This window comes from Phragmites australis, chromosome 23 (assembly GCF_958298935.1).
Source record: "Phragmites australis chromosome 23, lpPhrAust1.1, whole genome shotgun sequence".
Classification (NCBI taxonomy): Eukaryota; Viridiplantae; Streptophyta; class Magnoliopsida; order Poales; family Poaceae; genus Phragmites; species Phragmites australis.
Window position 1 is genome coordinate 15,051,090 of NC_084943.1, and position 71,392 is coordinate 15,122,481.

At 45.6% G+C, this 71,392-nt stretch overlaps 4 protein-coding genes across 5 annotated transcripts; 1 reads left to right on the forward strand and 3 right to left on the reverse strand.

Moving 5' to 3' along the window:
* Positions 1–17,918: 17,918 nt before the first annotated feature.
* LOC133906344 (mediator of RNA polymerase II transcription subunit 15-like) lies at positions 17,919–22,284 on the reverse strand. The gene is made up of 2 exons (XM_062348217.1): positions 21,768–22,284; positions 17,919–18,713 (listed from the first exon to the last, which is right to left on the reverse strand). Exons 1-2 carry the CDS (start codon positions 22,214–22,216, stop codon positions 18,113–18,115), a joined length of 1,050 nt encoding a protein of 349 aa, XP_062204201.1. The 5' UTR covers positions 22,217–22,284; the 3' UTR covers positions 17,919–18,112.
* Positions 22,285–32,712: 10,428 nt separating this feature from the next.
* On the forward strand, positions 32,713–34,814 carry LOC133906004 (uncharacterized). Its single transcript, XM_062347812.1, has 2 exons — positions 32,713–33,187; positions 34,702–34,814. Exons 1-2 carry the CDS (start codon positions 32,713–32,715, stop codon positions 34,812–34,814), a joined length of 588 nt encoding a protein of 195 aa, XP_062203796.1.
* A 5,799-nt stretch (positions 34,815–40,613) lies between these two features.
* LOC133905893 (ABC transporter F family member 1-like) lies at positions 40,614–44,400 on the reverse strand. Its single transcript, XM_062347684.1, has 5 exons — positions 44,069–44,400; positions 43,035–43,108; positions 42,740–42,950; positions 42,366–42,600; positions 40,614–41,862 (listed from the first exon to the last, which is right to left on the reverse strand). The coding sequence occupies exons 1-5, from the start codon at positions 44,282–44,284 to the stop codon at positions 40,805–40,807; spliced, it is 1,794 nt and encodes a 597-aa protein (XP_062203668.1). The 5' UTR covers positions 44,285–44,400; the 3' UTR covers positions 40,614–40,804.
* A 2,929-nt stretch (positions 44,401–47,329) lies between these two features.
* On the reverse strand, positions 47,330–48,530 carry LOC133906767 (protein phosphatase 1 regulatory subunit INH3-like). Of its 2 annotated transcripts, none has more exons than XR_009907839.1 (2): positions 47,910–48,530; positions 47,330–47,671 (listed from the first exon to the last, which is right to left on the reverse strand). XR_009907839.1 is itself a non-coding variant. In XM_062348769.1 (2 exons), the coding sequence occupies exon 1, from the start codon at positions 48,430–48,432 to the stop codon at positions 48,109–48,111; it is 324 nt and encodes a 107-aa protein (XP_062204753.1). In that variant the 5' UTR covers positions 48,433–48,528; the 3' UTR covers positions 47,330–47,671; positions 48,062–48,108. The 2 variants fall into 2 exon arrangements, 1 of the variants encoding a protein (XP_062204753.1); XM_062348769.1 differs by having other exon boundaries at positions 48,062–48,528.
* Between the last annotated feature and the right edge of the window lie 22,862 nt (positions 48,531–71,392).

The window sequence follows — 71,392 nt, forward strand, 5'->3', positions numbered from 1 at the left end:
GAGAGATCAAGAGGGGAGGAGGTGGTTAGAGCTCGATGGGGAAAGAGAGAAAGAGAAGGGTGGGGTGGCTACCTGCTCGGGGAAGCCGATGAGTCAGAGGGTGGCAAGGCACGAGATTGGGCCTTTTTATAGGTGGAGGTTGGTTAGCGAGAAGGTGGGGGACAGTGCGCTCAGGGGAGCTCGGAGGTAGGGGCCAGGGTGCGGGAGCGCTTGCGTGCGTGTGCGGCTCGGCCTGCCAGTGGCTAGCATGCAGCCCGGCGCTGCCATCTCAAAGGAAGAGTGGGAGGTGGGGGCCGGGCATGGTGCGGTGTGGTGAGCAGTGAGTGCCGTTGTAGAGGAGATGACAAAAGGGGGGGGGCGCTGTGCTGCGCCGGGAGAGAGGGAGAGAGAGCGGGCTAGCGCGGGAGAGAGGGGAACAAGACCGGGGAGAGATGGGCCACTGGGAGGTGGGCCTAGAGAGAGAGAGGAGAGGGAGGTGGCCCAGGAGAGAAAATGATTCTTCTTTTTATTTGATTCCTGATTTTTTGGAATTTTGGGATGTTAGAAACCTACCCTAGATAGAGAGAGAGAGAGAGAGAGAGAGATAGAGAGACAGAGAGACAGAGAGAAGATGGATGTCACCCTCGAGATTCGGGATCTTCTTCAAAGATATGGGGAAAGTCTTTCCTCATGGCATCTTCTCTTTCTCACTTGGATTCTTCTTCGGTGTGCCTACTCCACTATATGCGACACAAGCGTACTATCGATCCCTTGGTCTGCTTGGTGACCACATCCAAAATTTCCACTGGGACTTCCTGATACCGGATGTCATCCTGGAAATCTAGCTTCTCTACGGGGACATGCTCTTTCGGTATCCTCAGACATTTTGTCAACTGGAAGACATGGAAAACATCTTGTACATCGGCCAGTTCTTGTGGCAGATATATTTGGTAGGCTACTGCTCCAACTTTCTTTAGGATATAGCCCAATATACTAGGAACCAATTTTCCATGGACTTGGAATCTTTGTGCTCCCAGTATTGGGGAGACCTTAAGATATACATAATCTCCAACATTGAAGTCCAGATCCCTTCTTCTTTTATGTGCATAGCTCTTCTAGCGGGATTAAGCTGCTGTAAGCTTTTCTCTTATCTTAGCGACTTAGTCTGTCGGTGACACAGGAACCAGGGGTCCCCAAGTCCCGAGGCCAGATCAGTAGAGTGCCACATGGCGCCCTCCCGCGGGGGATATCCCTCCGAGGTACGAGAAGACCAAGTCCCGGGAGAGGGTGCTCGGGGCCATGAACAGTGATCCCCGAGTACCCGAGTTCCCCGACGACCCGAGAAGACCAAGTACCGGGAAGAGAGTGCTCGGGGCTGCGAGAAGTGGCCCCCGAGCACTCAAGTCCCCCGATGACAAGAAAAGCCAAGTACCGGGAAGAGGGTGCTCGGGGCTACGAACAGTGGCCCCCGAGCACCCGAGTCCCTCGAGGACCCAAAGGAAGTCAGTTCTGGGAGAGAGTGCTTGGGGCCGTGAACAGTGGCCCCCGAGCACTCGGTTCCCCAAGGACCCGAACAGCCAATTCCGGGAGAGAGTGCTCAGGGCTGTGAACAGCGGCCCCTGAGCACTCGGTTCCCCGAGGACCAAGAAAGGGCATATCCGGGAGAGAGTGCTCAGGGCGGCGAACAGTGGTCCCCGAGCACTCGGTTCCCCGAGGGCCTGAGAAGTCCTTCGCCGGTGGCCCCCACAGTGGCCCAGCGGTGAGGTGTCAACTGGTGAGAGGCCCGTTGCTACATTTAAGAGGGCGCGTGGCCTGTTACCTCCAACATCTCCCCCACGCTTGCTGTCAGTCCCTACCACGGCCTGGCAGGGAGGTGTGAGGACATTTAATGCACGGGTCCCATCGCGGGACATACGGCACGCCTCGGGATAACATCGCGAAGCCCAAGGCGCCCCGCCTACCGCCCTGCTGTGTCAGGCTTGCTCTGACCGGGCGGGCACGCTGGGCTGCCCGGTGGGCCCTCCCCGCGGTGCCCGTTGAAAAACGGCATGATGACTTACAAGACCGGACGGGGCGTGTTTTCAACCCTCCCCGTCACCTCGCGCAGCAGCCCATGATGGTTACTTTCCATTTATGGCACCTTGGAACTCGCGTCATCCCTTTCTGGGCACGATACCGCCCCGGCGGGTATTTAAGCTGGGCGGGCACCCCGGAGAAGAAGGGAGAGTGAAGTACGAAGACTGGGCCAGATAGTAGCCAAGTGAAGCACAGACAAGCCGGACGAGCACCGAAGAACAAGGAGCACGAAGCTCTAGACTAGACAGATATTCTTGTAACCCAGCAAACACTCAGAGAAACATTCTCAGAGCATTTATAGCATACACACAGGAGTAGGATGTTACGCTCAGTGCGGCCTGAACCTGTCTAAAAACCTCCTGAGCATTTACTACTTCCTGCATTCGATCATTCCATTCCACCTGCATCGCATTTACGCCCATTTTATTTCACCCGCAAAATGGATTCAGAATCATCCCCCCCCCCCCGCCGAATCTCAAAGGGTGTCCCTCCGGATCCCCGCTTGAGGAGTTCACCCTCCGACATAGTCCTTTCTGCTTCTTTGTTGAGGGAGGGTTCCAATAAGGTATGCTCTCTAACTTTAGACCACATCTGGGGTGTTCTAAACTTTCGGTCATAAAGGGCCTCGAAAGGAGACATCTTTAAGCTGGCTTGGTAACTATTACTAGACGAGAACTCTGCATAAGCCAGGCTCTTTTCCCAATCCTTTCCATAGGTTAGGGCACATGCTCTCAACATATCTTCTAGTATCTGGTTGACCCTTTTGGTCCGGCCATCCATCTATGGGTGACAGGTAGTGCTGAAGTCTAGCTTGGTTCCCATGGCTGCATGTAGACCCCTCCGAAACTTTGAGGTAAACTAGGTACCTCTATCAAAAACAATTCTGTTGGGGACTCCATGTAGCTTTACTATGTTATAATTGCATAGTTGGTCTAGCTTTCCTTCACCATAGTTTGTTCGTACGGGTATGAAGTGTTCAATCTTAGAGAGGCGGTCCACTATTACCCATACTAAGTCATATCCTTTCTTTGTCGTGGGGAACCCAACTATGAAATTCATGCCTACTTCATCCCATTTCCATACTGAAATTCGTAGGGGTTGAAGTAATTTGGTGGGTTTCTGGTGTTGTTCCTTAACTCTTTGATAGGTTTCGCACCGAGCAACAAACTTGGCTTTGTCCACTTTCATCCCATTCCACTAGTATTTTCCTTTTAGGTCCATATACATCTTTGTGGCACCGGGGTGCATGGAGTATGCCGAGTTATAGACTTCATCCAATTTTACTTCCCAGTATCTCCCTTCCTAGGGCACACAAAGTCTATTCTTATTCCACAAGATTCCCTTGTCATCTATCCTAAAATTTGGGGCCTTATCTTCTCCAGTCTGTTTACAGATCTTCATCAATTCCAGATCTTTGTGTTGTGCCTGCTTGACTTGTCCGTCTAGGGTTGGCTGTACACTCAAGTTGTGAATATAATCTTGTGGTACTATCTATCTGTACGTTTAGCCTTTGCATCTCTGTCTGCAGTGGGGCACTCTGGGCCTCTAAGTGATGGCAGTAAACTTTTCATCTTAAGGCGTCTTCAACCACATTAGCTTTGCTTGGGTGGTAGTGTATTTCCAGGTCATAATCCTTAATTAATTCAAGTCTATCTAGGTGACGATGTATTTTAGGCTCTTGTGATCCGTATAAAGCTCACACTTATTTCAGCTTATGTAGTGCCTCCAAATCTTAAGGGCATGAACCACTACTGCTAACTCCAATTCATGGGTTGGATAGTTCTACTCATGGGGCATAAGCTGTTGAGAAGCACAAGCCACTACCCTACCATCTTGCATTAAGACACACCCTAAGCCTTGCCTTGATGCATCACAGTATACGACAAAAGCTTGTTGTATGTTGGCTAGGATCAACACTGGAGTTGTTGTCAGTCTATCCTTCAACTTTTGGAAACTCTTCTCACATTACTTCGTCCATTCGAACTTCTTCTCTTTCTTGAGCAGCTCAGTCATGGGTCTAGGTATCTTGGACAACTCTTCAATGAATCAGCGGTAATACCCCACTAATCCAAGAAAGCTTCTGATCTCGGACACATTGGTTTGTTGCATCCAGTGAGCAACTGCTTTTACCTTCTTAGGGTCTACAACAACTCCTTTTGCTATCAGGACATGGCCAAGGAAGGCAACCTTCTTGAACCATAAATAATATTACTATAAGATATTGTCACCCTATCCCTAGGTTAGATGATATGCTTCATGAGTTGAGTGGTTCTATAATTTTCACTAAAATTGACTTGCGAAGTGGATACCACCAAATTAGGATGAAACTTGGAGATGAATGGAAAACTACGTTTAAAACTAAGTTTGGATTGTATGAGTGGTTAGTAATACCTTTTGGTTTAACTAATGCACCTAGTACTTTCATGCGATTGATGAATGAAGTTTTACGTGTTTTTATTGGAAGATCTGTGGTTGTATACTTTTATGATATCTTGATTTATAGCTAGTCACATGACACTATGATCATCTACGTGTTGTTTTTAATGCTTTGAGAGATGCACGTTTGTTCGGTAACCTCGAAAAGTGCATCTTTTGCACGGATCGAGGCTCTTTTCTTGGCTATGTTATTACTCCACAGGGAATAGAAGTGGATGAAGCAAAAATTGAAACCATAAAGAGCTGGCCAACCCCTAATACTGTTACTCAAGTGAGAAGCTTTCATGATCCTGCAGGTTTCTATCGGCGCTTTGTGCGGGATTTCAGTACCATTGCTGCCCCATTGCATGATTTGACGAAGAAAGTTAGCTCCTGGTACTCCAACGAATGCAAACGAGGTGTCTAATTGATATGTTAAGCCTTACCCATATTGGCCTCGTGTTTGAATGATATTTCTTGGGTTATCGCTCTACGAACCGATCCTTATATGTGACACTTGGGCAAAGACTATCCAATAAGGAAATAACCAACAAAATCCAACACCTTTTCTTGGAACGTATCCACAAGCCCACCACATGAACCACCATTATCAAACCAACTCTTTGCCCAAGTCCTAGGGTTCCATGTTACTAAAACAAGTTCATCACCACCATTGCATATGTCCACTAAACATGAATATGACACTTTTGGTAAGTACTAAATTGAAATAAAACAAAACGATTAGGGGCCTTTTGGTAAAACACTAGGGACTTATTTGTAAAAATAGAAAAGCTTAGGAACTGATCTGTACAAAGTTAGGGGATTTTATTTAAAATAGAAGAGATCAAGGGCTAAAGTACAAAATTGCTATTTTCTTGATTTATTGAAATTGTTTTTGTACTTGAAATTGAGAATTACGATGTCAGCAGAAGGATTGATGATGTCATCACCGAAGGAAATAAAAGAAAAGGAAAAAAGAATTGCTAACTGGATGGTTGACTAGGCTTGACTGCTGAGGTGGCTTGACACGCGGATTGATACATCATCAAAAATGGCTACGTGGGCAGATGATGTGGCGGCTGACATGGCACATGAGCTGATGTGGCCAAAGGCGCAGATCTGGGCTGTGGCTTTTGGATCTAATGGCTGAGATCAAAGGGGATGGCCAGAGAAGGAGAACACGGCGGAGCCAAGGGAAAAGTGGCGGGGCACTCACCGGATTCTTGCCGGAACCTCGTCGCCGGCTCTGGGGCACAACAGCAAGCGGCGTACTACGGTGAAATGATGATGGCAACACAGTTTTTGGGCTTACCTTGGGCGATGAAGCACTGGAACGGTGCTAGTGACGGTAGAGGTGATGGTAGCAAACGGGACCACATCGGGGAAGCAGCTCGGCTGTCAAGAGGCGAAGGAGACAACGACACGAGCTTTGGCGAAGGTAGGCGGTTCTGTTGGTGGGCTCGGGTGAGGCTGGACGGCACTGGAATGGTTTGATGGCGAGATCGACTGAGGGCGACGCTAATGGGGTGGCGATTGAATCTCGGTGACATGCACGATTCGATGACTTGCTTGATGGGAAAACACGAAGGGGTCATGAGGGACATATATAGGTGAGCGGGGGCTCGAGACAGGCAAAGACTCCTTGGGCGACGGTGGATCCCAACTCGGACTCGGCGGCGGCGGTGAAGTCGACTTGGGGACGAACATGAGCGTGAAGGCAAGAACCAGCAGGGCGTCTTCGGCGTGGCGCTTGCGGGCGGGCTGGCGAGCATGAGAGTAGGCTGGGTGGCGGTGCGCTGAGCTGGGCCAGGACATAGCCTATGTGGGGAGGAGTGGGCGGTAGGGGAAACGACACGCAGGCTTGCCGAATGGGCCGAAGAAAGGGGCGGCCCGGGTTGAAATTAGGTTTTTCCTTTTTCATTTTCTTTTCTAAACCTTTTGAAATTCAAAGCAAAGCATGGCAATTTGAAATCCAAACCACAAAACAAAATGCAAATAAAATCAAATGAAACTCTAGATGACTAATTCTAGCATGAACACATATCAACAAATATAACCTATGTCACTTTGGATTTAATTTTTGAAAATAGGTTTTATCCTATGCTATTTGTTTAAACTCAAATTAAATCTAGGAAAATTTTGGGAATTTGCAAAAATTGAAAATCGGGGTGTTACAGTTGCAGGGACTAAAACAGACAAGGAAGTGTGCGTGAGGCGAGATGGATGCTCGTGTCAGCAATGGTTGAAAAGTTGTTGCATTCACCATTGGTGTTTATTCCTTATCTCTACCTTCATAATTAGTTTTAGAATTAAATGGTTGTTGTTACATTCCTGCCTTGGGCAAATCTCTTCTTCATGTTTAGAAGAAGGTGGTTATGAATTCATAATAAAGAACAAGTGATGTTCGATTTATTTGAATGGTATGCTCTATGGTATTTGTCCATTGGTGAATGGACTATATATTCTAGATATTGAGGAAGTACTTGTCTATAACATTAATGCGAAGAAGCCTCGGCTTAATGATTTGAATCCCACTTTTATTTGGCATTACCGCTTAGGTCATATAAATGAGAAGCGCATGTAGAGGCTCCATAAAGATGGTCTTCTTGATTCATTTGATTGTGAATCATTTAATATATGCGAATCTTGTTTACTTGGCAAGATGACTAAGGCGCCTTTCACCCATCAAGGAGAGAGGTCAAGTGCGTTGTTGGCCCTTGTACATACGGATGTATGTGGACCAATGAGCTCTATCGCCATAAGTGGTTTTCAATACTTCATTACTTTTATCGATGACTTTAGTAGATATGGTTACATCTACCTAATGAGGCACAAGTCCGAGTCCTTCGAAAAGTTTAAGGAGTTTCAGAATGAAGTAAAAAATCAACTTGGCAAGACAATTAAATTTCTGCAATCTTATCGTAGAGGTGAATATTTGAGCTATGAGTTTGGTGATCATCTAAAGCAATGTGGAATTATTCCACAGTTGACTCCACTGGGTACACCTCAATGGAATGGGATGTCCAAACGGAGGAACCAAACTTTTCTAGACATGTTCCGGTCCATGACAAGCCAATCTGATCTTCCATTATCCTTATGAAGATACACTCTAGAAACCGCTGTGTTCACTTTAAATAGGGTTTCATCTAAAGCTGTAGAGAAGACATCATATGAGATATGGACCGAGAAACATCCCGGGTTGTCTTTCCTTAAGATCTAGGGTTGTGAGGCCTATGTAAAACATTTGACGTCTGATAAGTTCACTCCCAAATCATATATATGCTTCTTTGTGGGGTATCCTAGGGAAACCAAAGGATATTACTTCTATAATAGGGAAGAAGCCAAAGTAATTGTCGCCTGGAATGCTATTTTTCTAGAGAAAGAGTTTCTCTCAAAGAAAGTTAGTGGGAACACGATGCAACTTGAAGAGATTCGGGAACCATCCGAAAGTGTTTCAGCCCCTACTAAACCACAATTGGATGTTGCAGAACATATTGTGGAGACACCAGCCCCATAACGGTCGCAAAGGGTTAGTCATGCACCTGAGAGATTTATGTTCCTAACCATGGAGCAGCGCAACATACTATTGTTGGACAATGATGAACCCAAGACCTATTCGGAAGCGATGGTGGGACCGTACTCTGAGAGATGGCTTGGAGCTATAAGATCCGAGATAGAATCCATGCACAATAATCAAGTTTGAAACTTGGTTGATCCACCTAATGGTGTTAAAGCAGTTGAGTGCAAATGGGTTTTTAATAAAAAGATAGACATTGATGGAAATGTTCACATCTATAAGGCTCGATTGGTGACGTTAGGTCTCAAGAAAATTCAAGGAGTTGATTACGATGAAACATTTTTACACATTGTAATGCTAAAGTCTATCCGGATGATACTAGAAATTGCCGCATATTATGACTATGACATATGGCAAATGGATGTCAAAATAGATTTCCTCAACGGAAACCTAAGTGAGGATATGTACATGACACAGCCTGAAGGTTTGTCGATCCGAGAAATTCTAGGAAGATATGCAAGCCGCAAAAGTCCATCTATGTACTAAAGCAAGCTTCTCGGACTTGGAATCTTCGTTTTAATGAAGTGGTCAAAGGGTTTGGTTTTGTCAAGAATGAAGAAGAGCCTTGTGTTTACAAAAAGGCTAGTGGGAAAACAGTTGTATTTCTGGTCTTATGCGTAGATGAGATATTGTTGACCGGGAATGATATTCCAATGCTTGATGCTACCAAATCTTCATTGCGAAAGAGTTTCTCAATGAAAGTTCTTAGAGAGGCAGCATACATATTGTGCATAAAGAACTATAGAGTTAGGTCAAGAAGGCTAATTGGATTAAGCCAGAGTACATACATTGACAAGGTATTGAAACAGTTCAATATGTAGGATTCCAAGAAAGGTTTCTTGCCAATGTCACATGGCATCACTCTTGGCAAGAGTCAGTGTCGTACGACACCTGATGAGCTTGAGAGGATGGGTGCGATCTCGTACGCTTCCGCTATCGGGTCCATCATGTATGCTATGCTTTGTACATGCCCAGATGTTCCCTATGCTCTAAGTATTACGAGTAGATACCAATTAAACTCCGGTGAAGTTCACTGGGTAACAGTAAAGAATATCCTATAGTACTTGAGAAGAACTATGCATATGTTCCTAGTCTATGGAGGTGAGGAGGAGCTCATTGTAAATGGTTACACTGATGCTAGCTTCCAAACTGACAAGGACGATTCGAGATCGCAATCTGGTTTTGTGTTTTGCCTCAATGGAGGAGCAGTGAGTTGAAAGAGTTCCAAGCAAGAAACGATGGCCGATTCCACGACGGAGGCCGAGTATATCATAGCTTTTGAAGCTGCAAAGGAGGCTATTTGCATCAGAAAGTTTGTTTCTGAGCTTGATGTGCTGTCTAGTGCTTCTAGTCCAATGGATCCCTATTGTGACAATAGTGGTGCCATTGCACAAGCCAAGGAACCTAGGTCGCACCAAGAGTCCAAACATATACTATGACGCTATGATCATATTTGAGAGGTTTTAGATCAGGGTGACATCAAGATATGCAAGGTGTACACGGATTTGAATATTTCTGATCCGTTGACAAAGCCACTCTCGCGACCCAAGCATGAGGCGCACATGAGAGCTATGCGTATTAGATACTTACATGATTGACTCTACTGTAAGTGAGAGATTGAATGTGATATGCCCTAGAGGAAATCACAGAGATGATTGTATCACGTGCGATGTATGTCCCAGAATAGGTCCCATTCTTCTACCGTTTCCGGTCTCAGGCTTACTTCTAGACTTGGATGGACTTCGATCTTCATCTTTTGTGGCGCTAGAAAGGTTATGGAACCAGGGTTAAGTGTTTTGTACTCACACCTGTTGTCCCATTTCTTGCATCCTTCTGCTGTTCTGAAGCCGTCTATGAAGCTGCATCCTTCGATGAGGACGACTTTGACCCGGAGCTCCTGTTCTAGGCTAGTGTGCACCCGGTTGACACCTGTGAAAGATGGAAGACCCACTGGCACTGAAGCTCTCTTGTTCTGTTGTATTTTCTTTAGTTCCTCAGGCCATTTTGTAATAAGTTATTAATGTTACTGTAATAATAGCACTGTGATGATACGCTAATGATGTACAGATTGCGGCTAGGGTTTTAGAGTAGCTCACCTCACCACGCCCCACCCACGCCTATCCTTATATAGAGTTCTCTAATGGGCTCCCACTTTGGAAGCCCTTTAGGACTCTAACACCTCATAGATCACAATCCAATCAAACCCATATACAAATCCAATTTGTATGTTTTGTTCCAACCCATTAAGTGACAAATTTCTTTACTAGCTACTAGTTTCTAGGGGGAGGAGACGACGGCTTACCTCGACCGAGGGGGAGGAGATGAAGGGGAAGGGGACAGCAGGCTCATCGGCGCAGGCGATGACAACAAGCTCTTCGGTGTAGACTCCTGGTCCTTCTCCCCCGAGGGCGGGGATGGTGGAGCTGGTGGTGCTCCAGGGATGAGGACGTTGCGAGGGAGATAGGGATGAAGATGATCCGTGGATGACAGGGATGAGGACGGTGCTTTGAGGTGATGAGGAAGGCGACGGGATCTGGGAATGAGGACTAGGACAGCGTCAGAGGGGATGGGGTTAGTGGTGTCGGGGAGGCTAAGTGGTGATGCATGACTTCTCGGTAGGCGAATCGGCAGCGGCATATGTGAAGAAAATATTTCTAAGTATTCGCAGGCTAATAGGCTGTGTAGAGCTTTTATAGGGACAAGGCTTAAATACCAGTTCAATATTTAGGCCAGCAATGAAAGCGGACCTTTACTGCCGGCCCAAATATTGAGCTAGCAATGAAATCCCCTTCACTGCAGCGGGGGCAGGGGTGGGAGAGCATGCACCCAATATTTATATTTATTTTAATTTTGAAACATATTTATTTTTATTTCAACTTGCTATATACCTAAATTTCATACCTAAAGTTATATTCACTACTAATTAATTAAAAAATGGAAAATATAATATCCACATACCTAAATTGGAGCTTGCTATATACCTAAATTTCATTGATAAATTTTTTTAGTTCATTAAAAATGAAAAATAAATATCCACATACCTAAATTTCTATATTGGAGTTTGCTAAGTAATTAAAAATATATAATTGGAGCTTGCTATATACCTAAATTTCATGGATAAATTTTTTAATTCATTGCGTAAACAAATTAAATTAGTCCTTTATTAACACATAGTAATCATGTCCTTCATTATTTGTGTTTCTTTACTCAAAATCGAATCATAGTCAAGGAATGCCTCAAACATCGGTAGAAAGCTACTTGAATATTGTACCCAAAAATTCAATGTGTATGCTTTGTCTGTCGTAGTAAGGTATTGAAAATTGTACTGTTTCCAAAAACGTCATTGTGGGCCTCGTAACTGCCAGCCTAGTTTTTTTAATTAATTAGGTAAAAAAATCAAATTAGTCCTTCATTAATACATAGTAATTCATGTTCTTCCTTAATATGCAAATAAAGCTACGTAATCTAGCTTAACGATTCTCCCTTCATTATGATCACGGCGTACATAGGGAGGTTCGTCGGTGTCTTCCATGAGACCTAGATTGACATCCTCTCTGAAAGGAGGTAAAAAGTCGAATTGATTGTAGTCTTCCTCGTTGACGATATTCTCCACTCCAATAATCCTTCTTTTTCCTTGAAGAAGTACGTGGCACTCCTCCTTATTAGCTGGGTCTAGGTCCTTTACATAGAAGACTTGCAAAACATCTTTCGTAAGTACGAATGGTTCTTCTCTGTATCCAACGAGTTTTTGGTCAACTGTAGTCATAATGTACTTATTGATCTTCACGCCCCTGGGAGTCTGATCCATTAGCACCAGAAAAGAGGATCATTTAACACTCCATAGTCAAGCTCTCAGATCTCCCCTATGAATCTATAGTAGGTCTCCTTATTACCATTGTAGCTGTAGGTATTTATACGGACACCGCTATTTTTGTTGGTACTCTTATTATCCTGTGCTCTCATATAAAATGTAAAGCTATTTTATGTCATATCCTTGGAATGTGAGCATTATAGTTGACGGTCTGTGAGCTAACACATTCAATAGAGCACACTCTATCTGCTTATACATCACCTATCTACATAACCAGGCACCAAAATGATCTCGGTGCTCTCGTGCGATCCAAACGTCGGACTTCCCTGGGTTTTTAGGGCGTAACATCTTCTGGTGTTCTTCGACATATGAGCCACTACAACTAAATGTTACAGAACTACAAAATGTGCTTACATGAATGAAACGGGGTCATTAGTGCAGAATGAGTTTGCACCTATGGTCCCTTTCCCCTGTAACCTCCCCTCATGGTGAAATAAGGGCACAACAGTCAATTTGAGATTAATGTAGTTGACGCAGAAATTCATGACCTCCTCGATTCCCTAGCCCTTGGCCATGCAGCCTTCCGACCAATTTTGGTTACAAACATATTTCTTCAGAACTCCCATGAACCTCTCGAAAGGGTACATCTAACGTAGAAACACGGGACCAAGAATTCGTATCTCTTTCACAATATGAACAATGAGATACACCATGATATCAAAAAATGATAGAGGGAAACACACCTCAAGTTGGGATAGAGTTTTGACCATGTTTTCCTGCAGCTTATCTAGCTTAGTCGGATAATTGGCCTTCTGTGATATCACATCGAAGAATGAACACAACTTTATGATTCGGTTTCTGACCTTCGGCGGTACAATACCTCTAATTGCAATTGAAAACATCTGTGTCATCATCACATGACAACCATGAGACTTCATGCCAGTTAATTTCAATTATTTCATGTTTACTAGTCTCTTTATGTTGGTGGAGTAACCGGATAGAACTTTGATTTTATGCACGCACTTGCACATTACAATCTTTCGTGTTTACTTTGATTCATCCCATCCATACTCAACCTAAATCTTATATTCCTCACATCTTCTGCAAAGGGACTCTTGTATTTTCTATCGATGTTTCTCCACTACGTAGAATCAACAGTGCGTCTCAACATTCCATCATCCTTGCGCTCCTCGGCATGCCATCATATCAATTCAGCATGCTTTTTGTTCGCTAATAAACGCTTCAGACAGGGGACTATAGAAAAATACCACATCACCTTGACAAGAGGCATTTTCTTCTTTCCTTCACCATCGATATCATCTCCGTCACGCTTGTACCATGCTGCACCATAAAGTAGACATGCTTCCAAGTCTACATGCTTTTCGCGATACAACATGTAATCGTTTGGACATGTATATATTTTCTATACTTCCAGCCCCAATGGGCACACAATCTACTTGGCCTGGTACATGTTTTCTGGCAGCATATTTCCTTTTGGAAGCAATTTCTTCAAGAACAGTAACAACTCTGTAAAGCTTGTATTAGACCACATGTTGTTTGCCTTCAATTGTAGCATTGAAAGCACGATATGCAACTTTCTCGCAACTCCGGAACAACGGTGCTTTAGAGTCCTCTACCATACGCTGAAACTTTTAAAACTCTCTTTCATTGGTGAAGTTTTCCTCCCCATCACACAACATCTACTCCAGATCATCATTGTTGTCGTCAGCCAACATCTGCTCTAGATCATGATTGACAAACGTATCTCCTATAGTTGGCATATCGGTGTATTCGTCAACCGGCATATCAGTGCACAAGTCTTCATCTTCTCTACCAATGTGTTGCCCTTCCTGTACGATCTCAGCTTCGTCGTGCTCGATCCAATGGGTATAGCCAGGCATAAAGCCCCTTAGCATCAAGTGGGAATATATCTGTTGGGTGGTGAAAAACTGCTTCTTGATCTCGCAATCAATGCATGGATAGCACATGTATTGAGACTATGTATTTGACTTGTGCGTTGTGGCTGCTACCAGGAAATACTCCACAATGTTCTTGTACTCTGCGCTTACAAAGCTCATATCGTAGATCCATCTACAATTATATCATTATTATAAATCCATATTCAAAATATCTAGAAGATTTTGCAATCACCAATAAATAAATTGCCGCGCTATCTCCTATCGAAATTGGCCTGGGTTGGAGGAACTGTCTTCTGTATGCTTTTGCATCCGCTTCCAATGAGTGTTTGTTGGTGTCATCCCTAGAAATTTTATTATTATTTAACCCTTATGTAGGACTAATTAAGTAAAAATGAAAAATAAATATGCGCATACATAAATTTTCTATATTTAAGCTTGCTAATTAAATAAAATATTAAAAATATAATTAGATCTTGCTACATACCTAAATATTATGGCAAAATTTTCTATTTCATTAAAAATCAAAATAAATATGCTCATACCTAAAGTTTTCATATTGGAGCATGCTAATTAATCAATATATAAAAAATATAATTGGAGCTTGCTACATACCTTAATTTTATGGCTAATTTTCTAATTCATTAAAAATAAAAATAAATATGCTCATACCTATAGCTAATTTAAGTCAATAATAAAAACACTTTGCATCATAAACTACTAATTGAAGCTTCCATATTATAAATGAGGTAGAATTGCATCTACATTGTCTTAAAGCATCATGGCAATATGTTCATCTCCATCATTTCAAAATCTAGAGCAATTTAGCAAATAAAATTCAACTAGAAATGAATTGGAGATGAAGTTACATACCTTGAAATACCTAGAGCATGAGGATTCATAAAAAATTGAAGCCCCAGGAACTTTGTGACAAAAATGGCTACCACTGAGTAAGAACATAGCTCCTCTCTATTTTGCTCAGGCTTGGAGAAAGAGAGGGTGACTTTTATATAGCCAAGACATCACTGCCGGCTCATACCACTAGTCGGCAATGAAGTCTGGCTATTACTGTCGGTCAGTGGCTTAAGCCGACAATGATGAGGGAGCTGTGAATCGCTATCGGCTAAAGCCATAAGCCAGCAGTGATGACCCTTATTACTACCGGTTCATAAGCCACGATGTTAGATTCTTCCCACGCGACTTATGAACCGGTAGTGATGGCCCATCACTGTCGGCCCATTAGAAACCTACAATGATGGGCCAACATATAAGCTCATTTCTGTAGTAGTGTACCTAGAATAAGAGCCTGCCATATCTAGAGTTCTCATGTAATAATAGCTATCAAGCTAGCTTACAAATAACACCTTTTGAAGCCCTCTATGGATAGAAGTGCCCCACCCCTTCGTTGGGAACAAACTAGGGAAAGTCAGGTTTTTGGGTCTGACATACTCCAAGATGTGGAGGATAAGGTAAAAAGAATCTGGGAAAGGTTGAAGATAGCTCAATCCTGACAGAAGAGTTGTGCCTATAATTGGCGTAGGGAATTATCCTTGGAGACTAACAATTATGTGTATCTGTGAGTTACTCCACCCCAGGTAGTGAAGAGGTTTCGCGTCAAAGCCAAAATTGGCATCTACTTAAGTGGGACCAAAGAGAAGAGGAGAAGTTGCTTATTAATTGGAACTATCTCTGTCTCGATCTAGGGTCCATGATGTTTTTCATGTGTCCTAGTTGAAGAAGTGATTAAGCGTTCCCACAAAGCAGACATCTATCGATAGTATAGAACTCCAAGAGGCTCTAACTTACCAAGAGCATCCTGTCAAGATTCTTGAAATAAGTGAACAACAAAGAAGAAGCAGCAGATTTTGGAAGGTTTAGTGCGGTGCAGCCATCATTCCGACTATGAAGCCACTTGGGAACGAAAAAATCAACTTAAGGAAAAATATTCATACCTCTTTGCTAGCCACTTGAATATCGAGGACAAGATTCACCTTAAGGGGTAAGTTTGTAATGTTCCAATTTTCAATATTATTAAATATTTTCCCTGAATTTCTGAATTTTAAAAATGTTTTTATTTCATATTAGAATATTAACTGCATTTAATGTATGAACTTAAAACTAAATTCATAAAAAAATTATTTATGAATTGAAAAATAATTTATTTTCAACCCCTAAAAATCTTTGAATTTTTGGAGCTCATTTTTTCTGTTTATTAGGTGTTTCTATTATTTTCTAAAAAGAAAGACTAAAAGAAATTTCCTATTATAATCGGGTCAAATCTCTCTCCCTCCTACCTGGGCTACACTAAGGCCAATATGACCTAACCCTACCAGCTCATTTTCCACCTCCCTTCCGATTTTTTTAAATCTAAAAATTACAAATATTTACGTCCGTTTTCAAAATTTTGCAATTCTATATTCCTGTTGCTTGTTAGAAGGGTGATGTGAACTATCGCTCTTTCAATGGGCACCCATTGGAAGGGCAACAGGTACATGTCTCCCTTCCTACAGGTGATAGGTAGTTGAATTTGTTTAGTTTTAAATAAAATTAGGAATGATTATGTAATCATAATTTTTGCAAGTATGTATAATTTTTAAATGAAATTAGGAATGATTAACTGTGAATCTAGTCGAGAGATATTTTAAAAAGTGGATTAATCAAACAAGGAGAGTCGAAGCCGGCAATTTGATTCTCAAAGGTAAACATCTACGATTAATACAAAGTTCGCGGTACATAGTTGTAAATCCATGTTCTATCCCTAAATATTACAATGTCAGGGATAGAACATGGATTCTACTACGTAGATCAGGGATATCTCTCTCATATCTCATGTGTGCTCCTCTTCTTCCTGGTGACAAGGCTGTGGTTGATAAACATAACATTAGCAATGTAGTTCAGAAAATGGAATTGATTAGCTCGAAAGTGGAGCACACTATGAAATCAGGATCAATCCCAGGACACATGAAGAACCTCCTACCAAATATCTCCACATTGAATGACATTGATATCCGAGCTCAGTTAGCACATGAGCACAACGTACGCTCATGCCAGTGTGCACTTCGACCGAGTGGTTCCTTTAGAAATTTATGGTATCCTGGTAAGATGTAACATCATATTTTTTGACATTAGCACATAATTTTAACAATTATAGAACACATTTAATAGGAACAATAACAGTATTCAAAAAGAAAAAAACTAGAAACAACAACCCATCTCATAAACATCGATCACTAAAAAGGGACATAGGGGTAATATCATGGAACACTACTACAGATAGGATCATAGGTATCTTATTATCGCTGCCGGTACTTTTATAACCGATAAATTATTACCGCCGGTTCATAAGCTCAACCAGCGCATAAAATACAGAGCCATCAAGAATCGACAGTAGTTACTGTTAGTTCTTATTACGAATCGGTACTGATACATCACTGCTTATTGATTTTCGTTCGGTATGACCTCTATATTGGTTATCATCGACGTGAGGTGCCTTAGCACCCTAAGATATGTTATACATTGTGGATGCCATCTGGTGTGCGCTCATGCTACGTCTTTGTTGTGTCAGGTCTGAGTATATATCTTCATCTTCGACGCATTGTCTTCTTCTTCCATAGTACGCAGCTGCCAGCTATATGAACAGTACGAATTGCAACGGTCGCACTGTCAGACCTCTGTGTTGGTTATCATCGACGCTGCAGCTGATAAAGGGCTTCACTCCAGGCCTGTGTTTCTTCCTCGGCTGCATACCTTCTGGCCTTCTACCCACGCAGATCTATTTCGTCTGGTTGTACCGCCGGCGACAGGAGGTTCAATACCATATCAGTTTGGGCCGCTTCGCTATTCGAGCCGTGGCGATATGTTTTTGGTTGAGTACTTTGGGAGTCCAGCTCGCAGTGTCATCTTCAAAATAATATTCCGAAATGCATGTCATTTTACGATTCTGACTTCTGAGGTAACTTTTCACCCATTGTTACTTGATATACCCTTCTCCTTCAGTTGACTCGTATATTTCTAAGGCCATTTAAACATAAGCACCCCGAGATGTATAATTGATCTAACAAAAGCTTTGATGAGAGTAACATCGTCTTTTGCAGGTGGGTCTTGGTTGTCGTACACAAATTATAAAACGGCACCTAGTGAGTAATGGAGGAGCAAATATTGTCAAATACAAGAGCAGTTAGTTTGTTTGAAATGGCATGTTTACAGCCATAAAGACTGGCTAAATTATCTTCAACACATACAACATGAAAACTGTAGACACAATACTAGCAGGTGCATAATCCTAGCTCGACCTAGAATTTTGATCTAGTTCCCTCAATCTGTGCCAGTTCACCTGTCTTACCTAGAGTTTAGATCAAGCTCTCTTGATCTACGCCAGTCCTCTTGCCCGTCAGAGTTCCCATTCTCTGATTCATTGTCATCGTTCAGGAAATCCTCAGATGGATCTTCATCCCTTTGAGCATTTGCCCACCCATCTTCACCCTGTTCTTGCGCCATGCCATGACTAGGACCATCGTCCCCTTGTGAAGCAGCAGCACTGGCCCGTATAGGGCCATGATTAATCATCTCAGAGTGCGCTTGGGCCTCAGCCCGAGCATGATCTGCCATTGCCATACGCATCTTAGCTTGGGCAGCCTCACGACCTGCTTTCTCCATCTCTGTTCTTAGTTCCATCGTAGCCTGCTTTTCCTCCTGTAATAAAGCTTGCTCCAGCATGAGCCGCTCCTCCGATCTGAACTCACCAATGGCCCTTTTCTTAGTCATTATATTATATGCCAACACTTGCTTCTCAAAAGTTGTCGTAAACTCAGCAATCTTCACCAGAATGTTATGATCCCATTGCTGCAGCCGAGAAGGAATCTGGCCAGTTGTATCGCTGTAAAGGATTCTATCATCTTCTTCAGCCTCATAGTCAGCAACGACGTGGTAAGGCAATAACCTAATTTTGACAGAAATGGAAGAGATGATATATGAGTAAGTTCAGATATGGAAGTTAATGCACGAAGAGATCAAACGATCCACATAGGCTAGACATTGCAACCCCATATTTCAATGAAATCAACTGCAACTGAATACATGTCTGTAAAATATGTCTATTTAGAGTCTACTCTTAAACATATCATGGTTTAAGAGGTGGGAGGGGAACATGTTATTCTATATTAAGGGCTTTCACGTACATGATTGCAATTCGTGATTTCTGTCACAGTTTCTTGAAATTTCATTCTACTGAAACTGCAATGAAGTCGTATGGAAGGTATGGTACATGTCTACAAGATTATGTAGACAAGGATGAGTGTGTAGTATGGCAGATCTTTGTTTGCAAAAAAATTCTTAAACTGAGAACTATTTGACTTTATAAACTGCTCTCAATGCAATGCATTATACAGTTATCTATGTCTTGTGATAATATACAGTAGCGATTTTCATCAAGTATTAAGAGCCCTCAGCTGTTAATATATTTAGCAGTGCCATGTGTTTCACAAAAATGACATGGTGTTATCTTCATGCCCATATTCCTCCCTCCAGTGCGTACCACCATGCAACACTTTTGCACGCGCGAGAGCAATGAGCAGCAACCAGTCCTCCAATTTCAGCACCATAAGATTCTAAGGTGTGGCAGATCAGTGACACTCATGCAATATTGTAGCCATGTTACAACACAAAGACGCATTATTTCTCTCCAATGCAAGGCATATAGGGATGCAAGTTTTGGATTTTTTGGGTCATTGGGTCATCCTAAAACTCATTTAATTGAACTAAAGATTCACCTCCACCCAATTAACTTAACAAAAAAGTGAACTAAATAGTGACCCAGAACTACCCATTGGACCTAAAAATCATTTAATTGAACTAAAATAGTGACCCAAAACTACCCATTGGGTACCCACTTGCATCCCTAAAGACATAACACATTCATTAATGGTAACAGCTTCAAGCCGCTAAATGCCAGTTGGCATCAGGAACCACATTTCATTACTGTTCTTGGTTGTTTTTACAGGCATTACACCTTTTCTCACATGGAGGTGATTTATTGCCAACGGTATATTTGGAGGCTTCAACAGCAACTAAGATCTCCATCTGAGAAAAAAAAAATATTTGGCTCAAACTTGAACCTTGAGTAAACATTAAGTAGTAACTCATCAATGGAACTATATTCCATTACTAATTTACATATGCGTTATTCAGTTCCTGAAAGATATGCAAACTTCAGCAGATTACAAAAGAACATAGAAGAATAGTTCTCCCTTCAAGAAAAAAGTGAGAGAAACAACTACTTACGAAAGGATACTAGTAACACTAGTATTGTCATGAAAGTTGAAAGGCATAAAAGTGCTTAGATGTTTACTCCAAGAAACACCCTTCTGTTGAGATTCACAAGAGCACACGATACCATTATGTGTGATGGGCATTCTACTTTATGCTCCATTTGCTAATCTAACAATGGTTCTCACTAACAGATCTAATTTACCAGATGGATCATGAATGCCAAGGGTATAAAAATGGAAGAGTATAATTACTGATTCATTTATAGAATTACTAGTACAGTGAAGCACATTGCACATATAGACTATTCTGTGTATATATAGGTTAAATTAACAGCAAAATTGTTCTTTAAATACATCTTTAGTTTCATTTTAATATTTACTGATTCACTGGGCACTAATTGTTCTGCTAATTCAAGATCCTATAAAGTGTCAGTGTCTACTGTCTAGGCCCATACGCCAGCAGCAGTACCACGTAGACTCTTGTCATATAGAGCTACTCAAAGTGTTCTAGGTATGCCCTCAATCACACGACTAGTTGGCTAGACACTATATTCATATCATCAAATGTGAGTACGATCTGTACTGGAAGATGAACTGTAACATGATGTTCAGAATCCCAATATAGATTTGAATAAACACACCAACTATCAGGTTAAATGATATGTGTTCAGTGAGAGCAAGAAATCAACAAAGAAGTATATATATTAGCATGGAACAAATGATAATAAAACTAGAATAAACCAGTCGTCAACAACTTACAGGGTAGGAACAAAAGATCAGCTACAATAATCACTCAACTACTACAGAAGTGTGCTAAAAAGGAAAACAACTTCAACAGCACAAATAATCAAAGGAGAACAAAAAATGAAAGAGAGCGCTGAGTGCACTCTCTTATTATGCACAGAAAGTAAAATGGCCAGCAGTGACTTTGAACACCTACAGTGCTAGAGGAAGCACAAATGAAAGGGATTTCATTTGGTATAGTTTGGTACAAAAGATAATAGGTAGGTGTAAATGCATGGAACATCTCGACACTGAATATAAAAAGTAACTCAAGTATAGTGATTAATAGCATCTCGACATTGAATACTAAAAGGTAACTCTGTTTCACCCTAGGAAATATATTCATTCCCCTAAAAAAAGGAGAAGTTATTAATAGGTTTCCATATGAATATTTAATCGGAAAGTTAAAAGGTCACCAAAAGTTATTAATTATGTGCGAATAGAAGAATGATTTTTTGTTAAAACGTATATGATCTAATCCAATGAAAACATTATAGGGTAGAAACGCATACTATGAGGATACAATGCAGTGTTTTACAAAACCATTGAGCTGACACCAGGCAACAGCTAAACACAACGAGCGAGTTTTGAAAACGTTCATCAGCCAACAGCAGAAAAACACGAATCGAACCACACACATCGACAATAACCTGCAATTCGAGTCGGTTAGCCAAAACTACCCAAATTTCGCATCCAATGGACCGAACAAATATGCCCGGGATCCCGAAATTCCATCAGCAATTCGCATTTCATCACGCAATAACGCATTTATTACAAGCTCTCAAACCTCAATCGTCGCTTCAAAACCCTAGGAATTTCCAAATCCCTGCCTAGACCCAATTTGCACCGCTTCCCCTATGCCACGAACCCGCGTAAACAATCCGGGATCCAGATCAGAGTCGACGTCGAAAAGGGAAAGAGGCAGGCTTTGGCGCGATCCGCACCTGTTAACGGCGTCCTCGAGGGACTGGAAGGGCGTCTTAATGTCCGGGTTGCAGACCCGCATGGCGTCCTGCAGTGCCATCTCCACCTCGGGGCTCCGGACCCTCGCCACCTGGGCCTGCGCAGCGGCCGCCTGCTGCTGCGGCGATGCCTGAGACGGAGACGGAGACGGAGAAGGAGACGGCCCCTGGGAGTGTGTCTGCTGCGACTGGGGCTGCTGGTGGAAGCGGAGCGGGCCGAGGGGGCGGAGGTGGGCGTCGATGTTGGAGGGGAAGCGGGACATGGCCTGCTGCGACAGCTGCTGCGGGTGCCCCTGAGCCTGGGCCTGCGCCTGCGCCTGCTGCATCAGGAATAGCTGGCGCTGGAGCTGCTGGTGCTGCGCGGCGGCGGCGGCCGCTGTCGCCGCGGTGGAGGAGGAGGGCGGAGGGGTGGGGTTCGCTCCGTCGTCCATGGTAGTACTCGGAGTTGGACGGGGAGTGAGAATGAGATTTGGGGGAGATGGAATGGAGCTTCGGTGATTGGCTCCCGGACGGGACGGTGACACGTGCCCGTGGCAGAGTGTCACGGACTGGGCCGGACCATGGGCTACGGCTGGGCTGCAACTGGCTGGAGGACGATGGACTGATGTGGGCTCAACAAACTGAGGGGGGAGGGGGGCATATCTCAATATCTAAACCCCTCAGGAAAGCAAGGCCTCTCAGAGCACTCCCGCTGGGACCTGGGAGCACTCGTGCCGCCGGCGTGTGTCCCCGTTCACTGTAATGGTCACTATAAAGTAGAAGGGATATGATATATTTCTTTAGTGAGCAAGTTTCACCAAAAACAATAGGGGGCATAGATTGATGACAAGATTTGATATTTATAGTGGCTATTGCAGCGACGATTAGCTTAATGGATGACCAGATGAACAGTACCATGACCAGATGAACAGTTTGTTCCTACGGTTGGTCTTTGGACAGATGGAAGAGTTAATCAAATTCAAGAAGGTCGAACTACATTAAAGCGTATTCGGGTATATATATAGGAATTTTACGTGGTTAAATAGGAAATATCTGTTAATTATAGAAAATTTGGAGATCAGGTAGGTCTAGCCGAATCATATTTGTAAGTCTTGTTCGGTTTGAATTAGAACTCCTGATCTCTTTGAATGTACTTAAAGATGCCTAGAGGGGGGTGAACTTCGGTGATGCCGGATTAAACTGATGCCACATACTTCGGTGAAGATCGGATACTCCGGTCTGTCCGGAGTATCCGTTCTAGTCTGGATTATCCGGTCTATACATGATCTCGAGAACAACTGAAGTTAAGCAAGTATAACTAAGGTCTAAAAGGTAACACTAGTTCTATTATCAGCACAATGCCTAAACAACAGGAGATAATAGCAAGATGATCACAAAAACTAATTATATGGGAAAAATCCCAAAACTACACAACTAGAAAAACTTGCACAAATGATGAGACAAGAAATTATCCGGAGTTCGGCCACCTCACAAAGAAGTGCCTACGTCTCCGTTGAGGAGCTCACAAAAAGCCAGGTCTTTTCCAATCATATCCTCTTCTAGCGACCACAAAGATCAAGATAGACTTTCTTACTCAAGTCGATGTCGATTACAAACTTCCCGTAGCACTCCACAATGATTGGGTGCTCTACGGGCGACTTGCCGGACTCTTCGGCCTCTCCAGGTACCGGAATATCCGGTGAACACCGGAGACTCCGGTCATTTAAATTAAATGCTAACCGAGCGACCCTTGGCGGAGTCTTTCTCGGAGACTCCGGCAAAAAAACATTTTCTTCCCGAAGTATCCGGTGAACACCGGAGACTCTGGTCTTTTTTATCAAAAATAAATGCTTAACCAAGCCACACCTCGGAGATTCCGGCCAAAAATTCACCAACTACCAGAGTATCCGGTGAGCACCGGAGACTCCGGACAATTAAAAATATTCGGAACCAAGGCTCTTCTGGCGGAGCCTTTCTCGGAGACTCCGGCCTACACACTGAGTACCAGAGTATCTGGTGAACACCGGAGACTCCAGACTCAGTACACGCTACCAAAAAAATTTTGGTGTCCGTGAGTGAATGTCTCTCAACTATTGGTTCTAAAAGGTTATTTTGAGCATAGAGACACCATAAAGCAAACAATTGCAACCCTCTTAATAGTACGGCTAACCTAGACTCAATTTTAAAGATATAACAATTTAAAACCTATTGAGTACTACACATTGCTTCTCTTTTCTTTTCGAGGGGCGTCAATCATCGTGAGTCTTCGCAATTGAGACTAAGACCTGTTCATAGCTTCGATAAACATATTAGTTCCTTAATCGTTTTGTCATCAATAAGTCAAAACCCATTTAAGAGGCCTTTATGCACTTTTACTCTTATGGCTAAGACCTGCTGCCCTTTAAATATAAAAGGGTCATGACCGATTGAAGAAATCAACTAATCGATCAAATCAATCTACTTTACCTTTCATCTTTTGCCTAGTTTCTGTGGTCCAATTCTCTTTTTCAATCTATATTGCTACATATTCTTGATCTCAACGATCAAGGATAAGCTACCGGCCATCCACGCTTCGACGGGTTCCTCCCGAGCTGTAACATCCCAATTTTCAGCCAATTAAATTTCAAAAATGCATTCAAATAAAACTTTGCAAAATCATCTCCAAATCCTTTTCCCCCCCTTTCCTCCTCCCTTCCAGCACGCCTCCTTCTTTCCCTTCCTCCCGCGTGCGCCGTGGACCCCGCTGAGCCCCCACCTCTGCTGCCACTGACAAGTTGCCGTGCCGCCCTTGCCTAGCTTACCCCCTTCTCCTTCTCTGCGTGGTCGCCGCGCACCGTGTCGGCGACGGACGCACAGCTCCCGCATGAACCAAGCCGAGTACGGCCGCCATTAAGGTACGCCGGCCACCGTCCTCGCCCGTCCTACCCTCCCTCGCTCCCTGCCGCCGGTACACATCCACCATACCGCCACCATACCCCCTTGCCCTTTCCCCTGCCATGCCCGTCACGTCTCGCAGCTCGACCGACAGCCACGCGCGGCAAGAGCTGACCACCGGACGTCCTCCGATTGCCCGTTGTCGCCGCTCGCCCCTCCTTCTTCGTTGGTCAGCGCTGCAGCACCACCACGCGTACGCTGGAGCTCGCCGGGCAACCGTTGTCGGCTACTGACCCCGACCACCCCGTGCCTCTTCTCCACGCCCAGGCACGCCAGCGTACGAGCTGTCCCCGCGCCTGCAACCGCCTTCAAAGCGCCGGACGGTGAGCCCGTCCTCGCCGCTGACCCGAGCACAATGGCCGTCCGTGCCACTGTCCTTTTCTCCGGCAAGCTCTACCTCTCACCCTCGCCTATAAAAAGGCAGTGCCGAGCTCTGTGCCCCCTTGGCCGCCTCCCTCCCGTGCTCACAAGGCAAGACCCCCCTCTCACTGCCTCTCCCCTGCCTTTCTTTCCAGCCATGGTTTCTTCTTCCCTCTCCGTTCTTCTCTCTCCCTCTGTGTTCTTTTCCTCTCTGTCTTGCTGTCCTCACGAAGATGAAGTGCTCTGCTCGTATCCTTTAGGTAGCACGTTCTTATCTTTTCTAGTGGGTCCCACCACAATAAAGGTCTTCAGCGAGCTACTGAGAGGCACTCAGACCAAAGAGCAGGCCACGTTTCTACCTTATCTCTCCTAGTGGGCCCCACCATAATAAAGTGATTTGAGCCAAATCTCAGTGATCGAGCTAAGCTTTTAGAACCAGCCCAGAATATTCCCAGAATATTCCGTTTTTATGTTTCCCGAATTTACCTCCGATTAAATCTTCCGAAGCCCGTTTCTCCTTCGTTTCAACTCCGATTTCGACGATTCTTTCGCCAATATTCATCTAAATTCAAGCTCTATTTATTCATACCCTTTTAATATTTTCCAAATTTATTTACCCTTTTATTTGTATTTATTTGTGTTTTGTTCTATTGTTTGTCGCGCGTAGACGCCGGAGAGTTCGTCGAGGAGGAGGAGGAGCTGGTGCCAGGAACCCCGGAGTTCGAGCAGGACCCCCTCGAGGACTTCGACGAAGGCAAGTCTCAATCCGTCTCCCTTTGACCATATTGAACTCAGATTTATAAACACAACCCGTAGCAGCTGTTTTATACCGATATAATGCATGCTATTTTACTAAATGTCTTATTTTAAACTGTTGCCTTAGTTATAACCTAATGTAGCTTAGTCAGCCGTTGGTTTGTACCATGTATGCTTAACCTTGTTAAACCTAGGATATCGTCTTAGTCATTTTACCTATACTTAGGCGATTACCTTGTACTAGCATGCTTAGGAATAATACTCTGTACCGTTACTTCATCCTTAATCATGTTTAGTTTTTCAAAGGTGTAAAACGTGGTGCTTGGTGTTGTGTGGGTGTGGTATGGTTTAAACATGCTGGTATGGTAGGGATAACATCTGAGTTGGGTTAGAGCTGGGGTGAACTAAGGATTCCTTCGGGGATGCCTAGGGAGTTGAGGCGCTGTCCGCGTGACAGGCTTCGTGCGGAGTGCTGTCTGTATGGCAGACTCCATGTGGAGATGTTCGCCCTGGTTCGCTTAAGGACCGAGTTGATGTGACATCCTACCTAGTATTTTACTACAGCCACTCGACCTGTATGAGCAAGACTTAGCATAAATCCCACCAGCTAGTCTACTATCGCCTGTAGGCAGGTGTGCAGTGGGAAACCATGGAGCAGGTGCAGGCGATGCAAGCTTGGTGACCCGGTTGTAGGCCTAGCTAAGGTCAAGAACCCCTGGCTAGATCCCGTAGGCGGTTAGTGTGATGATGCTAGGGTGGGTAATGGCTTTGTTGAGTCACATCTTTCACGACGGTGAAATATTGTTAAACTCAGCTTGTGGGTAAAGTGTACAAACTCTGCAGAGGTAAACCTATTCGAATAGCCGTGTCCACGGTCATGGACGAACTACGGTTCGGTCACAGCAACTAGCGTGCGTGTGTGTGTTTTCCCTTGTGCGTGTGTGGGCAAGGTATGCCCTGTTTTGGAATATAGGTCCGGCCGGGTGCCGTGGGTTGCTGCGGACGGGGTGTCCGGCAACAATAAAACTTGGAAAACCCCTTAATGTTACTAATATTGTTACATTGCATTATTGAACTGTTTTATATCAAATGAACCCTGCATGTGTAAAACTTAGCTTTCTGCAAAATACAACCTTACAGCTTATTCTTGTTATCCTCATATGCATGTATTCGTACCCCTGCCGTAGGGCAAAGGTTGGGACTTGTTGAGTACTTTTGTACTCACCCTTGCTGTTGCTTTCAGAGGACGATCCGGACTTCACCGAAGCAGACGGTGAGGCCGACGAGTAGGTTTGGTCGCGTCCGCACCCGAGTTGCCTGTGGAGTGGCATGCAGTCATGCTACCTTCGCTGTTTACTCTACTGTCGTGAACTGTTCTAATAATGCACATCTGTCTAGTGCTGTATGGCTGGTGGCTTATGCTTACCACCTCCTCGTGTGTATGACTAAGATATTATCTGTTGTAAAACTCTTATATACCAGCGACTGATCCAGTGACTGGTATAATAAAGGTCTTAAGAACCGAGGATAACCTGGGGCGCTTCAGGTGGTATCAGAGCCATACTTGGCTGTAGGACGAGACCATAGGACTGGACGTAGTATTTTCATAAAAACTATATTGCAAAAGTTCTTGCTCTCATTCCTCCCTTTGAAAAACTCTTTAAAACTACGCTGATCCTCCCCCTCTTTTCTGCAGATGGAAGAGCTTGGTTGGGTAACCGAGTACTGCCTCGACACTTTCGGCTTTCCCAAAGTGTTGTACGCTGCCATGACCAAGCTGGGAATCATGGAGCACCCGGAGTATGTTGGCCGAGAATTCGAGAAGTATGGCACCAAGCGCTACGAAGTGACAATTCATGTCGGAGCAAGCGAGTACTACCCCGACAAGAAGCCTTGGTGTGTGTCCACCACAGGGTTCAGGTTCAAAGGCACATATCAAGCTGTCGCCCGCAAGGCCCTGCGACACCTTTGTCAGATCTACGAGAGGCCTGTCGGACGCACTTCCATGAGGTTCTTTCCCCCTATGGTGAAAGAACGCCCTACTTGGATGGCCAGGATGAAGACCTTGGAAGGTCTCAGGATGCGGGAAAGTGACCCGACCGTTGTGGCCATGACTCGCTATCTGCTGGCCCTGGATGATCTATATGACCAGCAGGCAGTCGAGTTGAGGAAGTGCCTCTGCCGAGCAGAAGAAGATGAGACCCTCGCAAGTGCCCTGCGCGTCCAGCTCGCAGAAGCCAAGGCCCAGGCTGCAGAAGCCGAAAGCCCCATCGTCGCAATGGAGGAAGCAGCAAAGGCCGCCGAAGATCGCCACAACCGCCTGATCAGTGATGCCTATCTTACTGGTCATGCCAGAAGCAAGGTTCTCCATCTCCCTGGTCAGGAAAGACGCCTAGTGCTTGAAGGAACCCCAGTCTGTCCCATGGGAAGCCTCAAGAGGAAGTTTGCGGAGCATGTTCCAGCACCACCACTACCCTCACCCCATGAAGAAGAAGAAGAAGCACCCCTCCCCCTGACTCAGAGGTCCCCCAGCATATCGGATGAAGACGAGTACACTCCCCTCACTCCACCAGAAGACCCTCTCCCTCTCCCTCCTCCCAAGGAGAGTGACGACGTCACCGGCCCCTCTGAAGCTTAGAGCTCCGGAGGAAGTAGGATGAAGCCTTTTGGTCCGAGTCTAGCATGAGTCATGCTTTTGTACCCCTCCTGCTTTTGTATCCCCTTATGTGTCATGGAGTAGTTCGTGTAGTCCCCGCTAGTGTTGTAACCTGTACCCCGCCCCCTTTATATAAATCAAGTTTGTGCCATGGTTGTTTGCCCTTGAGTGTGTTTTTCTTTGTGTGCTAAGCAAGACCTTGGTCTTGTGATCTTTAAAAGCAATTTGTTTTAAAACAAAACAACCTTAGTATCTGCTCTCAGCTTATGCTTTTTCCTCTCTCCTCAAACAGATGGTAAACACGAGGAACACTGGAAACCAGAAGCAGCTAAGCAACAACCAGCAGCGGCCAAGCAACAATGTGGCAGATAACTTGAGCTAGCATGGCGAGAGTGAATCAGAAAATCAAGAGGAAAATCATCAAAGTCAAAGTCTGCCAAACCCACCAATCCCTGACTTGGCAGCAGTGATGGCACAACAAACCCATCTGTTGATAGCTTTAGCAGAAGGTTTAAACCAGCCCCGTCATCAGCCCCAAGGACTTCCAAACAAGATGGCAGAATTTGTCAGAATCAAGCCCCCAACCTTTGCAGGATCTGAGAATCCAATGGATGCTGATGATTGGTTAAGGAACATTCAGAGGAAGCTGGATGCAATCAACTATGTGGGCAGAGACAGAGTTCTCCTTGCCTCCCATCAGCTGTCCGGCACAGCTTTGGCTTGGTGGGAGAACTACTGCGAAGCTACTGAAGATGCTGCAGCAATCACTTGGAGAGAGTTCGTCGAGGAGTTCCGTCGGTATCATGTACCGGAGGGAACCATGCAGTTTAAGGCAGATGAGTTCAGGAACTTGAAGCAAGGCAGCATGACCGTTAATGAGTATCACAGGAAGTTTATTGAGTTGTCCCGCTATGCACCAGAAGAAGTCTCCACCGATAAGAAGAAGCAGAACATGTTCAAGAAGGGTTTAGAAAGCAACCTGAAGGCACAAATGACACCTCACTTATACCCAGAGTTCAACACCCTCATCAACATGACAATCTTAGCTGAAGAAGCCAACAAAGAACTAAGTCAAGACAAGAAGCGCAAGTTTGTAGCTCTCAGGGCCCAGCAGCAAGACAAATCTCAGAAGTTCAAGCGCCCAGTCTACTCTGGTCAGAAGCCTCAATCCACCATGCAGTTCAGAACTCAGGCCTCCTCCTCTCAGCAGCAGAAATCGTCATACTGCAGCCAGAGTTACGGCAAGAGTCAGTAGAACAGTGGCAGTCAGGTGTTCAACACCAGCAAGGCCTGTTTCAACTGTGGTGAAACTGGTCACTTTATAGCCAACTGTCCCCACAAGGCAAAGCAAGCAGTGTCAGTGCAGTCCAACACAATCAATGGACCCCGACCGGCAATGTCTGGGGCCAATCGTGGAGCCTCTCATGCTCCTAACCAGCAGGCAAGGTCACAGCAGACCTTCGGGCGTGCTAGAGTCAACCACATCCACGCCCAGGAAGCCCAAGCTGCACCAGGAGTTGTGCTCGGTGAGTTCCTTGTGGAATCAATTCTTGCATCAGTACTGTTTGATTCTAGAGCATCACATTCTTTCATATCATCAAGTTTTGTGAAAAAGCATAATCTACCTACAGTACTGCTTAAAGACCCCCTAGTAACTAGATCACCCGGAGCCGACATTATCTGTTAGCTGGGATGCTCGCGGGTAAGGATATCTATAAGTGGGGTAGTTTTTCTAGCAAACCTAGTGGTGCTTAAGTCCAAAGGGATAGATGTAATCCTTGGAATGGACTGGTTAACCCAGCATGATGGCACCATAGCCTGTGCAGCTAGAGCAGTGACCCTAACAAATCATGAAGGGACACAAGTAACTTGTCATACACTTGGGTGTAAACCTAATCCCATAGTGTATAGCTTAGAGGCCAAGAGCCTTGAAGAAGTGCCAGTAGTGGATGAATATCCGGATGTTTTCTCTGATGAGTTACCGGGTATGCCACCAGACCGGGATGTTGAGTTCATCATTGACCTCCTCCCCGGAACAGCCCCATAGCAAAGAGACCATACCGTATGGCAGCCGGAGAGCTAGCAAAGCTGAAAGAACAGTTGAGAGAACTTCAGCAGAAAGAATACATCAGACCCAGTTCATCACCCTGGGGATCACCAGTTCTCTTTGTTAAGAAGAAAGATGGCAGTCAAAGGTTATGTGTGGATTACAGATCCTTAAATGAAGTAACCATCAAGAACAAGTATCATTTGCCAAGGACTGATGACCTCTTTGATCAGTTGAAAGGAGCCAAGTTTTTCTCCAAGATCGACCTGAGATCAGGGTATTATCAGATGAAGATAAGTGAAGGAGATATATCAAAAATAGCCTTTGTGACCTGTTATAGACAGTATGAGTTCACAGTTATGCCTTTTGGTCTAACCAATACACCAGCATACTTCATGAACCTTATGAATAAGGTGTTCATGGAAGAGTTGGATCAATTTGTCGTAGTCTTCATTGACGACATATTGATTTACTCTAAGAGTACCCAAGAGCACGAGCAGCATCTGAGAGTGGTTTTGGAAAAGCTCAGAGCACATAAGTTGTATGCTAAGTTCAGCAAATGTGAGTTTTGGCTTGAGAAAGTTGCCTTCCTTGGGCATGTGTTAACAGCAGAAGGAGTTGCAGTGGATCCTGAAAAAGTAGAAGCAGTTGCCAACTGGTCTCAGCCAACCAATGCGATCGAGATCAGAAGCTTTCTTGGATTGGCGGGTTATTACTGCCGGTTCATTGAAGGATTCTCCAAGATAGCAAGACCAATGACAGAGCTGCTTAAGAAAGATAAGAAGTTTGAATGGACGCAGGCATGTGAGAAAAGTTTTCAAGAGTTAAGAGAAAGGCTGACGACCGCCCCAGTGCCTGTCTTACCAGATATCCATCAGGACTTTGTGGTATACTGTGATGCATCTAGGCGAGGCCTAGGATGTGTGCTTATGCAGAGTGGCAAGGTAGTAGCTTATGCCTCTCGGCAGCTCAAACCCAATGAACAGAACTACCCGACCCATGATCTAGAGTTAGCAGCAGTTGTCCATGCTCTCAAGATCTGGAGACATTATCTAATTGGAAACAAGTGTGAGATCTATACAGATCATAAGAGTCTGAAGTATATCTTCACCCAACCTGACTTGAACTTGAGACAGAGAAGATGGTTGGAGTTGATTAAGGATTATAATCTGGAAATCCTTTATCATCCAGGCAAAGCAAATGTTGTGGCAGATGCTTTGAGCTGGAAAGTTTACAATAATCACCTAGAGGCCCGAAGTGCCCCACTGCGGTCAGAGTTACAGAAGCTCAACCTGCAGATAATACCTCAATCTCATCTCCATAACTTGAGTGTACAACCCACCTTAGAAGATCAAGTCAAGCAAGCTCAGCAAAAAAATCGAGAGTTAATGAAGATCAATAGGAACACTGGTGAAGATAAAGCTCCAAACTTTAGAGTTGATGAAGGAGTTTTGTGGCATAAAGATAGGCTCTGTGTTCCCCAAGAAGGAAATTTCCGGGAAGTAATCCTGGATGAGGCTCATAACTCAGCATATTTCATTCACCCAGGTGCCACCAAAATGTACATGGACCTGAAAAAGAGGTATTGGTGGAATGGAATGAAGGCAGATATAGCCAAGTTTGTTGCCCAGTGTGACATCTGTTAGAGAGTCAAGGCAGAGCATCAGAAACCTGCTGGCCTACTTCAGCCTTTGCCTATTCCAGTATGAAAATGGGATGAGATAGGCATGGATTTCATAGTTGGTCTCCCTAAAACCAAGAAAGGAAATACCTCTGTATGGGTTATAGTGGACCGTCTCACCAAAGTAGCTCACTTTATACCTGTACGAACCAACTATGGTGGAGATAAGTTAGCTCAGCTATACATCGATAACATAGTAAAGCTACATGGTGTTCCTAGCAGAATAGTATCTGATAGAGGTACCCAGTTTACCTCAAGGTTCTGGAAGAGTTTACACACAGCTTTGGGAACTAAGCTGGACTTCAGTACCGCTTATCATCCTCAAACAGATGGTCAGACAGAAAGAGTCAATCAAATCCTTGAAGATATGTTGAGAGCTTGTGTTTTAACCTATGGAAAGGATTGGAAAGCAAGTCTAGCTTATGCAGAGTTCTCCTACAATAACAGCTATCAGGCTAGTTTGAAGATGTCACCTTTTGAAGCTCTGTATGGCAGAAAATACAGAACACCTTTGATGTGGTCAGAAGTTGGAGAGCGTACCCTGTTGGGACCAGCCCTTATCAAAGAAGCTGAAGACCGTGTGGCAGAAATCAGAGAAAAGTTAAAGGCAACTCAGTCCCGTCAGAAGAGTTATTCAGATAAAAGAAGAAGAGATCTAGGCTTCCAAGTTGGAGAGTTTGTATATCTGAAAGTTTCACCAATACGGGGAACTCATCGGTTCCGAGTGCGTGGAAAGTTAGCTCCTCGGTATATTGGACCGTATGAAGTGTTACAGAAAGTTGGTACAGTTGCATACAAGATACAGCTACCCCCAGAGTTGGCAGATGTTCATGAAGTCTTCCATGTATCTCAGCTGAAGAAGTGTTTGAGAGTTCCAGAAGAACAAGTTACAGAAGATACCCTGGATCTACAGGATGACCTTCGATATCAAGAGGTTCCAGTAAAAATCTTGGATGTTGTCTCTCGCAAGACCAGAGGATCAACAGTCTGTTTGTGCAGAGTTCAGTGGAGCAGGCATACAGAAGCAGAATCAACTTGGGAACGAGAGGATGCCCTAAGGAAAGAGTTTCCATCCCTGTTTGAGGAAGTCCCCGAATCTCAAGGTCGAGATTCTCTCTAAGTGGGGTAGGTTTGTAACATCCCAATTTTCGGCCAATTAAATTTCAAAAATGCATTCAAATAAAACTTTGCAAAATCATCTCCAAATCCTTTCCCCCCCCCCTTTCCTCCTCCCTTCCAGCACGCCTCCTTCTTTCCCTTCCTCCCGCGTGCGCCGTGGACCCCGCTGAGCCCCCACCTCTGCTGCCACCGACAAGTTGCCGTGCCGCCCTTTCCTAGCTTACCCCCTTCTCCTTCTCTGCGTGGTCGCCGCGCACCGTGTCGGTGACGGACGCACAGCTCCCGCATGAACCAAGCCGAGTACGGCCGCCATTAAGGTACGCCGGCCACCGTCCTCGCCCATCCTCCCCTCCCTCGCTCCCTGCCGTCGGTACACATCCACCATACCGCCGCCATACCCCATTGCCCTTTCCCCTGCCATGCCCGTCACATCTCGCAGCTCGACCGACAGCCACGCGCGGCAAGAGCTGACCACCGGACGTCCTCCGATTGCCCGTTGTCGCCGCTCGCCCCTCCTTCTTCGTTGGTCAGCGCTGCAGCACCAGCACGTGTACACTGGAGCTCACCGGGCAACCGCTGTCGGCTACTGACCCCGACCACCCCGTGCCTCTTCTCCACGCCCAGGCACGCCAGCGTACGAGCTGTCCCCGCGCCTGCAACTGCCTTCAAAGCGCCGGACGGTGAGCCCGTCCTCGCCGCTGACCCGAGCACAATGGCCGTCCGTGCCACTGTCCTTTTCTCCGGCAAGCTCTACCTCTCACCCTCGCCTATAAAAAGGCAGTGCCGAGCTCTGTGCCCCCTTGGCCGCCTCCCTCCCGTGCTCACAAGGCAAGACCCCCCTCTCACTGCCTCTCCCCTGCCTTTCTTTCCAGCCATGGTTTCTTCTTCCCTCTCTGTTCTTCTCTCTCCCTCTGTGTTCTTTTCCTCTCTGTCTTGCTGTCCTCACGAAGACGAAGTGCTCTGCTCGTATCCTTTAGGTAGCACGTTCTTATCTTTTCTAGTGGGTCCCACCACAATAAAGGTCTTCAGCGAGCTACTGAGAGGCACTCAGACCAAAGAGCAGGCCACGTTTCTACCTTATCTCTCCTAGTGGGCCCCACCATAATAAAGTGATTTGAGCCAAATCTCAGTGATCGAGCTAAGCTTTTAGAACCAGCCCAGAATATTCCCAGAATATTCCGTTTTTATGTTTCCCGAATTTACCTCCGATTAAATCTTCCGAAGCCCGTTTCTCCTTCGTTTCAACTCCGATTTCGACGATTCTTTCGCCAATATTCATCTAAATTCAAGCTCTATTTATTCATACCCTTTTCATATTTTCCAAATTTATTTACCCTTTTATTTGTATTTATTTGTGTTTTGTTCTATTGTTTGTCGCGCGTAGACGCCGGAGAGTTCGTCGAGGAGGAGGAGGAGCTGGTGCCAGGAACCCCGGAGTTCGAGCAGGACCCCCTCGAGGACTTCGACGAAGGCAAGTCTCAATCCGTCTCCCTTTGACCATATTGAACTCAGATTTATAAACACAACCCGTAGCAGCTGTTTTATACCGATATAATGCATGCTATTTTACTAAATGTCTTATTTTAAACTGTTGCCTTAGTTATAACCTAATGTAGCTTAGTCAGCCGTTGGTTTGTACCATGTATGCTTAACCTTGTTAAACCTAGAATATCGTCTTAGTCATTTTACCTATACTTAGGCGATTACCTTGTACTAGCATGCTTAGGAATAATACTCTGTACCGTTACTTCATCCTTAATCATGTTTAGTTTTTCAAAGGTGTAAAACGTGGTGCTTGGTGTTGTGTGGGTGTGGTATGGTTTAAATATGCTGGTATGGTAGGGATAACATCTGAGTTGGGTTAGAGCTGGGGTGAACTAAGGATTCCTTCGGGGATGCCTAGGGAGTTGAGGCGCTGTCCGCGTGACAAGCTTCGTGCGGAGTGCTGTCTGTATGGCAGACTCCATGTGGAGATGTTCGTCCTGGTTCGCTTAAGAACCGAGTTGATGTGACATCCTACCTAGTCTTTTAGTACAGCCACTCGACCTGTATGGGCAGGACTTGGCATAAATCCCACCAGCTAGTCTACTATCGCCTGTAGGCAGGTGTGCAGCGGGAAACCATGGAGCAGGTGCAGGCGATGCAAGCTTGGCGACCCGGTTGTAGGCCTAGCTAAGGTCAAGAACCCCTGGCTAGATCCCGTAGGCGGTTAGTGTGATGATGCTAGGGTGGGTAATAGCTTTGTTGAGTCACATCTTTCACGACGGTGAAATATTGTTAAACTCAGCTTGTGGGTAAAGTGTACAAACTCTGCAGAGGTAAACCTATTCGAATAGCCGTGTCCACGGTCATGGACGAACTACAGTTCGGTCACAGCAACTAGCGTGCGTGTGTGTGTTTTCCCTTGTGCGTGTGTGGGCAAGGTGTGCCCTGTTTTGGAATATAGGTCCGGCCGGGTGCCGTGGGTTGCTGCGGACGGGGTGTCCGGCAACAATAAAACTTGGAAAACCCCTTAATGTTACTAATATTGTTACATTGCATTATTGAACTGTTTTATATCAAATGAACCCTGCATGTGTAAAACTTAGCTTTCTGCAAAATACAACCTTACAGCTTATTCTTGTTATCCTCATATGCATGTATTCGTACCCCTGCCGTAGGGCAAGGGTTGGGACTTGTTGAGTACTTTTGTACTCACCCTTGCTGTTGCTTTCAGAGGATGATCCGGACTTCACCGAAGCAGACGGTGAGGCCGACGAGTAGACTTGGTCGCGTCCGCACCCGAGTTGCCTGTGGAGTGGCATGCAGTCATGCTACCTTCGTTGTTTACTCTGCTGTCATGAACTGTTCTAATAATGCACATCTGTCTAGTGCTGTATGGCTGGTGGCTTATGCTTACCACCCCCTCGTGTGTATGACTAAGATATTATCTGTTGTAAAACTCTTATATACCAGCGACTGATCCAGTGACTGGTATAATAAAGGTCTTAAGAACCGAGGATAACCTGGGGCGCTTCAGGTGGTATCAGAGCCATACTTGGCTGTAGGACGAGACCATAGGACTGGACGTAGTATTTTCATAAAAACTATATTGCAAAAGTTCTTGCTCTCATTCCTCCCTTTGAAAAACTCTTTAAAACTACGCTGATCCTCCCCCTCTTTTCTGCAGATGGAAGAGCTTGGTTGGGTAACCGAGTACTGCCTCGACACTTTCGGCTTTCCCAAAGTGTTGTACGCTGCCATGACCAAGCTGGGAATCATGGAGCACCCGGAGTATGTTGGCCGAGAATTCGAGAAGTATGGCACCAAGCGCTACGAAGTGACAATTCATGTCGGAGCAAGCGAGTACTACCCCGACAAGAAGCCTTGGTGTGTGTCCACCACAGGGTTCAGGTTCAAAGGCACATATCAAGCTGTCGCCCGCAAGGCCCTGCGACACCTTTGTCAGATCTACGAGAGGCCTGTCGGACGCACTTCCATGAGGTTCTTTCCCCCTATGGTGAAAGAACGCCCTACTTGGATGGCCAGGATGAAGACCTTGGAAGGTCTCGGGATGCGGGAAAGTGACCCGACCGTTGTGGCCATGACTCGCTATCTGCTGGCCCTGGATGATCTATATGACCAGCAGGCAGTCGAGTTGAGGAAGTGCCTCTGCCGAGCAGAAGAACGTCGTCACCCACGTTCCTCCCGAGCGTGGGTGACGACGAAGGTCCGACGACGCAGTGCCACCATAGGATATCCTGGGTGCTGCTTACCGGATATTACACATGAGATACTTAATGTTTGACGTGACATCTTTTTCCATCAACACAGTTATGGCTGTTGTGTGGGGTGGGTGGGGATTGGGGACGGTTAGGATTAGAGATAGGCAAAGGGTAGAAGGAAATCTGGATGTTGATTCCCCATCCGACGTAGGGAAAAATGGGGTTTTTGGGGTCCAAAATCATTCACATGATAATTAAACAGAAAATGAAAAGAACAACCATATCGCATGAAAATTAATAGGACTGTGGCATGGCTATGGAATTTATACTGGAATGATCGGCTATGGGCATCCGTTCCGTGATGGACGACGGAACAGTTGGGCGCTGCTAGGCGCTAGCTCAATGTGTGCGCGTGCTGTTGCCGGCGGCTCGGGCCTTCTCGATCGCGGCGTAGACCTCATCAGTCACCGGCACCGCCGCCATGACAGCGACGATGAACAGCGCCGCCACAGTGGTCCTTCTCTGGGCCATTGTTATGTAACAATGACTTCTTGAGAGGTTGATCGTGACCTTGTTTGTGTTGTGTGTCGTGAGAGACCTACGTGCGGTGATGTGCCACAAGCATGACTGCGCAATCCTTATATATAGGACAGGGTGCGTACAAAAGGTGTGAGGCGGCGACGGGAGCTTCGCGGGCTACGGGTCATGCTATTGCGTGCATGCATGGCTACCTCTGTATGCTCGAGCTTCACTCCTTCCTGGTTACCAGAGAAAGATGGTACAGCAAGTATGCGTGGTGTATAAATTTTAGTTGGCTATAACAATTTGTTAAAACATGTTAAGAAGTCGCAATGCATAATGCGTACTTCCAGGAACACCATGGAGTTGATTGAGAGTTAGCAAGAGAGGATTACTGGGGTAAGCAATCTGTATGGTATCTTATAATGGGAGTCCCAGGTAAGTGCATGGCAATCAACTGACAAGGCATCCCAGGATAGACCCTGCACGCAATGTTTTTTTGTGATATCTGGATAAGCACGAAGGCGCTCTTCTGATAGTTGATTCACAAACCAGTAAATTCGGAGAAAGCGTGCATGTTATATTACAATTGCGAAAATTTTGTAGGGGATACAACTTTTTTTGAAACTTCTTGTAGGACACTGTAACAAAAATTGTGATGATTCTTAAACTGCTGATCTTACTAACACATGATAAAAGTAAGGGATAATCCCTCTTGCCGAGACAAGCACCACAAGACAGAGATTTATACTGGTTCGGATCTCCCGGAGGATAATAGCTCTACATCATGTATTCTTATATTAATCTTCAAGACAAATTATAAGGGGGTCGTTGCTAGCCTAGATAAGATTTTCTACAGCTAGTCAAAGGCTCTTTGTGTGTAGTCTAGCGAGTAGTCGATGCAAATTGCGATTGTGCTTTTGAATTGGCTTGTCTCCTGTGAAGGTTCCCCTACTCCATATATATGGGGATCGCAGTGTAACATCATGGCTCCGATTTTTCTATCTTAAACTTAGGGATAAACTTTCTTGACACCTTTCTTTCGTATCATAGTCGGGATTTTAAGCTCCGACCAGGTAGCTCGTCCAGGAAGAACTCTCATCCGAGTAGGAATTCTAGGTCAACCAAAAAATATCATGCTAATTTCTTGAAATCTTGATAAGGATGGGAAAATCTGGCTCTCTATGTGGAGGATCTTTCAAATTTTGAATCATCACAACAAAGATTTTGTGTAGTGGTGAAAGAATCATTTCTCTTTTTTCGATAACAAATCATAATGATGTTTGGAAATTGAAGTGCATTCATTGGAGATGTGCGCCTACTCACCTAGGATTTCGCGTCAACTACTCATGTATACGGCGAAAGGGATTCCTTTTGTTCCTAGTCTTCGGTGGCATGATGGATCACCACGTGGTCGTGGATTCGATCCCTATAGACGTCGCCAAATATTGGGATCTTAATATCAGCACAGCGAATAGTACTCAATCAGTTAATGGTATATTGACTGTTCTTGCCCATCACATAAGCTAGGTAAGGGTATTTATAGCTATACTTCAACCACCCCAATCGTTATTACATTAATACACCTATTCTTTAGAATGTTCATATCCCAAGGGTGTTATAACCAATACACTATTATAATATTACATCAACTAGGACATGCCACATGTCTACAACCACATGCAACGGCCAACCCTTCGGGCCAATGACAAACCCCCTTCCGACCTCACTTCGGCTAATGCTTGATCACCTCTGAGTCTTTCACTTCGTCATGGTTGGCCTTTTGCTCAAGCATTCACCTGTGCCTCCTGAAGGGGTGCTTTGGCCTTCAGACCTTCATCCTCCGCCCAATATTTCTTCGGGCCCCCCTCGGAGCCTTCAGCTTGCCCTTCGAGACCTCCGACTTCGATACTTGGCGCTGGCCTTCCCCTTCAGCCCCATCTCATCAAGAACTTTCAGGACCAATTCTCTATTACATTAGCATTGCTCATCCTTACTTGGGATTTCTGAGACTGGCCAAAGTGAATCAGGGGTCGGAGAACCAGTGTGGTACTATTCCCCCAACAACTAGCTAGACACCGTAGCACCAACAAAACACCATTTGGTAGGAGTTACAAATATACTCAAATATCTCAATGACACTAAATATCTTAGTTTATTCAATCAGAAAAACAAGATATGATTATAATTGAATACAATGATGTTGGTTATCTATCAGATCCCCATAATATCATATCTCAAATAAGATTTGTATTCCAATAGGTGGAACAATTTTTTCATGGAAGTCATCTAAACAGACCTTCGTGGCAAATTTCACTAATCATATTATATAAAGCAAAACAAAAATATATGACTCCATAGAATGATTAACCATATAAAATTATCATGTGGTATTGGTGCATTAGTGTCACCAACTTTTATCTATAAAGATAACACAGCTTGTATTGCACAAATGCAAACAACTTATGTAAAAAATAATATCACAAAACATATTGCTTCAAAATTATTCTATTCTCATAAACTACATAAAAATAAGATAGAAATTTTGCAAACAAAATCTGTGATAATCTTACAGATTTGTTCACGAAGTCTTAAAAAATCTAAATTAAAAAAATATGTACATAGAATTAGTATGAGAAGACTTCAAGACCTGCAAAACTCAGGAGGCTCCTGATAACCTGTTGATCATCATATCATATATATTGCACCATTTTCTCTTATGAGTTTTTCTAATTTGTTTTTTTTATATAAATTTTTAATAAGACAATATCAATACAAACTCGTGCCCCTACTGAGAGTCACCTGTCTTCCGAACGGACGTAAACTCACCCGTTCACTATGTATAAATATATGAACATCTCAATGAAATCAATGTCAGTTTCTCGCTCTGTCTCTGTTCTATCCAATACGAAACAAAACGCACATGGTTACTAGTCATCCATAGAGCATTAGTAACAAAAAAATACTTGTATCTTCAACCTTATGTTCGTGCTGTACCACTGTTGTACGATCGAATACAGAAACAGAGAGAAGTCTAGCTTCCCAACTCCGTAAAACTTAGGATAACAAAATATTTCAAAAAATGTGGATAGATATTTCATGTACTATAAATACTCTTGTTCTGATGAAAAGTCAAGGAGTGAATCCGATACATAATGATCATTCCGATAATCTGCTACTGCAAAACCGGGACTACGTAATAGAGTTTAGAAAACTCAGGGTTGGTTATAATAAATCTCCAAAGAGAAGAATTTTCAAAGCCTTCTAATCAGATAGACCAGCCTTGCTCTTCAAGTGGGCCTTGAACTCCATGATATCACCTTCCCACCTGGTTACTGCCTGGTTCTCACACACCCAGATCTCTTGAGCGACCTGGTTGATCAGCCTGAAGTCATGGCTCACCAGGACCAAACCACCGTCCCACTCGTTCAGTGCCTCCGCCAGGGAATCAATGGTCTCGATATCCAGGTGATTCGTCGGCTCGTCAAGCAGCAGCAGTTGCGGCTGCCTATATGCCAGCCATGCAAAGATGACACGGCTCCTCTGCCCATCAGAGAGATTCATCATTGGCATCACCTGCGCCTTCCCTGTCAGGCCAAACCTACCGACTGCAGCTCTCATCTTCTCTTCTTCTGTCCCAGGGTATTCCTTCATCATATAAGCCAGGGCCGACATGTCCAGGTCCAGCTTCTCTGCGAGATGTTGATGGTACTGGGCAATGCGCAGGTGATTGTGGCGCCTGACCATGCCATCTAATGGAGACAGGTCACCTGTCATGAGCTTCAGAAGAGTGCTCTTTCCAGCCCCATTGGGACCAACCAGTGCAATTCTAGAATCGAGATCAACACCAAAGTCAAGGCTCTTGTATATCAGATTATCTGGTGTATACCCAAACTTGACTTCAACAAACTGTAGCACTGGTGGTGGAAGTTTGCCAACATCTGTAAAGCGGAACACCAGTACTTTGTCCCTAACAACCTTCTCAGTGAGACCACCACGCTCCATCTTTGCAAGAGTTTTCTCTTTGCTCTGAGCTTGGCGTGCGAGCTTCGCAGAACCATGACCAAACCGTGCAATGTACTCTTTCATTGAAGCAATCTGTTCTTGCTCCCATTTGTACTGCTTCATTTGATTTTCTTCCAGCTCGGAGCGGGTTTGAACATACTGGTCATAATTACCAGTGTACAACTTTAGCTTCTTGTTCTGCATGTGGATGATGTTAGTGCACACTCCATTCAGAAAGTCTTGAGAGTGTGATATCACGACAAGTATGCGGTCAAATTTCTTTAGCATCTCTTCCAACCAGACACACGCCTCAAGATCTGCAAATGAATGTACAGAGTTCAGGGATGCAACAAGTTCACCAAAACGGTGTCTTGAAAGACCATAGTTCCATGGGAGTTCAATAACTTGTTTTATCACTATACAGGTTGCTATGCTACCCTATAAATGCCAGCCAAGCAATGAGGGAACAAAATCGGAGGACTAAAACCAGTTACGCCGGACAGGAACCAGTTAAGGCATCAATTTGGGAGGTATCTCAGAAAACAAAGGTACAAAGAAATTCACAAGATATTTTATCTTTCGATGAATTTGTTTACTTAAAATTGGAAATGAAGTTGTATTTAGTGTTATAAGATTCAATATGCGATCCACATAATTATATTAATATGAAGCATGCAGAAGCTGCAAGTTGTGTAAATAAAATTTCGACTATTAGTAGGGTTCTAATCCACCAGTCACCAGGCAAGGAGCACAATTCTAAGCACTGAAAACCTAGTTTTCTCATTTAATTTCCATTTATTTTAAGTTTTCCAGGACTTACCAAGATGGTTTGTGGGCTCATCAAGCAAAAGGATTGTTGGATTCATGAACAGTGCTCTTGCCAAAGCAATCCTCATACGCCAACCACCAGAAAAATCCCGAGTTTTCTTTGCCTGCATTTGCTTGGTAAAGCCTAAACCAAATAGTATCTCAGCAGCACGCTTTTCAGCAGTTGATGCATCCATCGCATCTAGACGCTCATATATACGATCCAAAGCTTCACCACCACCATCATCCTAAAAATGTCAGCAAAAATATCTATGTTAGCCTGCTAGGACAAGTCCAGCATCAATTCATAGTTTGCAACAGCAGCATGGCAAGAGACATAGACAAAACATGTGTGAAGATAACAATTGAGAGTTTTCAAGAGCTGACCTGTGCAGATAAAATTTCAGCTTCCTTTTCCAACTTCACTCTTTCTTCGTCACAGCTAACAACAGCTTGTAGTGCAGACATGTCTGAAGCTTCAATCTCATGGCTGAGGTGGTATATGTCCATGTGTTCAGGGATAGGAAGTTCTCTGCAGCCTATTGCTGTGAGAAGAGTAGATTTTCCACATCCATTCAAACCAAGCAAACCGTATCGCCTGATATCAAATAAAAACATCAATAACGTGCTCCAACAGCACATTTGGTTATCACTGAATGGAAATGAATAATAGAATTATTACCTCCCGTAGTTCAGTTCCAACTCAGAATCCACAATAAGGTCATGCCCATGAAATGTTAAGGAAAGAGACTCTATCTGTAAAATTTAAATCATAGATAAGGGAGCTAGGAAATCAGCAATCAGCAACCAATGAGTTAAGCTGTTAAATGAATCAACCTACAGTAAAGGTTGCACTCAAATATTAAAACATATGTTCCTCACATAAAATAGGTTATAATAACTATCCACATAAACACCGAATTTATACTTTATATGGAACAATGATGGCATGGCAGTCAGGTCCAAAGAATATCAGTCTGATGCAGTGACTAGTATCCACATGGTTATCTGATCTCACTGCTGCACAATCATTCTTTTAGTGAGGGCATCGATGGGATAGGTGGCGCTCACAACTAGGTATACAGACAGCGCTACTGACAGGAAAAATGGACCTCTAAGCAAGAAAGTTCCGGACGAACAAGATAATTAAGAGGTACAGATCATTCTTTTTTAAGGGAACAGTGCAGGAACAACATACAAGATCGGGAAGGCTACCAAGAGAAAATATCCTCTGTTCATCAGCTACTCAGCTGCAAAGATATTGGCAGTGTAACCCGAGGGGCTCGTTGGTTTCTCTGTTTATTCACCTAATCTTTATTCACTTAAATGACCTACCAATTCTTTATTCGCTGCCCTTGAAAACTACTTCCCCATCAACACATGCGCCGATCCATAATTCAATATTCACTGAAATAAAAAATAATATAATGCATACAAACTCAAAGATCAGTGACATATTGTTGTGCATATGAACACAACCCCAGCGGATAGATCGGTTTGCAACGGAACGCAACCGTGGAGAAGAGATCTGCGGAGACTGAAGCTATTAACGATTTCAGAGCGCATCAAACCCAATCCACCATGCGACGGCATGAAAAAGTAAGCGCCAAGTCTTCCCGTTTCTTGGTGAGTTCATACGAGGATTCGATTTAGACTACGAATCACGAAAGAACAAGAAGGGGATGGGGGTTCGGTCGGGAGGGGATGGATGCTCACGTGGATGTCGCGGGAGAGCGGGTGGGACGCGAGGACCCCGGTGCAGGTGCGGTCGGAGAGCTTGAGCGCCTCCACGCCGTTCGCTGCCTTCTGGGCGGCCGTGGCAGCCGACGCGGATGACGATGAGGACGACGCAGCCGCCGCCTTGCCTCCCCTCTTGGCGGCCGCGGCGGCCTTCTTCTGCGCGGCCTTCTTCTTGCTGGCGTCCGACACCATGGCGCCGATCTGGGAAGAGTCCGGGATCCTTGGAGCGGTGGCGGCGGCGATCGGGAGCTGAGGGATGGGAGATGGGGAACTCAAGTGCTCAACTCCGACCCGCCTCTGGCGGCTGGACCCGTACTAATACTGGCCTAATGATGCTGGGCTCGCTCAGCTTCGTGAGCATTTTTCTCTTCTATGGGCCGGGCCGAATGGACTTCTAGCTTTACTGTTGTGTCCACCTCCCTCTATACATGCTACGCCTGCCTCCCCAACCTTCCACTAGCAGCCGAGCATTCCGCTATCTGCCTAACTCCCCTCCTCCGCACAGCCACTGCCGCCATCTCACTCCTCCACATCTGGCACCAACAGGAGTCACCCACAATCCTCCCCTGCACCGCCTCTTCTCCATTACCCTCAACCTCATCCGCTCTTCTCAGCAGAGTACATACTCGCTACTATGATATATATAAGAAAATTAGTCTGTACTTTTAGAGTACATACTCCATACTACGATATACCATATAAATAAATTAGATATACTCTTTTATCACTATGAGGATACTTATATACTCATTCTAAATACTTCAATATGAATTACATGAAAAAGTTGAAAAAAATCCATCAATTTTAATAGATTTTAATAATATCTTTATATTTGTACATAAAATGTAATATACTCAAAAAATATGTACAAACCACCTAAAAAGTATACATACTATTTGGATGATCTTAATACTTAAATACTCCATGTATATACCATTTATCATATGAGATACTCCATATATAATGAGATACATATATAGAAGTAAGTAAATACTTCCGGAAATACCAAATATAAATATAAATAAATAAATAAATATATATATATTTCATCTGGATGCAGGAGCTCTTCTGAAAAGGAAGCGTCTGGTCAACACGGTTCACTTCAAGAACAGGTACATGGTGATGGAGGTCTTTATCGAGGCGGGCAGAGGTGGATGCGACCGTCATTCTCACTCAGTTCAATATAACCAAAATGATCAGAGACAGCATTCAAGTCAACTTTGGGGAGTGTGGCTTAGCTGCATCTCTTGGATCATTACAAGGCACTAATTCCTTCTGAAACCTCTTTTTAAATCTCTATGCACTCACTGATATATGTAGTGTATTCACTGCAGACTAATTTAATTTACAAGACTTATGAGCTCTGCTAATTTTCAGTGAAGTATGTTAATCCTGTAACAAAGCTTTGCATAATCCGAGTGTCACGTGAAGACCCCCACAAAGTATAGGCTGCTATTACGATGGTAAGGAGCATTGGGAAAATCCCTGTTTCATTCAACCTGTTGGATGTGAGCGGTTCACTCCCTGAAGATGATGGTACCAAAGCAGTTTAGTTGCCGTATTTCTTTTACTTGTTTGGTTTCTAGCTCTTGATCTGGTGCACGCTGAATCTTCTCTGAAACATCTGAATTCAGTAGCTGATCTCGTCTCTCGCTATGATGGTAATTAGATAGAAGGATTTGATATCGCCATTTCTTATCGGTATCAAGTTGAACAAGTTCAAAAATTGTCCTGAGAACTGTGTGCCCTTTTCTTTTGTATATCTTAGGTCTAGCTTTTGAGTGTAACAATATTGCAACCATGCATTCATGACATCTAAGATGAAGCTTTCTATATACATGGATAATTGAGCTTTCGAGAAACAGCATTTCTCATTCAGAATTCAAATATATAGTCATGTCAGTACTTTTCATGCTTAGCTCTGGTATGATGCCCATTTTGGATGATCAATTTCAGATTATATAATGAAGCATTTTGCCTCACTGTAGTAACTTGTTGCTTTCCTCAGGAAAAGGCTCACTATTTTCATAAGGCCAAACTGCCACAGTTGAGCTCACCATCTCATTCACTTCCTCGAGGAACCATCTGGGCGTGCAAGGAAGCTTGGCTGGAGTGCGACGAAGCCAAGTTTGAGCAATACAAGCTGGCTGCTGGGGCCTGCGTCACGCCAGAGGTTGCCCAGCCCGTGCAGAGCTGCTTTGACAGAATTAGAGGGCTAGAGAGCTAACGAATTTTAATTTCCATCCCATACCTTGTTTTAGTTATGTCATTTCTCGTATCTTCCAGTCTGGCGTATAGCACTGAGTGAGCACTTTATGGCCTGATCAGGAAGGAACTATGGTGACAATTTTGTAAACCAGACATCGAACGCCAAATCATCAAATGAGATACAATGTTTGTAAATCCTCAATTTTCCTTTTTCCTACGAATTTCCTCCACAGCTACAAGGAAAAGGTGACCAAGTGGAGCTGAGGGTATGGAAGCTGCACACATCGCACCCACAATCCATACAAACTGGCCAAAGATTCACGCAATACGCGCATTTAAACACCCCAAAGAACATTTTTACGTTTCCATGGCTCATCACCTCACCAAAGTCTTTTTTTAGAAAAATTAATAGTACCAGATAAGGCTTCAGCAATGATGAGAAAGCATACAAAAGATTTGATCTTGTGTCGCGCCCAGCATTTCCACAGCCATGGAAACGATGAACCTTAGAGGGATGAGATCCAGAATTTTTTACCAGCTGATACAACGACCTGCAAGTATATATTGCCTGCATTTCTCCGGGCGTCACCTGAATACGTGATGCTGCCTTGCTTGACCATCACTGAAGGTAACCTGAGCACAGAGATTCTTCGATTCTTCAACTAATATAAAGCATCCAGGTCACTTTGCATACATTTGATCACTAAACTGATAGTTACTTTCACAGCCTTTTCTGTCGCTACACAAATCAAATATACAACTTCCATATGGCTTTAGTCTAAATTTACAACTACCTTGAAGACCTTATTTACCCAAAAAGTTCGTTGTTGTTTTGATGACATTTGGACCTAAATATTAGTTTGCAACAATATGTTTCCATTTTCAACATGAGTGCTCTGATGATCTGATGGGCGATGTCCATGGTATACACACAAGTTTCATAAACTAATTAAGGTAACATCATGTACTATGAGATCAGCATAACTATGGTTGAGCCAAACCAATAAGACAGCAACCACACACAGGACATAAGCAACATCACTTCATCATTAACAAACAGCATGCCGTTATAAGGTGTGAATACAATGAATAACCCAGAAGAACAGACTTGGTAACTTCGAGATGATCAAACCATGACAATGATAACAGGAAGAGCACACTATATATCTCAGGTAATTGGACGCACAAAACAATACCGCGATCCATAGAAGTTGCAGCCTGACAAAATATCTGGCACAATGGTTCTCTGTAGCAGACTCTGAAACAGAGCAGTAACTTTTCACCTAAAGTTTGACACAAAGAAGTCAAGTTTCCCATGGTAGGATAACCAATAACACTTCAAGTATCGATGAAGCGGCCCATCAAAGCTGCCTGCAGATCACATCAACCAAACACAGTATGATCAGTACAGAAACAATGGAATGCGGCAAATTGACTGACACATGTGCGTGTATATGTGTAGCTAGGCCCCTTTCCATGTTACAAGAATTATTGTCAATGAGGGTTTGGAAATCCTATACTACTGAAGGTCGAATCACCATTTTATAACAAAATGTTTGCTCAACGGCAGCAATAACAACCAGACCTCGAATCTTAACATTCAATTTACCTAATGATTGCCCTGATTGGTCCTCAAGCACCGATACAGAAATGTTACCCTCAAAATTGAGCACGGATTTCCCATTTCCACTCATCTAGCGGCATGAGATCACAAAATACATCACAGCGAATTGGAGAGAAGCATCAATTCTCTCTCAATACCTAACGAGATCAAGAAGCCCCAGTTCGCAACCATCCCCGCATGGAGATCAGTGGTGGTGGTCGTGGGAGGAGGACGAGCAGCCGCCGCCGCCGCCGCCGCTGGGGGCCTCGTCGTCGCTGCAGTCCTCGTCGAAGGGGACCTCCTTATGGAAGATGCAGCACTTCTTGGAGCTCTTGCGGCCGAGGCACTCGTTGTCCACCGTCCCCTCCTTCCACGTCACTTTCTTCTTCGCCCGCCGCTCCAGCCGCAGCACCACCACCTCCGAAGGCTGCGGGGGCGGGGCGGAGGACGAAGAGGGGGAGGGGTCGACCGTTACGGTCACGGATCCGGTCGACGACGACGAGGACTGCGGCGGCGCGCGGGTTGCCATGGCGATTTTGGATTCCTCCTCTACTGCGTCTTGTGTCCCTAACTTCTTTCCTTTTGACCTTCTAAATGACAGCTCTAATTGTACAGTCAAGCACGTTTTTCTGGAGGAAATAAAAAAAGCGTGAAATGATTTGGAAGGGGGGAAATTTTCATGCAAATGGCCTATTCAGTGCAAGGTGCAAACAACATGCTGCAGCTGTCGGATCCCAATCCAACGTTCCAGGTTCGGGCAGGCGGGTTCCTCAATCCCACTCATGTAATTTTGCATAAAACCTCAATTCTTCCCCAAAAAAACGCTGCCCCCGTTAAGTAAACCCTTCCCACTCATGTAATCTATTGTTGTGGCTGCTTGGCAGTGATTTTGTTTCCTATTGAAATTTAGGCTTGTAAAATGTTGGTTCCTTGCCCCCATTGTTCATTAGGAAAAAATGTGTTGGTCGAAATCGGGGTTGTAAATTATGGTTTGTAAATTGCTGTTCACAACTCATTGTAAATATTATTTGGCACTCTGATTTGTGAGCAATAATCTGCTGTCAATTTCAGATCAGAATAAGTTCAATTGAGAACGTCTTTCTTGTAGAAACTGGATATTTTATCTTTTTAACTTTAGTTGCCGAATGTTATAGGTGACGGGTCACAGTTATGATCCGTCACTGATAACTATTTTTGCCAAATTGTTGATACTGAATTATTTGATACTAAATTCAGTGAATTGTTGCTTTACATATAAATTTTTTTATCAAAATATTTTATGAATTTCTGAATATCTCATGCTAACGATCGTAATTTGATAGGCAAACTGAAGTTCGACGTTTTTTTTTACTTTATAGACATGTACTGAAAAAGTTACATCCATTTCTACCTCACTTCATCAGGTTCAGCAAATTTTTTGAGGCCAAATTCCGCCTGGAAGATTGAGTTCTTGCCTTCTGAAGTTTCTACACCATTTTTGGAACACGTGTTTATATCTGTCAAGAGTTGATCCATGACAATACTTCCGGGGTATACCGGGTGATGGGTGCGTGATCACGTGTTCGATGTGTGTGTATGAACTCAAGAATACCAGGATTATCAAGGTTCAGATCTCCTATAGAATAATAGCCCTATGCCCTATATATGAAACTATTTTACAGATCTGTTCCTCTCCTTACAAGCACGATGCTCCACTATTTATATACCAAGAGTGGTGTACATACAAACAGATCGTGCCAACAGTATGACTGGTCTAATCCTAACGAAACCAATTACCCTAAGTAGGGTAGGTATGCAGACACTACACTGGTCAACTGGTATGTCCTGTCCCATCGCCCCACACCGCATGCTCGCCTGCGATGCCATCCCATCGGCCGTGCGGCATCACGCCTATCTGTGTAATGTGATCTCGTAGCATTAAATGCTACGGGACAGAACACTGCTCATCTGCATTGACCAAGACTTTATTCACTAGAGAGGGTGTCTCGGAAAGAAAAACACTTGAATAGATAGCATTTAATACGACTTGATAGGTTAAGATGAAATATCTACCTTACGATTAGTGAGGCTGGTCACATGGTTTACTTTTGCGACCAGGGGGCTGGTCATGAGAGCCTTGCCTGGTCGCGCGATAGGGCCACAGTCTTATGAAAAAAATATCTACCGCCAGTTTGTACTCCCTTGTGCGGATTCCTCTGATAGGGGACCCCTTATTCAATACACCAACAAATAGCCCCCAAGCTCTCCTATGGATGTGGTCGGTTGTGTAGTTTGCCACATGGTCGTGGTCAGACCTGGTCGCACCACTTGGGCCCTAGGTGGACAATAGTTTACCCTGAGAGTGGTCATCGACCCAGTTTTTCCTCGTGGTGGGACCAGAAAACCGCATCCTGAGGGGAGGTTAAAAACAAAGAGAGAGAGAGAGATCGTGGGAGAGAGAAAAAAGGAGAATGTGGGAGAGGGAGACAATGATGGCCACCCGACCCAACAAAATTTCTACTTCTCTTGCCTGGCTTTTCGAATTTCCAACTTTGTCAGGCCACGCAGCGGTTGGGATACTGCAACCGTCCTATAAATGGGGGCACGGATAGCTCTCCGTAGATCCTTTTGTCATTCTCCAAGCCCCCTGCCCTTGTGCTCAGAGCCCCTCTTCTCCGTCGCTGCCTGTGCTCTCACCACAGCCATTGCCACATTCCAATGGCGTTGCGCTCCGGTAAAGAACCTGACTTCTCTAAGTCCAAGTGCACTAGGGCAAAGATGAGGCAGATGCATGAGAACCATCTGCTTCCCCGTCACCTGTCTTTCGGTTTCCGCCCTGGGGAAGATGCGCCTACACCCCACTAGAGAAGATCATTATGTTCGCCTCCTTCTTCCTCGCCAGCCTCGTGCTGTCCTTCTTTGAATTCTTCACCACTGTTATCACCGTCTATGACATCTTCCACCTCCACCTCAAACCTAATAGGGGTCAAGCCATGCCTTGATCTTTTCAGATTCTTCTACACGGCCAGGTTACAGATCAGGCTGGCCACCGGGAGCTGCGGGTTTCGACTCCACGATGGCGTCGTGAGCTCCTACATCGAGATGGGCCTCAAGTCATTATGGTCAGGCTGGAGGGACGAGTGGTTCTACCTCTAGACAGAAGATTCTTTGGATAATATCCACTTGCCAGCTAGGCCAGCTCAAGTCACTGAGAACTGGGGGAGCACCCCTAACTCCAGAGCTACTGAGCCTCGTTGCTCGGGTTAAGCAGCTCGCGGGCACCAAGCCGTTGGGATCAGGCGTCGTCCGGGGCTTCATCAAGCGCCAGTTGTGCCCCTTGTAGAGGAGAGCACGCTCGGCGTACCTGTACTTCGAGAGTGAGGACGACACCTGGGAGAGCTCCTCAAGTAATGATGCAACCATTTTCATGGCACTTGTTGCTAATCACGTGGTATCTTAGGTATCTCTTTTATTCAAATCTTCCTGACAAGGCCATCGATTAACGGGTCAAATTCCTAATGACAGCTGCCCTGAGGAAGAATGGCCCTCTGCGAGATGCTCCGCCACTGTGTGACCTCCTTTAGTCGGAGAGGGCTCATGTTAGAATTGTATGTTTGGCCTTTTCCCAAAATTTCCACCACCAAGCCTTCTCCTAGGTCAAAGTTTCACGGTTTGCTTTGTCGCAGGGTCTTCCTGAGGTCGATGTATTACGCCAGATCATAGACGAGGTCATGGTGATCGCCGAGGAAGTTGATCTTGCTGCCCACATGTCCTCTCCGTTGCCCGGCGCTACTCCAGTCAGCCACGGACCCGATCGTGAAGCTGACCCAGCTGGCCATGGAGGTGACCAGACTGCTTGGAGCTAGGTATCGAACACAGGTGGTGGTTCTGGGAGTAGCACCGGTCAATAAAGGGTCAATCAACACTGCCCCGATCGGCCTAGCTCTGACCAGCCTCGACCTAACTAGCCTTGACCCGACCAGCCTCGCCCCGACCAGATTGGGGGCGTTTAGGATGTTGTTGGCCAAGTGTCCGCACATGTGGGAAAGAGACCGGTGAAAGACTTGGGTTCCGTGGGAACATCTAAACTCATTCGTGGGACACTGATCCCTAGTGGCTCGTCAACAGCCCTGGCTTCCCCACCCAGCGGCTTTACTAGGATCAGACATGTGATCAGTCCTCCGCTGACGCGGTAAGTTCTTTGATTAGGAGTGGATCCTTCGAGCTCTTCCTTACCTTTGTGACCCATGGTCGCTATAGGTCCTTAACCCCACCTCTAGCCCTGGTCGTGCCTAATCCACCGGTGCCTCAACAAGGCATTCCTGGCCCACAGCTAGGCGCAGCTTCACCACCAGGAGCATTGGTTGTGACTTTCAAACGCGTAGAGCCGGTCATGGAGCCTGTTCCAGCCTCTAACCTACTCTCCCTGGTTGACTGCTTCCCTGCCTCCATCCGCAAGCTAATTTTCAAGAACGAGGCAGTAGACCGCCAGTGCACTGTGTTGGAGAAGTGGGTGGCCAAGGAGAAAAGGAGCGACTCTTGCTTCAATAGGAAAACACCAAGCTCCAATAAGAAAAAGACGTGCTCACTGCTGAACATGCTGAGCTTAAGGAGAAGGAACGAAGGACCCGTAGTATTCTTGAGGAAGCATTTAAGGATATTCAGAGACCCTTGAGGAGCGTTGGGCCAGACGCCCCTGACCCAAAGGACAAAAGGACTGCTGAGGGCTGGGCCTTCGCCATCCGCGTCTAGATGGAGAGGTTTGCTTAACTTTTGGGCATTCTGGTGGAGAGGACATCGGAGGATGTGGTGAACGTGGCGCAGGCAATGATGTCGTATGTCCTCAAGTGCTACCGTAGCCGTGACCCCCACTTCAACCTCGAGACCGTCCAGGAAGGGATCACGACAGCAGATCCCATAGGAGCAGGGAGGCTGGAAGAGGAGTGCCAAGGGCTGACGGATTACATGGGGTCCATCTTTTGAGCGGAGACCATCGAGGAAGCCGGTGAAGAGGAGCAAACCTCAAATTATAATTTGGGTTTGTATCTTGTATGAATGAGGCTTTCAATTTCTTTGATGAGCCTATGTCGCTATTGTGGTCGTAGGGTCCTTGAGCTAACCGAACCACTTGCCCGCTCTGAGCCCCCGACCACGCCTATAGACAGAGTGCGGTTAGAGATATTCGGGCAACTTGCTCGCTCTAAGCCCCCAACCACGTTTACTCCCTACTTCGCTGACCAGCGCAGTCGGGAAGCGATGGTCGAGTGCGAGCTTGGGTTCGTGGTTGAGCGAGAGATCCTACATAGTGACCTCTGAGGTGCATCAGTCTTACCATCACTCAATCACGTGTAGTCCTAGGCTAGCCAAGTGAGACTCGACCAGTTGACCCTTGTGAGGTTCGTGACCTGTTTGCTTGGTCAGCTTGTCGGGAGGAGTTACTCACAGCGCAGACCTGGAGCGGATGACCAGAGAGAGCGACCAGTGACAAGAATACTTCTACGGCTACCTTAGCTGGGCTTTTACACCCTTCGACTCGCTGCTATGGTTTTTAGCAGCCTTTGAGGAGGCCGACAATCTTGAGCAGAGGCTTTGCAAAACTGTCAGTGACCACCTTTTCAAGATCGGAGTCACTGGTGCCATATCCCCAGCCTGGACCTTGTTTGCATCCATGACCATATCCCCAGCTTGGACGTTGCTTCAGTAGTTGCAACCAGCTTTGGCGGGATTCAGAGGACCATTGGGAGGTCAGTGCTCTCGCAGACTCATTTCTGTACGCAGCTCGCTCGCTTCTTTAGGTTGTCTGGTTTGACTCGCTGAGGGGCATCTTCGGATCCTAGGGTTACTGAATGAAAATATTAGAAACACCCCCCTGGCAATACCCGAGCGGTTATTTTGTAATGTAAAGACCTTCTTTTATGCAAACTTTCCATGTGTTCAATTGGCGAGTAGGTTCTGAGTGCCCGTTACAATCAGGGGGGGATCAAGGCTTCCGTACCGCTCGCTAGTTAGGTTTGTGGCGTTTAGGACAACCCTTAGCACAACAAGCCCTTAGATGGCAACTAGTGCTCAACCTGAGTTTGGACTTGTGGCTTCAAGGTCGTTACCCGTGGCCGCCCATATCCGAGAAACTGTGCAAGTGGCAACTTGAATCCCCTCTCGATGGTTTGGTACTCACCATAAAAATGAATAGGTAAAGTAACTAGTAGTATGGGAAAGTAGGGAAGAAGGACTATATCTAAACGGCTCTACCCCCAACCGCTTAGTCGGCAGGAAAGCTGCCGATCAAACGGTCAAGCTCTTGAATCGAAAACACTTATAATCTATCGGGAGATCACTCTCATCCAGGAAATCCTACAAAACAAAAAGTCTGGTTATTGAATTGGACAAACTTACAAACCTTTATTCCATGCTCATCCCATAAGGTATTGCAAAATAAAAGAAAACACGAACTCATGCTCGAGCAAACTTATACATAGAACTTGCGTACTTATCAATGTTCCAAGAATTGGGCACTTCACAACCATCCTCCATGGCTACCTTGACTATACCAGGTCGGGTAATCGTGACCACTATGTCGGGTCCCTCCTACTTGGGGGAGAGCTTATTCTGACCCACCTTATTCTGAAATTTTCTTAGGACTAGGTCGCATACGACCAAGGCTTGATAGACGGTTGTGGTAGCGCATGAGGCTCTGTTGGTATCAGGCTGCTCGAATTAGAGCACTATCACGAAACTCTTCGATCAGGTTTATGTCATCCTCCTATCGAGCCACCTACTCGCCATTTGAGTAGTTGGCCACTCGAGAAGACTGGAGGGCGATCTCGAAGGGGAGCATTGCTTCAGCGCCATAGACCAGAAAGAATGGAGTCTCGATAGTGGCTCTATTGGGGGTCGTTCGTAGCGACCAGAGTACTGTGGGGAGTTCGTCCACCCAACATCATGAGTAGCTCTAAAGCCGATCAAAGACTCGGGTTTTGACCCGTGCAGTATCATCCCATTCTCCCTTTTGACCTATCCATTGCTCATTGTTCGTAACTATGCGGTTCGGACTACCAAACCGCACTACCAACCCACATATGAACTTGATCGCTGATGCGGTGGTGATCTTCCTGAAAAGCTCGGCTTTGATCCACTAAGTGAATTTGTCGACTGCGATGAACAAGAATTCAAAACTGCTAGGGGCTTTAGGGAATGGTCCCATGATATTGAGCCCCCAAACAGCGAAAGGTCAAGAGAGTGGTATGGTTTGCAGTGCTTAGACTGGTAGGTTGGTATGTCGACCATGGTACTGACATGACTCGCACTGTTTCACCAGCTCGCAAGCATCCTAGAGGGTCATGGGCCAATAAAATCCGTACCAGAACGCTTTTCTGACCAGAGTGTGGTATGAAGCATGGCTACCACATATGCCTTCATGGATATCAGAAAGCAATGTGCTCCCCTCTTCCCGAGTGATGCATTTCAGTAAAAGGTCATTGCTCCCTCTACAGTAAATGCGTCCCTGTACCAGGGAGTATCTACGGGCTCACCGCGTGACCTTTTCTGCTGACGCGTCATCTCCAGGGACAGCTCGCTTCTGAAGGTAGTCTAAGATCTGATCTATCCAAGTCATACCCAAATCAAGAAGGGTGGCCACATGATGGACACCCGAGGTCGACGATACCAAAGGAGGTGTTGCCTCAAATAGTGTTGCCTCTGATGCTCTATTTCCATGTGAAGCATCCATTTCACCTTGGCCCGATTTCGCAGTGGATGGTCATGTGAGTCTTTCTTTAAAGACTCCAACCAGGACAGTTTCACGAGAAGGAGCTAGACGGGCCAGCTCATCGACTAGAAAGTTGTCCTTGCAAGGGACATGTCTAACCTCAAAGCCGATAAAGCATCACTCCAGCTTCCTCACTTCAGAGAGGTATGCCCTTATTATTGGATCAGAGTACTAAAATTCCTTTTGCACTTGGTTCATGACCAGTAGCGAGTCCCCTGTTACTAACAGGTATTTTATCCCAAGCGTGGAAGTAGCTCGCATTTTGGTCAAGAGGCCCTCATATTCCATAATATTGTTAGTGGCTAGAAAACATAATTGAACTACATACCTGAGGATGTCACCAGTTGGTGAGCTCAGGACCACTCTAGCCCCTGCTTCCTTCAACGTAAATGACCCATCAAAGTGCATGGTCCAATGCTCATTTACCTCTGGTCACTGTTCCTACTCAAGCTCAAAGGATGACCACTTGGCCACAAAATCGACTAGTGCTTGGGACTTGATAGGTGTTCAGCGGATGAACTGAATACCAAACTCCTCGAGCTCTACTTCCCACTTTGTTGTTTTTCCTAATACATCTCTATTGTGGAGAATTTCTCTAATCACGAGTGGCGAGATTACCTTGATTTTGTGGCCCTGGAATTAGTATTTGAGCTTGCAAGAGGCCATCAGCACCACGTATAGTAGCTTCTGAGCCTGTCGATATTGAGCCTTTGCGTTGTGTAGGACCTCACTGATTAAGTACACTGGTCACTGAAGACCTTATCGTTCGATGACCAGGGCTACGCTCGTGACCTATGGGGTAGCTATAGCATAGAGCAAAAGCTCCTCGCCTGGTCGAGGAGCAGTCAGTATAGGAGGGGATGAGAGGTACCTTCTGAGATCCCGCAAGGCCGCTTTTGCTTCTGGTGTCCACAAGAAGTGGTTGCTTTTATTTTGGAGCTTGAAGAGCGACATCCCCTTTTCCCCTAGCATCAAGATGAACCTGCTCAAAATCGTCATACACCCTGTTAGTTTTTGGATTTCCTTTAACCTGGTTGGGGATCTCATCTGATCCTTGGCTCTAATCGTGTTGGGGGTTTGCATCTATTCCTTAACTAGATACAAGGAACTCGAGCAATTTCCCTGATGGGACTCCAGACATGCACTTCTCCAGGTTCAGCTTCATGTGGTTGTCCAACATTTCTTGGAGGTCCGTGACCAGGTCATTCCTGGTCCAACTCTTAACGACCACATCATCAACATACGCCTCGATGTTTCTACTGAGCTGTGGTCAAAGAATGAGCTGGATACAACGCTGGTAACTGGTAACTGTGCTTTTTAAACCAAAAGGTATTTTTACATAGCAAAAAACTCCAAAGGGTGTTACAAAAGTAGTCTTCTCCTCATCTTCTCTATATATGCTAATCTGGTGGTACCTCGAATAGGCATCTAAGAAGCTTAGAAGATTACTGCCAATGGTTGAGTCAATGAGCTGGTCGATCCGAGGTAGAGGGAAGAGATCCTTTGGGCACACCTTGTTGAGGTCAATGAAGTCGACGCACATCCTCCACTTACCATTGTGCTTCCAGACCATGACTGGGTTAGCCAACCACTCCAGGTACTTCACCTCTCAAATGAAGCCTGCTTCCAGGAACTTTCTTAGAATTAACTCAGGTGTTGCAACTTAGCTCAATAGGAAATTAATTTCTAAAATTAACTTGGCCTAGGATAATTGTTTGAATGCATTCATGCTGTTGTAGATGCAATAAGGTTTTATTGGGTGGAAAAAGTTTGCAAATTTCCCTAGGTTTCGTCGCTTTAAAACTTCGTTGGAAAATATGCTGAAATTCAATTGGAAAAGGTTTTGAAATTAAAAAAATGCGCTCGAGCCGATACTTTCTCCCTCGGCCCATTTTCCCTCCCCTTCTCCTTCTCTCGTGGGCCGTCTTCTCTTCCCCCGCGCCGGCCCATCGGCCGAGCCGGCCTGCAGCCGCCCCCCCCCCCCAGCCGGCCTCTTCCGCCGACCCCCTCTGTCGGGTGGACCCTCGGCCTGAGCCGCCCGCGCCGAGCCGGCTCCCCGCCAAGCCGATCCCCCTCCCCCGCCTTGTTTAACCGCCAGGTGGGCCCGTTTAGCCGAGCTGAGCCGCCGGCTCCCCTTCTCCCACCTCTGTTCGCCCGCCTCTCCGTTTAAACGCCGCCGCCGCCAGTTTCGGTTGGAGCCTCCCCCGTTCGTCTCCCCGCCTGAGCGCCGAACCGCCGCGTGCGCACGCCCCTTCCCCTCCTTTTCCCTTCTTCAATTTGGTGAAACGGCTGCCTGTTGCCATTTTCGGTCGCATGGAGCTAGCATCGGCATTGAAGTCCGGTCGACCGTGCGTCCCTCTCCCTTCCTTCCCCTCTATAAAATCCGATGCCATTGAGTTCGTCGTTCTTTTGTGAAACCGTCCAACCATCTCCACCCTTTCTTCTCCCTCGGTTTGCCGTCACCATTGTCTCCGGTGAGTCCAACGCCGCCGTTGCCATTCTTGCGTGCTGTGCCATCTCCGGCCTCCCTAACCACCTTGCCGGCTTCGCAGGTGACCCAGGAGGAGTTCCCGCGCCTCTTCGTCGCCAATTGGGTGCCGGAGCCCCTTACCCGTCGCGCCCCGGTCGCCTCCACCGCTTGCGCTCGTTGGCCGGCTACCTCGTTGCCGCCCCGACCTCACCGAAGCCCGGGGTAAGTTCGCCGGCGTCCTCTCTCTCCCTTCCGCCGCTCGTCGGAGCAACCCGGTCGCCGGAGCCCGTTTCGGCCAACTCCGGTCGCGCTCTGACCACCCCGCCGCCGTCGGACCGAGCCCAGATCATTCTCGGCCGTCCGATCTCCTTTCTACGGCCAGGATTAAAACCTCTTCATTATTTGAACTTCGGTCCACCGTGGACTCATGGACCGACCAACAAGTCCTGGTCCATGAGCTCATGAACCTATTCCATTTCCTTTCTAATAGAAGAATAAACCAATATTGTTTTTGACGTCATAAATCCAATTTCCAGTATAAAAACAATTCGGATTTTCTCTGATAATAAGGAAATTTTGCAGAAACACCCCCGGAACTTCAAATAATCATAACTTTTTTGTTCGTAGCTCCGATTTAGGCGATTTTCGCGCTCTAGCGATCGTAGCGTCGCGTAGAATCTATTTATAGGGGTTTCATCTAGTTTTAGGGATGTTTGGTGTACTGTCCTTATGTTAGATTGTGTGTTCGTGTAGACGGTTCAGCCCAGGAGTTCAGCAACTTTCAAGAGGAAGATTTTGAAGGTCCTGTGCAACACTTCGACGAAGGCAAGTGTCTTGACCATGTTGCAAACCCAGTTTTACATCAAGTTAGTCTTTCTCAAAATATGCATGATGCTTTACAAAAATGGGTAGTATAGAAAATACTAGTGTTGGATATAGATGCTTTATCCATACAAGGTCATCATGTTTATGCTTAGCCATGCTTTAGATGAACATGTAGCGTGTAGGATGATGAATCTGGAGTTATGAACTAAAAATTGATATAGGAAGAATATCATGGAAAATTAATGTTGTTAAGGGAGTTAACAACAGAGATAATTGGGGTTCTGGGCAAGAAAGGGCTACTTTTCCCGACATGGTTGGTTGTTTGGTTGTTGGGTAGTATACCCTTATGGGGTTATTGGAGGTCTTGCCCAGACCATTTTAAGGACCGGTTCGTGGAGCGAACACCCAGGGCAAACAAGGCAACCACGAGACCAATATGGTACGGCTTGGCCTAGTAACTAGATGTTCTCCCAGGGTTGTATGAGCCAATCGGATGTGTAGATAAGGAAGGGTTAGTTCCCGATTCTACCCGGCACAAGAGGGGGCCTCTGGGGTGGAGGGTTACTCCACTTATGTACGGCGGTGAAACCTCAGTGGGCAAGTGCATACTGGGAGACTCTCTGGAAAAGCCTCGTAGTGATCTCTTGGCGCACACCCCGGAAGTGTGTAAGGTACCATCAGGTGCCGGCAACAGAGAAGATCACGACTCGTGGGTAAAGTGCACAAACTCTGCAGAGTGTCAAACTGAATATTCAGCCGTGCTCACGGTTATGAGCAGCCTGGACCCTCTCATGATTAGTCGGGGTGGGTGTTTTTTCTTCTTGGTCTGGGAATTGGGTTGAATTCCCGGAGGTTAAAGAAGATCTTTGGGAATTGGGTTGAATTCCCGGAGGTTAAAGAAAATCTTTGGTACATCTTTTCTCGGTTAAAATAAAAATTTGTTTCCGTAGTTCAGGGCTAAAAACCGGCTTTTATGCAAATGAAACCCTAGATTAGGAAAACCTTGTTTCAAGCCACCATATTAGATTCATTTGTTTTCCCCCACTTGTTGAGTATTGGAAATACTCACGCTTGCTGTTTCAGAAGGTGACACCTTTGAAGAATTTCCTGAGGATGACTTCCCCGAGGATGATGCCGAGTTCTAGGCTTGTGGAATCTCTCGGTCGGCTGCCTGTTGGTTTGGAGCTGTGCCGTTCCCTTTTTCCGCTGTGGTGTTCTTTTCTTTAGACCCGTGGGTGGTCATTTTGTAATATTTTAGCGTTGTAATAAGAAACACTGTGTCTGTTACACAATGAAGTCGCTATATGTATGAATAACTGATCCTGGCATACATATAGCTTACATCTGGTTTTGGTCTTTAAACCGGGTGTGACAGAAGTGGTATCAGAGCCGTGTTGACCGTAGGTCGCAAGCCTAGCTAGAAATGGTCGCGTAATAAGGATTAATTTATAAAAAAATTATATTTGCAAAATCTTCATTTACCCTTGAGCTTCATTTTACTGCTTTATTGAAAATGTTTTTCTGATTCTCTCTTGTTTCCAAACTGTAGATGGCTCGTGTCAAGCAGACTGCCCGCAAGACCACCGGCGGCTATGTTCCTCCCCGTGCCCCGGCCACCTTTGCACCTAACGCCTCTGCTGGACCTAGCCGTGGAGTCACCATCCCTAAGAACGGAAGCAAGAAGCTGTACCATTCCAAGGGATTCGAAGCAGGGAAGGCACCAATGAATACTGGTGGAAATGCTGCAGCGTCTAGGGTACACCAAGGCGCCTGTCTACAACGGTCTTCGCCAGATTTATCCAGGACGTGAGGAGTGGACAGTGGAGGTGTGCCTCTACGGTTCTCCGGAAGGCGACGACAATTATGAGATCGTGGGCATCCACAAAGCCATGGCCATCCGTGCAAGCTTCGAGGTCTGTGAGCACCACAGGAGTACTCTGAGGGGGACCTCCTACGACTACTTCCCTCGTCGAGAGCGTGGAAGCCGGGACATCAAGGTGAAGGCAACCACCCACGAGCACAGCGGTGTGGCTCGAGAGCAGGTGCTGCTGGCCACCACACTGCACGAGGACTTGGATGAAGCCTTGGACGAACTTCAGGACACCCGCAAGCGCCTTCGTGATGCCGAAGCACAGATCAGGGAGCTGCAGAAGAGCCTCAATGGGTTGTCCAGCTCTTCTGACTCAGAGGACCAGTCCGTTCGCTCGCCCTCTCCCAAGAGGTCGCGCCGCAACGATCCTTCCAGTGAGGAGTCTTCGGAGGATGGCGACCAGTCAACTGCCAAACCATCTGTCGGGTCGCATGCTTAGGAAGAGTACCTGAAGCCAGTTTAATAAGTCGTCTAGACCGTTTGTGTTGTCTAGTCCTGGTGTCGTCGTGTCTGTTTTGTGATCATGTTATGAGTTGGATCTTTTTGTGATTGTCAATGTAAGGTGGATGCTCTTTCTCCACATTGCATCAGTTATCTTATAATATAATAATAGTTGGGAGTCTTTTTGCTCTTGTTCTTCCTGTCTCATTTTTATCTTGTCGTCTTGGCTTTCTCCTCCGTTCCCCGCTCATACCTTGGCAACCAGCAGATGGTGAACACCAGGAGAAACCCCCTCGCCGACAACAACGAAGTCAATAACAACCAGCAACTGCCTCCTCCTCCACCACCTCAATTCAACATGGAGCAAATGATGGCCATGCAAACGCAAATCCTTCAAGGACTAGCTCAAACTATGGCAAATATGCAGCATGCCCCCGTGCGCATGCAAGCCCCTCCTCCTCCGCCGCAGAATAAGTTGGGAGAGTTTATGAGAACCAATTCCCCAGTATTCTCACAGGCTATGGAACCAAAGGATGCTGATGACTGGTTGAACACCACGGAGAAGAAGCTCCGAATAGCTCAGTGCAATGATAGGGAAAAGGTCTTGTTTGCTTCACACCAACTTTCTGGGCCCGCGGCAGATTGGTGGGACGCATACGTCAATGCCCATGAAGACGCACAAACCATCACATGGGCGGAGTTTCAGACCAGTTTCCGCACTCACCATATACCAGCTGGGGCAATGAAACTCAAAAAGAAGGAATTTCATGAGCTTAAGCAGGGAGCTATGTCTGTAAGTGAGTATGTGGCAAAGTTCACACAACTATCAAGGTATGCCCCCGAGGATGTCGATACAGATGAGAAAAAGCAGGAACACTTCCTAGAGGGCCTGAATGATGGTATCCAATATGCATTGCTTCCCCAAGATTTCACAAGCTTCCAGGCTATGGTAAATAAAGCCCTGGTGGTGGAACACAAACGCCGCCAGATGGAGCATAAGAGAAAGATGTCTTCTCAAGGCCAAGGCTCAGGCAGTCACTCCCGACCCCGCTATAACCCACCTCAACAAGGACCCATGTTCCGCCAACAGAACCAGCACTAGAACCAGAATAAGCTACAGATGCAAGCTCAGCGCTCAAATTTCCAAGCCCCTCGTCAGACCCAACCCCCGACGCCTCAACAGAAGTTTGGTGATCAGGCACCTTCCACCGGAAAGGCATGTTTCGTCTGTGGTGAAGTAGGGCACTATGCCAATAAATGCCCAAGGAAGAAACCCAGCAACTCTCCCGTGCAGTATGGCAATGGGAATGCTCCAAAGCAGGGACAACATCAAGCTCCAGGCCGCAATGGGAACCCGGCACCAGCTCCAACCAACCGGAATCAACAGAATTACGCGCGTGGGCGAATCAACCATGTCACTACTGAAGAAGTCCAAGGGGCGCAAGATGTGGTGCTTGGTATGTTCCTTGTCAACTCAAACCCAGCATCAGTTTTATTTGATTCAGGAGCATCACATTCATTCATCACTGCAAGATATGTTGCAAAGTATAATCTGCCAATTGTAAATATGAAGCAGCAAATGATTATTAGCTCTCCTGGAGGAGAGATGAGGGAAAAGTATATATGCTCAAAGCTAAGCCTTTATATAGGGGGGGGTAGATTTCTTAGCCAACCTTATAGTTCTGGAATCCAATGGGATTGATGTCATACTGGGAATGGACTGGCTGGCAAAATATAAGGGAATCATAGACTGCGCCAGAAGAGCAGTTCAACTGACTAAACAAGAAGGCACGCAGGTCGAGTTTGTTGCAGCTATACCCTCGACAGAGGAAGGCTCACTAAATCAAATGAAGGGTATTCCTATCGAAGAGATCAATGTGGTGAACGAATTCCCGGACGTATTTCCCGATGATCTTCCAGGTATGCCGCCAGATCGTGAAATAGAATTTGTGATTGCATTAGTGCCAGGAACTGCACCTATATATAAGAGACCATATAGAATGGATGCCAATCAGTTGGCAGAGCTCAAGGAGCAAATCCAAGAGCTGTTAGACAAAGGGTTTATCCGCCCTAGTTCTTCACCCTGGGGAGCTCCGGTCATCTTTGTACCCAAGAAAGATGGAACGCAAAGGATGTGTATTGACTATCGGGCTCTCAATGAAGTAACTATCAAGAACAAATACCCACTGCCTCACATTGATGGTCTGTTTGATCAGTTGAAAGGGGCGTGTATTTTCTCCAAGATTGATCTTCGGTCCGGATACCACCAGTTGAAAATTCGCGCTTCGGATATTCCAAAGACCGCGTTCGTCACCCGATATGGCCTTTATGAGTTCACGGTAATGTCTTTTGGCTTGACAAATGCGCCAGCATACTTCATGTACCTAATGAATAAAGTCTTCATGGAGTTTCTGGACAAGTTTGTCGTAATGTTTATTGATGATATCCTGGTCTTCTCCAAGGACAAGGAAGAACACAAGGAATACTTAAGGATGGTATTACAGAAACTCAGGGAGAACCAACTTTATGCCAAATTGAGTAAGTGTGAGTTCTGGTTGATGGAAGTACCCTTCCTTGGTCATATTATTTCATCGGGAGGTGTGTCCGTAGATCCGTCCAAAGTAAGGGATGTACTAAACTGGAAAACCCCGCAGAATGTTTCGGAGATCCGCAATTTCTTGGGTTTAGCAGGGTATTACCGCCGATTTATAGAAGGTTTTTCCAAGATAGCGAAACCAATGACAGAACTACTAGGAAAAGGAGCAGAATTCAAATGGACAGCCGCTCGAGAAGCCAATTTCAACGAATTGAAGAAAAAGTTGACCACCGCGCCAGTTCTTATCATGCCAGACACCCAGACGTCGTTCTCGGTGTATTGCGATGCATCTCGATAAGGGTTGGGATGTGTGCTTATGCAGGAAGGTCATGTGGTAGCATATGCATCTAGGCAGTTAAGAAAACATGAGGAAAATTATCCGACCCACGATTTGGAATTAGCTGCAGTAGTTCGCGCCCTGAAGATTTGGAGGCACTACCTCATTGGCAACCGATGTGAAATATATACGGATCATAAAAGCCTAAAATATATTTTCACCCAACCGGATCTTAATTTGCGGCAACGTAGATGGTTGGAACTAATCAAGGATTATGATGTGGGAATACATTACCACCCTGGGAAAGCAAACGTTGTGGCAGATGCCCTGAGTAGGAAGGGATATTGCAATATGACTATGTTGCGAGGAAGTCAGCTGGAATTATGCAAGGAATTTGAGAGATTAAATTTAGGTTTTATGGCTGACATGGATGCAACAGTAATAGAAATGAAGTCACAATTGGAACAAAACATCCAAAAAGGACAATGGGAAGATGAGAAAATAAAGGAGGTCAAAGAACTCATAAAAACAGATAAGGCACCGGGTTTCTCGGAAGATAATCAAGGAACAGTGTGGTTTGGGAAAAGGATTTGTGTACCCAACCAGAAAGTTTTGAAGGATTTAATTTTGCGAGAAGCACACGATTCTGCACATTCCATTCACCCCGGGAGCACTAAGATGTATCAGGATCTGAAAGAGTATTATTGGTGGTATGGTATGAAGAGAGATGTTGCAGAATATGTGGCTTTGTGCGACACCTGTCAGAGAGTAAAGGCAGAACATCAAAGGCCAGCAGGATTATTGCAACCCTTGAAAGTTCCAGAGTGGAAGTGGGAAGAAATTGGTATGGATTTCATCGTGGGGTTACCCCACACTCAAGCAGGCTACGATTCTATCTGGGTAGTGGTGGATCGCTTAACGAAGGTTGCGCATTTTATCCCAGTCAAGACAACATATTCAAGTGCGAAACTTGCCGAGCTGAAGGAGCAGACCCTCAACCTCATGTCATAAGCAGCCTCTGCAAGCGATGCCACATTGCTAGGTATTCTCAAGACCTATAACCCCATGCTCGATACCTCATTGGTGACAGTCGGGTTCAATTGTACTATCGAGGAGGCCGCAAAACTTGTTGAAAGCGTCCAGCCGATGATTCCCGCCTTTGTCGAGTCATCAAGCGTCCAGCCTGACACCCATCCTGATAAGCGTCCCGGTTCCTCCCGAGGCAAGAGCTCTACACCAGGCTCCGACGAACGTGACAGTAAGCCCTGGTGTGACCTTCACTAGACTGACAACCACAACCTCCACATGTGCCACCTCTGGAAGAAGATGGTCAAAGCGAAGGTCAAGAAAGTGACCAAAGGAAATAAGATCCAAGTTGTGGCCAGAGCAGGTATTCCAACTTGTAACACCCAAAATTCAATTTTTTGCAATAATTTAAAACTTTCTTAGAATTAACTCAGGTGTTGCAACTTAGCTCAATAGGAAATTAATTTCTAAAATTAACTTGGCCTAGGATAATTGTTTGAATGCATTCATGCCGTTGTAGATGCAATAAGGTTTTATTGGGTGGAAAAAGTTTGCAAATTTCCCTAGGTTTCGTCGCTTTAAAACTTCGTTGGAAAATATGCTGAAATTCAATTGGAAAAGGTTTTGAAATTAAGAAAATGCGCTCGGGCCGATTCTTTCTCCCTCGGCCCATTTTCCCTCCCCTTCTCCTTCTCTCGTGGGCCGTCTTCTCTTCCCCCGCGCCGGCCCATCGGCCGAGCCGGCATGCAGCCGCCCCCCCCGCCCAGCCGGCCTCTTCCGCCGACCCCCTCTGTCGGGTGGACCCCCGGCCTGAGCCGTCCGCGCCGAGCCGGCTCCCCGCCAAGCCGATCCCCCTCCCCCGCCTTGTCTGACCGCCAGGTGGGCCCGTTTAGCCGAGCTGAGCCGCCGGCTCCCCTTCTCCCACCTCCGTTCGCCCGCCTCTCCGTTTAAACGCCGCCGCCGCTGGTTTCGGTTGGAGCCTCCCCCATTCGTCTCCCCGCCTGAGCGCCGAACCGCCGCGTGCGCATGCCCCTTCCCCTCCTTTTCCCTTCTTCAATTTGGTGAAACGGCTGCCTGTTGCCGTTTTCGGTCGCATGGAGCTGGCACCGGCATTGAAGTCCGACCGGCCGTGCGTCCCTCTCCCTTCCTTCCCCTCTATAAAATCCGATGCCATTGAGTTCGTCGTTCTTTTGTGCACCCCGTCCAACCATCTCCACCCTTTATTCTCCCTCGGTTTGCCGTCACCATTGTCTCCGGTGAGTCTAACGCCGCCGCTGCCATTCTTGCATGCTGTGCCATCTCCGGCCTCCCTAACCACCTTGCCGGCTTCGCAGCTGACCCAGGACGAGTTCCCGCGCCTCTTCGTCGCCGATTGGGTGCCGGAGCCCCTTCCCCGTCGCGCCCCGGTCGCCTCCGCCGCTTGCGCTCGTAGGCCGGCTACCTCGTTGCCGCCCCGACCTCATCGAAGCCCGGGGTAAGTTCGCCGGCGTCCTCTCTCTCCCTTCCACCGCTCGTCGGAGCAACCCGGCCGCCGGAGCCCGTTTCGGCCAACTCCGGTCGCGCTCTGACCACCCCGCCGCCGTCGGCCGCCGCTCGCGCCGTCGGACCGAGCCCGGATCATTCTCGGTCGTCCGATCTCCTTTCTACGGCCAGGATTAAAACCTCTTCATTATTTGAACTTCGGTCCACCGTGGACTCATGGACCGGCCAACCGGTCCTGGTCCATGAGCTCATGAACCTATTCTATTTCCTTTCTAATAGAAGAATAAACCAATATTGTTTTTGACGTCATAAATCCAATTTCCAGTATAAAAACAATTCGGATTTTCTCTGATAATAAGGAAATTTTGCAGAAACACCCCCGGAACTTCAAATAATCATAACTTTTTCTTCGTAGCTCCGATTTAGGCGATTTTTGCGCTCTAGCGATCGTAGCGTCGCGTAGAATCTGTTTATAGGGTTTTCATCTAGTTTTAGGTATGTTTGGTGTACTGTCCTTATGTTAGATTGTGTGTTCGTGTAGACGGTTCAGCCAAGGAGTTCGGCAACTTTCAAGAGGAAGATTTTGAAGGTCCTGTGCAACACTTCGACGAAGGCAAGTGTCTTGACCATGTTGCAAACCCAGTTTTACATCAAGTTAGTCTTTCTCAAAATATGCATGATGCTTTACAAAAATGGGTAGTGTAGCAAATACTAGTGTTGGATATAGATGCTTTATCCATACAAGGTCATCATGTTTATGCTTAGCCATGCTTTAGATGAACATGTAGCGTGTAGGATGATGAATCTGGAGTTATGAATTAAAAATTGATATAGGAAGAATATCATGGAAAATTAATGTTGTTAAGGGAGTTAACAACATAGATAATTGGGGTTCTGGGCAAGAAAGGGCTACTTTTCCCGACATGGTTGGTTGTTTGGTTGTTGGGTAGTATACCCTTATGGGGTTATTGGAGGTCTTGCCCAGACCATTTTAAGGACCGGTTCGTGGAGCGAACACCCAGGGCAAACAAGGCAACCACGAGACCAATATGGTACGGCTTGGCCTAGTAACTAGATGTTCTCCCAGGGTTGTATGAGCCAATCGGATGTGTAGATAAGGAAGGGTTAGTTCCCGATTCTACCCGGCACAAGAGGGGGCCTCTGGGGTGGAGGGTTACTCCACTTATGTACGGCGGTGAAACCTCAGTGGACAAGTGCATACTGGGAGACTCTCTGGAAAAGCCTCGTAGTGATCTCTTGGCGCACACCCCGGAAGTGTGTAAGGTACCATCAGGTGCCGGCATTAGAGAAGATCACGACTCGTGGGTAAAGTGCACAAACTCTGCAGAGTGTCAAACTGAATATTCAGCCGTGCTCACGGTTATGAGCAGCCTGGACCCTCTCATGATTAGTCGGGGTGGGTGTTTTTTCTTCTTGGTCTGGGAATTGGGTTGAATTCCCGGAGGTTAAAGAAGATCTTTGGGAATTGGGTTGAATTCCCGGATGTTAAAGAAAATCTTTGGTACATCTTTTCTCGGTTAAAATAAAAATTTGTTTCCGTAGTTCAGGGCTAAAAACCGGCTTTTATGCAAATGAAACCCTAGATTAGGAAAACCTTGTTTCAAGCCACCATATTAGATTCATTTGTTTTCCCCCACTTGTTGAGTATTGGAAATATTCACGCTTGCTGTTTCAGAAGGTGACACCTTTGAAGAATTTCCTGAGGATGACTTCCCCGAGGATGATGCCGAGTTCTAGGCTTGTGGAATCTCTCGGTCGGCTGCCTGTTGGTTTGGAGCTGCGCCGTTCCCTTTTTCCGCTGTGGTGTTCTTTTCTTTAGACCCGTGGGTGGTCATTTTGTAATATTTTAGCGTTGTAATAAGAAACACTGTGTCTGTTACACTAATGAAGTGTGACACACCTCCAGTGGCAGTGAGGATAACATGGATCAGATGTCTTTTCAGCCAGACAAGAGGACAATCGACCAAATATTTGATGGCTCTGCATCTTATGAGTCCAAAAGGCAGTACAAGACGGTAGCTCGAGAAGTCTTAGCTGCCATCCCCAAAGGTCATCAGGCCATTAAGTGGTCAAAGATTGAAATCTCCTTCGGCTAAGAAGACTGCTCTGATAACTTAGTATGACCAGGTCACTTCTCGACAGTGGTCGAGCCTATGATAAATAACTGCAAGGTTACCCAAGTTCTCATTGATAGAGGGAGTTCCCTAAACTTCTTCTTTGCAAATGCACTCGAAGGGATGCAAATCTCCCTGCCTGCTATCAAGCCAGTTATTCAAGCCTTCCACGGTCTGGTACCCGGATCTTCAGCCACTCCCATCAACTAGATATTTCTACCCATTACCTTCGAGAAGCATGATAACTTCCGGATAGAAAAAATTCTGTTTGACATGGTCGACTTCGAGATTTGGGAATACCTACTCTCACAAATTCATGGCAGCTACGCATTACGCTTATCAATGCATGAAGATCCTGGTACCTAAGGGAGTCATTATTGTCCGGGGCTGCATGAAAGTAGGCCCACGCTGTGACAAACAGAGTCTAGACATGGCCACACAGCATTAACTTGATAAGGAGACAAAAAAAACTCGAGTCCTAAGGTCATCGTGAAGTCCCACGGTGAAGTCATAGCAGTTCCTCTAGACCCAACAGAGCCATCCAAGACCATTCGGATCGGCTCCAATCTGGATCCCAAATAGAACTCGAGCTCATCACCTACCTCCAGGCAAACACTGACGTGTTCGCCTGATAACTATCAGACATGCCTAGAATTCCCAAGGAGGTGATTGAGTACAAACTATCTATCCAGCCCATCGCAAAGCCGATCAAGCAGAACTTTCGATGGTTCACACCCGACTGGAAAGAAGCCATTAAAGAGGAAATTGAAAGGCTCACTGAGGCAAATTTTATTCAGGAGGTGGATCACCTTGAGTTTTTCGTAAACCCCATCATGGTCAGAAAGTCAAACGGCAAATGGCGAATGTGTGTCGACATCACTGATCTACCCTAAGGACGTTTTTCCTCTACCATGAATAGATCAGATAGTTGGCTTCACCTTTGGCTACGATTATCTAAGCCTTTTCGATGCTTACTCCAGTTATCACCAGATTAGCATGCATCCAGAGAATGAGGAGAAGACCTCCTTTATTACTCCGTTTGGAGGGGGAATAGAAGTCAATCCCGAGAAGATCAAACCTATTGAAGAGATGCAACCTCCCAATTAGTACGAGAAGTTTAGAAACTAACCAGATGCATAGCAGCCCTTAGCTAGTTTATTTCCCATCTCAGAGATCAAGGACTTCCCTTCTTCAAATTACTAACACAACATGATAAGTTTCAATGGTCAAAAGAAGCAGACGAGGCATTCGATAATTTGTAGAGGTATTCCCCCCCCCCCCCGTGCTAATCATTCCCAACCCTAATGAATATTTGCTCTTATACATCGCAGCCGGACCATATGCTATAAGTAGGGTATTAGTGGTGGAAAGAGAAGTGCAAGACAAACGAGAGAAAATCCAGCGATCGATGGTCTCTACGGTTCTAAAGAATGCTATTCGCAAGTGCAGAAGTTACTATATGGTGTATTGGTGGCCTCTCATATGTTACAACATTACTTCCAGGATCACAAGATTATCGTACCATCAATATTTCCACTGGGCAAGATCCTGCACAACAGAGATGCAATCGGTCAAATCGTCAATTGGTCCATTGAACTAGGAGAATTCAACGTCTATTTCATGCCTCGAATAGCAATCAAGTCTCAAGCACTCGGCAACTTTGTGGCTAATTGGGCAGAACTAGATCAACCCCAAGATGACTGTGGCCACTTATCAGATGTATGGACTTTATTCTTCGATGGATCACTCATGCTTCAAGGCACAGGGACTGGGATCATACTGATCTCTCCAATAGGAGAAAGCCCGTAATACACTTTGCAAATCGATTTTCTGGACATGAATAACGTAGCCGAATATGAGGGTTTACTTGCTGGACTCCGATTAACTTCTACTCTTGGCATTTGCTACCTACTTTCACAGTTGGTGGTAAAGTAAGTTAGCAAGGAGTATCAAACTTCAGATAAGACCATCATAGACTACCTCGCGGAGGTGAGGAAGCTGGAAAAGAAATTCCTCGAACTCAAGGTCAAATATATCCCAAGGAAGGACAATTGTCTCGCCAATAGTATTGCCTGCCTAGCATCCTCACGGTCTCCAGGACAACCCGAGATTTTCAAAGATAAACTCTCAAAACCGTCTGTGAAATCATCGAAGGACACAACTGAAGGAGTGGTGGTCTACAAGACCTATAACTAGTTTTGGGAATTGCCAAGGATTGATGCCCCAAAAGGAGTCACGGGGGAACTCGTAGCTCAGCTTGAAAGTGAAGTTTCATGGTCAGACCGAATCTGCAAGTACCTTCAAGATTGAGTTGTGCCTGAGGACGATGCACTAACCAAGCAAATTTCCTGTCAATTCAAGATGTATACCTTGGTGGACAACGTTCTTTATCAAAGAGGCAGTCATGAAGTACTCATTAAATGCATCTCCCAGAAGCAAGGTAGAGAATTACTCGAAGAAATCCATGGAGGGGTGTGTGGAGCTCACGCTTCCTTCCGAACCCTTGTCGGAAAGACATTTAGACAAGGTTTCTATTGGCCTACGGCACTTCATGATGCAAGCGAGTTAGTAAAAAAGTGTACGAGCTATCAATTTCATAGCAGACGGTACAGAAACCTGCACA

Excerpts from the sequence above, each read along its gene's own strand:
- LOC133906344 (XM_062348217.1), bottom strand. The coding sequence starts at position 22,216 with ATGGACGACGGAGCGAACCCCACCCCTCCGCCCTCCTCCTCCACCGCG. Across the intron at positions 18,714-21,767 it reads CTCGAGGACGCCGTTAACAG|GTTATTGCCTTACCACGTCG; the intron begins GTGCGGATCGCG and ends TGTCAAAATTAG.
- LOC133906004 (XM_062347812.1), top strand. The coding sequence starts at position 32,713 with ATGTGGTCAGAAGTTGGAGAGCGTACCCTGTTGGGACCAGCCCTTATC. Across the intron at positions 33,188-34,701 it reads GACCAGAGGATCAACAGTCT|ACGCCGGAGAGTTCGTCGAG; the intron begins GTTTGTGCAGAG and ends TGTCGCGCGTAG.
- LOC133905893 (XM_062347684.1), bottom strand. The coding sequence starts at position 44,284 with ATGGTGTCGGACGCCAGCAAGAAGAAGGCCGCGCAGAAGAAGGCCGCC. Across the intron at positions 43,109-44,068 it reads CGCTCTCCCGCGACATCCAC|ATAGAGTCTCTTTCCTTAAC; the intron begins GTGAGCATCCAT and ends TAAATTTTACAG. Across the intron at positions 42,601-42,739 it reads CTGAAATTTTATCTGCACAG|GATGATGGTGGTGGTGAAGC; the intron begins GTCAGCTCTTGA and ends TGACATTTTTAG.
- LOC133906767 (XM_062348769.1), bottom strand. The coding sequence starts at position 48,432 with ATGGCAACCCGCGCGCCGCCGCAGTCCTCGTCGTCGTCGACCGGATCC.